The 60,948-nt window shown below is 47.5% G+C and overlaps 2 protein-coding genes across 2 annotated transcripts in view; both read right to left on the reverse strand.

Moving 5' to 3' along the window:
* LOC125946368 (disintegrin and metalloproteinase domain-containing protein 10-like) overlaps positions 1-2,869 on the reverse strand; it is a 6,288-nt gene extending 3,419 nt beyond the window's left edge. Inside the window, exons 1-2 of the mRNA XM_049669205.1 lie at positions 2,609-2,869; positions 1,529-1,685 (exon numbers count right to left, since the gene is read on the reverse strand). Of these exons, the coding sequence (XP_049525162.1) occupies positions 1,529-1,685; positions 2,609-2,852 (401 nt within the window). The 5' untranslated portion in view covers positions 2,853-2,869. The remainder of the gene's footprint in view (positions 1-1,528; positions 1,686-2,608) is intronic.
* Positions 2,870-27,118: 24,249 nt separating this feature from the next.
* Positions 27,119-60,314, reverse strand: LOC119457092 (aquaporin-7). Its single transcript, XM_037718918.2, has 6 exons — positions 60,098-60,314; positions 47,935-48,061; positions 34,654-34,791; positions 33,779-33,897; positions 31,316-31,533; positions 27,119-28,263 (listed from the first exon to the last, which is right to left on the reverse strand). The coding sequence occupies exons 1-6, from the start codon at positions 60,173-60,175 to the stop codon at positions 28,128-28,130; spliced, it is 816 nt and encodes a 271-aa protein (XP_037574846.1). The 5' UTR covers positions 60,176-60,314; the 3' UTR covers positions 27,119-28,127.
* Positions 60,315-60,948: the final 634 nt, after the last annotated feature.

The raw sequence follows: 60,948 nt of genomic DNA on the forward strand, positions 1-60,948 counted from the left end.
AAAAAAAACACTTTTATGTAGCTCGTATTGAGCAACAGAAAGCTGTGTCAGGAGTTTTAGTGGCACGAGCATCGGATGACATTCTTGTTGCTCGCACAGCACTTCCGGTTCACAGTTTGCGAATAGACGAGTGGCCACTCGAAGCAGTTTGTATTCGCGGGCTTTTATCTAGCACATATTGAGCAACAGAAAGCTGTATCGGGAATTTTTCATGTTGCTCACAAATTTCTCGTTGATAATTTTCTGCTAATTATAATATTTGAGAAGTTAATTAAGACTAGTTATGTCATTAAGCATAATCAAAAAAATAATCTGAGTATCTCCTAGCGACGGCAAACAACATTACCTTGGTTCTGTCCAGCTATATGGCATTTGCATATTTTTAAATCTTGGTGCAAGATTGTTGGGACACCCTGTATATATAGCGCAGTGTGTCGTGGCTCTGTCAGTCTGTGCGGTGATCCGTGTGATCCCTCAGTATATCGCGAAATGAAAACACGTATACAGCCCCACTGAAATTTAGCATTAGGGAGTATCATAATCATCGGTGATTTTTTTCTCTCAATACCAATTAGAATATTAGCTACTAGCACTGATCCGCCCCGTCTCTGAACACTCTGCTCCCATCTTTTTTGTTTCATCGATAATTCTGACAACTTTAACTTCCTCTCGTGTTTGCGTCACCCTCCAAGTGTCAGCTACGTAGTGGCAGAACACACCAATTCAGGATATTGGTTAGCTGCCTTTGTTGATTTGGTTGTCAACAAATGCTAGTTTACGCAGACAAGTACTCGCAATTGCAAAAATAAATATTTCTTGTCCGGAAATCGTGCAGAATAAAGCTTTCTTCATTTCATATACAACGCCTATAGGCGGCAAACACCTGTGACCTATATGCAAGGAATTGACATGGCCTCCGTATACGCCCGAGTCGCAGCGAAAATCACACCGCTTGCGAATGAGTTTTACCATTGTCAAAAAAAAAAAAACAGCTTCAGTTTAGGCACTTATACGGAGTTTAACAAATCTAGACCAACGAGAACAGAACAGGATAAAACCATTATATTGCCGCAAGCTCGAACGAAGGCATACCGATCTTCATTTTTGCTTAGAACAAAAGCCGAATGGAATGTGCGTTACCACGACGTCACGAACTCGCCAACTATGGATGCGTTTTTGACTTATGCATCATCACTTATGATAACACAGATTTTACGCATGCCTAGCCTGATTTCTTTGTCTTATATAATGCATTCGCCGTATACCTCTAAAAGGCCTTGCTTTTCTTTTCAATTAATTCAGTGCAACGCGCCCTATCATAGTCGTTATCCTTACTTGTCGATATCATCGCTTTCTTTTCAATTTGCACGTTGTGTATCTGTTTGCGCTAATGAGCTTTTTGTTAATTCTTGTGGCTTCACATCGGCTCGAAGGTGGAAATTTATGCTTCATGTAGACACTCTTTCCTTGACTGGGAAAAGGCAGCTGACAGTATTGCAATAAGATCGCCAGATTAGTGTTGGCGCACCTGCACTGTGCGTTCGGGCGCAGCGTGCAGCCGGCAGCACGCTGCGAATTCTTGCGCGCATAGCAGCACAAGTCATGGCAGTCTTTCTCGTGGTATCCACAGTCACAGTCTTCGTTTTCCTCGCGCACATTGTTGCCGCAGAAGGACTCCTGGTGAGCTGCAAATGAGGTGATTTATTCACGAACTGTAGTTTGAAACACGTTGAAGCTCAGCATCTGTATTCCTCAGGTGATCACTTTCCTACGTGTACTTGACTATGGCGCGAAATACAATTTCATGAAAAGGGGACGGAAGAAAGGATACAGTGAAGCGCCAGACAGTGAAGAGCCAGTGAAGCGCTTCAATGTCGCCTGTCTTCTGTCCCCTTTTCACGAAATATATTTCGCGCCACAGTCTAGTATACTTAGGAACTCTCAGCAACAACTTGCCCAAGTTGTTTTGGAATATATATAGTGATCACAAATCGGCATCTCGCAATTTTACTGCGCCAAGCGTTGCTACGCAACCAAAGGCTTTGTGAAAGAGAAAATGCGAGCTGACACCGCTCCATACTCTCCGCGCGATTTGTGCAAATGGTGACCTGTGAGCGAGCGCCATATTAAGAAGCCTGATATTTCCTGTCACTTGGCCGAAGGAACGCGCCTTAAGGGGTGCTTACGTATCGCTTATCAGTGCCATAGCGCCTAGTTAACTTTTAGAATAATAACCACTCGAGCTCGTAACCGATCGGTCAGGAGTCGACTATGGGTGCGCTGCTTCTGATCAGCAACCACTGAACGCTCTCGTGCTCAATTCTTGTGCGTCATGTCAGGCGAACGTCGCCGGGTGGCGCTGACAGCATACAGCGCCTACAGTGTCACTGTATATGGCTCGAGAGCCATATACATAAACACTAGTGACCCTAAACTCTCACGCATCCTCTAAAAATGATTTTGGCCGTATGAGAGATGAGGCATCATAATCTAGCAGATTGCGAAAACTGTTGTTTAATCAGTCGTATGATATCAACACGCGAGACGGTTGTAGCAGCAATAATCACTACGACCGCGCAAATTTAGCCAGATATTATTAAAGCCGTACACAGAAAGCAGTTCTCCTTATCGTAGTGGCCGTTGAGGATGGCGTAGAGGACGGCGCTAATGCTGCGTACGCTGCAGGATGAAAATTTCCGGTTGAACAGTTGAAGGCCCGTCGTCGCCCGCGCGAACATGATATAGTTGCCATTGGAGCCACCTGGGGCGCACTCGGGTGTCTCGTCATGCTGTAGAAAGTTTAGAGCAGCCAGAGAGAAAATCTTAGTCACACCAGCTGGAAAACGGGCCATAGTCGCTACGTTGCAAGAATAAGTAATTATTCCATAGCTTTTGACACCTGCGAATCTCCACGTCCTCATTTAACAAAAATAAAATAATGACCGCTTTATTATTGACTTCACAGCACCATCGACATTGTTGACTTGCTCATATACTGTACGTGAGGCATGTCGAAGAACCAAAAAAAAAAAACTTAGTCCAGAGGCATCAACTACGCCATGCCTCATAATCATGTCGTCTTGCCACGCAAAAGCTCAACGTTTTTTTTTCCTCCACATGACTTTTAATAATTAAGTACATGGCCAGCAGAAATCGCTGGTTTGAAAAATAAAGTAGGCGCGGGTCGGTAGCCGAGCGATTAAAAAAAATCACAGCATATCCACGAAGTGAATGATGATGAGTGGGCGAAGCACTGGGGGATCATTCGGGTAAGCCACAGCTACGGACCAGAGATAAAGAGAGCGCGCGTCGGGAACGAGAGACTCAAGGTAGTTTTATCAGCTGTATAAACTTGGACATGCAGCAGCACCAGCAACGCGCAGAACTGTTGTCGACGCCGTCGGCGTTTTGCCTGCGTTCGCACCGAACGCGCGCAAAGTGGAACCGGAAGTCGAAGCGGAACCGGAACGCCATCTAGTGAACACTTCATAAAACTACAGGTGGCTACATACTACTACTACTACTACTACTACTACTACTACTACTACTACTACTACTACTACTACTGCTACTACTACTACTACTACTACTACTACTACTACTACTAGAGCACTGCACGGGCTCGGGCTTACCCGAAAGCCCGGGCCCGGCCCGGCCCGTGGGCCGGGCCGGGCCGGGTAGAAGAGTTTTTTCACGGGCTCGGGCCGGGCTCGGGCACGGCGTGTGCTTTTTTACCCGGGCCCGGGCCGGGCTCGGGTTTTTTGACGCGGGCCCGGGCCGGGCTCGGGCTTCTTGCGAGTTATTCGCGGGCTTCTCAACTCTGAAAAACATGTATTTTTCGGTCTCGGGCCGGGTTCGGGCCGGTTTCGAGTCGGGCTCGGGCCGGGCTCGGGCTTAAGCTAAAGGGGTGGCGGGCCGGGCCGGGCGGGTAACGTAGATTATTTCCGGGCCCGGGCCGGGCTCGCGTCTCGCCATAAAAGTTTTGATCGGGCTCGGGCGGGCCACCCATTGTAAAAACGGGCCCGGGCCGGGCCCGGGCCGCAAAAATCGGCCCGTGCAGTGCTTTAACTACTACTACTACTACTACTACTACTACTACTACTACTACTACTACTACTACTACTACTACTACTACTACTACTACTACTACTACTACTACTACTACTACAGAGGAGGGAACGACCCACACCCTAAGGAGCTTCGCCCCTAAAACGCTTATTCCAGCTATAAAGAAATAAGGTCCGAAGTGATGGGGCACGCGCAGATGGCATAGTACCCCGCAACGTGATACTTACTCAGCTCAGCTACTTCTTCCTTTCTATAGAGGCCGGATGGCAAACTTTATCGTCACTTATATTGAGAGTAGCGACAGTGCTCGCGTGACTGCTTTGTGCTTTGGTGCAGCTCTATGAACGGGGCTCCGGGGAGTACGTGCCCGCCTTGATAGACAGAACTCGCCTCAGGCTGCGGATACACGACTCGCAGGTGCTCGCGTGTACGTCAACTTCGGGGCCTCTTTCACAATCGCTGAGCAAGGTTCAACAGCATGTCTGAGAAAGATAGCTGGAAACCAGGGCTTGCATCATACACGGTGGCCTGCTGGCCTGGCGCCACATGCGCAGGTTTCTGCTTCCGTGGTTGTTGTACATCATTTGGCGTTGGTACACATCATGAAGTTGATCGTGAACCACGGGGCCGGGTATTTCCTGTCGTGTCAAGTGTATAGGGCGCATCGAGAGTGGGGTCCTATAGCGTGGCATCCCTTTAGCCTCTGCACAGGCGTAGGGCACTGCGCCACTCAAGCGAAACCATTTGTATTTTAGAAAGCTTTCGTTATAACTTCTTGACCTCCTTGACTGCTCTTTTCGTCATGCCATAGGAAAGCGGGTGGTATGGGCTAGACGTGATGTGACCTACGCTTGGGGCGTTCAGAAAATCTTTAAAATCTGAGCTTATGAAAGGCAGGCCATTATCAGTACACAATTTCATAGTCAAGGCATAGACGGGAAACAGTGAGTACACCACGTGTTAATCTGGCTTGCGTATGGTCGTGCGAAATTCTCAAATATCAGTAGAGAAGGAGCAGACATAGACGATTAGGACAAATTTGCGTAATTCATAAAAGAACAAATTCATCCAACACCAGGGCAGGGCAGGCACATACTGACTCGAAGAGTATAATTTTTCGTGCTTTGGGCTGATGTCGCAGGAACATTTTGCAAGCCTCGCAGAAATGCGCAGTTTCTCTTGATAATTGGGCCAGAACATCGCGTTCCTGGTATGACCTTTGTTTTATCCGCTTCAGAATGCTCCGGGCGAAGAAGATGAATCGTTTCTTGAGTGTTGTACGATTACCTAGTTGCTGCAAAATACGAGACAGCCCTCCGCAGGTCTCTAGCCTCGGCACGCCCAATATGTCTAGAGTGGCTTCGGACTTCCTGTTTGTTAAGTGACTACGTTGTCTCTGCGTACTCACATAGCTTTGTCGGGGTGTCGTCACCCGTTGCTGCAAGTGAATCTTCCAAGCAGTGCTACTAGGCGTAGACAAACACATGAAATGTTCATCTGAAATCACTCGTTTTCCTTTTTTATTTATTAATTCCAAGCATGTAGTTCGATCGAATGCATAGCGCCATTTATAAACCACATCGCTGAGCGAGAAATAAACCGTCCACACATGCTTCACTGGGAAATCATGACAGAGTCGGCAGGTAGCAGTCCTTGCAGGCTTGTACGGCTCTTTGAAGGGAAAACTTTGCTATGCCAGTCGCATGCGTCGCCAACGTAACGGGTACTGCTTATAGTGGCTTAATAAACGTCATTATACAAAATGGCGGTGGTCTGCACCAGCCATTACTGCAAACGGCCAGAATTTGTAATAATGAAAGTTGGGGTGCAGCCGTGAACTAATTCACGAGTCTACTTTTTAATTTTCGCACACCTTTGCTGCGCATATGTGAGTACAGTGACGAGAACGGGCTAGGGCTCACATTCTGCAGAAGCTAGGCTCCTTTCCCGGCTGACTTGCGTCAACTGACAATGGACAATGTAACGGCTTTCTTCGAGTCCTCCTGACCAAGGATCAGTATTTAAATCACAGCCTCGCGAACTGCTCTAAGAAGTTTTCATGCTGCTTGGCTGACAACACCTATGTAATTTCTTTACACAGTAAAGCACCAAGTGTAGCGGTCACTACGGATATGTTTGGAATAAAACTAGGGGTATACGAATATTCGAAACTTTCAAATAATGCATCTAATATTTTCCTATTCGATTCGGTCCTCGAATCGAATAATTCCTACTATAAAATCCGACTATTTTTCGAATAGTTTTAAATATTTGGCGTGATCGACTGTGCTTGATAAAATAAGAAATTGAAGCAAAAATGCTCCAACTTTGCGTCCATCCGCAGTGGGCAAAATGGAGCACGCTGCGTCCCTCGGGGAGCCAGAGTTTTCCGGCAAAACCACGACCAGTGCAATAAAATTTTGTTTAGACATGATATTCGGCTGTGGATATTGTTTAGTACTGTTGTTGATGCAGCACTTGTGTCCTTTCATTTGATTAAAAATGCGTGTTTTGTTGCAACATATTTCATGCAATACTGGCACCATCTGCCACGACCTTTTGAGTTAGAGAAAGAGGGCTTCTTTTTCGCGCTGCCATCGCTGCAGACGGCACGACTTTCTGGATTGATCGCGAACGTATACACAGGTATTAAATGGCCGCAATGCTAGCTTCACAAACTTTATATTAAAATGCAAGACCACAAATGCTCCGAAAAGCCTCGAGTTTTCCAACTGCTTACTTACTCATAATGCTCCCTTTTTGTTTTTAACTAAACGAGTTTTACTTTATAAATGTGCAGTGTGATGAAACAATATTTTTAAAGTTGCGAATACAAGGATTCGAAAATAATAATTATGGTGAAAAAGCAGGACATTTGTTCCAAACACTTCAAGAAGCATTCCATTTTCGATTCGATTGGCTTCTGGCAAGCTTCAATTCGTATTCAATTGAATCTCAAAAACTACTAATCGCGCACGGCAGGATAACACACTGTACAATATGCATTGTGACCAGAAATATCTGCAGTTTCTTGCAATCCCTAGGAGTTGGCATTTCAAGAATGTTTTGCACATGTTGCAGGTCCACACGCAGCCTCTCAGCAGCGACCACGTGTAAGATAATGCAGGGGCATTTCGGCTCCTAGCGTGAACATCGAGTGCATGGCCCTGCTCCACCAAGCGCCAGTACAGCCAGCGCGGCTGCACGCCACAGCAAACCTGTGCAGGCGCAGTGGCGTCTGGAGGCGGGGCTTATTTCGGCAGTTACATTATTTGGGGTCGCCGAGTCTGCGTTGTATTCAAGCACATCTATAGGCACATGTGCACTTTGTTGTTTTACTGCTGTGACCATGTAATCTCAGTCGGCCCATTCACGTTTGCTATGACCCCTTGTTCTTCCATACGCAGGAGTTCCTCCTTGACATTTCCTGGAAGGGGGGCAACCGAACTATCTTGACCGGCCGGACGACACTACGGCTCTGGGCTTAATTTTCATTATGCACTCCACGCCTTTCAACTGTCCTAGTCCATTGAAAACTTCCGTAAGTGATTGCGCTGCTAAGTACAGCTGTTCGACGAGGAAGTTTTGCGCGCGACGATATAAATGAAGGCGGTCAGCCAATGGTCCACTTAAAAGTCACGGGCACATTTTGCTGGACCACAAAAGATTCTTTGTGCAACCTGCTGTCTTCGAACATGCGCAGTATAACCTTCGCTTTCGCAGTAGTCACGTGGTTTACAAAAGCCATCCGAGTCATCTGACAGGTCTGCTGCTGGGGCTTCCTCGGCGGCTTGCTAACATCAGTTCTTGAAATTATATTACAATTTCTGTCCGTACGTGTCTAACTTGCACGTTAACAGGCGGTCTTCAATGTGAACTGTTGCGATCTTGTGGTGTGCTGCGGCTACGGTCAAGGTTGACAAAAATATACCGTTGTCGTAATCGGTGCCTCAGGCCATTTATTTTTTTATTATATTTTTTTAGCCTTTTGTTCTGTCACAGTGCCGACGATTTGGAGGCTTGGGCGATGTGATTACGTCCACCGCACTGCTGCACGTCTTCCTTTCGCCGGGCACGTGTTCGCCACGGTGAGTGACATAACCGCAACGACTACACGGTTGCTCTCGCGTGGCCACTGCCTGGATCTTCGTTGCGTGTTGGTTCTGCAGATTCAGCGAGTTCCCAAACTGATCCTTGCTCTTATTCCCGGTATATTTCAACGGTCTTTCATAGTAACTGGTGTGGCCAAACCACTGTAACCCAAACAAAGGGTGACGATAAGCAGTTCGCACGAAGGCCACCTATAGAGAGGAAGGCAGGGATCCTTGGCGCAATAACGGAAGCAACTTTCACGCAAGACGACACCATAAGGCTCCCCAGAAACCTTTGCATGGTAGATTTGCAGTGTTGTAGATGTGTAAATTTACCAAGACGGCAAGCAAGTAATTTTGAAAGAAAATTTGCAACATAACACAACGGGATTGCCAAGCTATTTGAGGCCCGAACTGGCCGCATGAGGATGAAAACAGGAGAAAATATTTGCAACCAGGTCAGTGTAGCGTCCCTGGCGATGTCAGAAAATGAACTTTGGTTGTTGGATGTCTAATGACTGCAGTGTGCATGTCACTTGTGTAAGCGTATAGTATAAGTGACGAACGGATTTTTGAATAAACAAGTTGAACGTTGCGCTATGCGTGTTTCGTCTCCACCTACCGTCCACGTTTTTTAAAGCGCATTTACATAATCGTTACGTTTATAGAATTGGTGGTAAAAATCAGGGAGAGATGAAGCTGGAGTTCTTAGTGCAGCTATAGGTAAGCTTGCAATAGAGAGATAGAGGGTTTAATTAAGAGAAAGATTGTAAAGCAGAGTGTGGGAACGCGCCACTTGGTAATCCATGTTGATTCAACAGCTCAGAACAGACGAAGCACGGATAGAAGAGGAGCGCTTACTTTTAACTGAAATGCATTTTCAAAGTACACGAAATGTATATACAGTGGAACACGTGGGCAAACGTACGCCACCCATAAGTTTCAGTTGAAAGTCAGCGCTTGTCTTCGTTTTTTTTTTTTTTTTTTTTTTTTTTGTCCGTGCTTTGTCTGCTTCTGCGCTATGGAAACAACATCTAAAGTAGCGACAGTCAAAATGCTAGACTGTAACTGATGCATATAGTAGAGCCTGATTAGCACAAACTGGCTAGGTGACAATTTGTAGCCTCCTCGGTTCAAAGTAGATGCCGTTGGAAATAATAATCGTCATGACATCGCCATCTAACGAATGATGTTAAAATATTTAGTTTTTGTACTACGTCCAAAATAATTATTATGGTGATTGTTGGTGGGGTCTTCATTACATAACACATGACAGAATTCCGAACCTTCCTTCTTTAGCTCTTCGATTGTCGGATGTAGGCGCAAAATTCACTCCGTTTGCACACTTTTTGTTTCATACGACATGTCTGTTCGCCTGCACGTGAGTTCGCCTGCACGTGTTTCGTCATCACCAGCTTTTACGTCCAAAAGGAGCGGTTTGTCATTAAGTCTAAATACATTTTAACTGTTACAATGGAGAAGTAGAACTTGTACTACAACGCAGGTTGGAATGTTAAGCAATTAGCTAATAACTTACCAATGCGCCGAAGCTATGGCCTATCTCGTGGGCCACTGTGACTTCGCTGACGGCCAGGGCAACAGGTCCGCCGTGGAGGTACAGCGTTATGACGCCCGTGTTCAGGGCCATGCGCCGGATTCCCTCGCGAGTGTTCACTGACCGGAATTTCTCGCACGCGCCTCCGAGCTTGTCTGCGTATGAGCAGCACGCATACCATAAACAGAGGCGTACGTTCGTTACGGGTTGCTGGGCGTGATTGCAAGAACTCTTTGCTCTGCCCTGTAGACATGTTGTAGGGCACAAAAAAACATTTATGACGATGTCAATTCACCTGAGCAGTCAGCTTACCTTCTTTTCGTTCTACGCAGGGATACACGAAATTACCGCCTACTTAATTACAGTAAAAACTGTAATCCTCTAAATAGGATCGGGTATATACCGAGCGACGTCTGCCCGCATCCAGCCACGGAGGCCGTAGTGATCCATGACTGAAAGCTGACGTCGTCTCAGCGCACGCTCACGCGTAAGACCTGCGACACTGTTCAGATGAATTCAGGACGAACTGCCAACGAGCTGGTGCTCGGAGCAGTCCTGGGAGTGTTGATTTTCCACGTATGAATAAACAGCATAAGCACAGTAACACACTTCTCTCATGACCCTGTGAAAGAAACTTAAGTGACAGCGAGCAGCTAGGCGGTATTTCTGGACAACGTTTCTATGTCCAGCGTTTTTGATAACGAGTTTACCACACCTTCCACGTAATAATCTGATTCCGTTTACGTTGAATGAAACAATTTTTGTTCTTGGTGTAGCCCTTTCCTGTAGTGCTATGTCAGGGGAGCGACTAAATCCCCACCAGAACACACCAGTGTTGCGAGATCTCGTCTTGTGCAGTTCCATAGATTTGCGAGGCGGAGATGTCCCTAGTGAAGTCACACGACTGCGTGCCGCGCTCGCCTTCTTATTGCCTCCCCCTCCTCGTACGTGCGTGCGCCAGATTTCAACGTGTGTGCACGCATGAGATGATCGTGGGCGCAAGGTTTACACTTGCAGCTTATTCTGAAGAGAAAGTTAACACGTGTTACGATGGGGTAGGTGAGCCTCAGCTAGGCGACTAAAGCCACGGCCGTCTGGTGTTGAGCGATCGGCCAGTGACGAGACGCTCTCTCGACTCGTTCTTGACGCCTTTTATGCGGTCCCCCCCCCCCCCCCCCCGCAATCTTAAAATTATTTTCTGTTACGTTAGTCACTGTCGTACTCTTCAACATTCGCCTGATTTTTGAACGGCGTGGCGGTGCCTGGCATTCCTATAGTTGTTTCTGCGTGAACTTCGAGGCCATTCACATACCTGCCTTTCCACCTGTTTGTTTGTGGCGGTTTCTTAGCTTCCCTGGCCCAGCACACCCGTCCTTGACATAACTTGCCGTGCGCAAATCAGCGTTCTGTAGGTCTTTCGATCTTGTAGAGGCTCAACACATTTAGCAAATGTGATGCTATCTATTCCGCAAGGCAGTTGCTCAACTTATGGCGGTGTAGTTTATTTTACAATCGGCATGTCATCAGCACTGCATGGTTCCAGCTAGCTGGCTGACCTGAACCGATTACTGTAAAAATTTTGCACGTCTGAGAAAACTCGATCTCGGTTCCGTTTGTGCCTTTGCATATTCTGCATCTCATGGCAGCACACACTGCGCGACTTATCGATTCACAAGTTCAAATAAAGTCAGCCTATAACCTGCGTTGACAAACGCGGTTATAGGCTGATCTACAGGCGCATTGCAACCGTCGCCTTACTTCTTCGACCTGTCACGCGGACTTCCCGTAGCTCTAACCGGCAACAGCTCACTGGTTCAAGGAAACGAAAAGATTATGTTTCTAACGTGACTTTTTGGAATCATAAGGTTAGTGGGCGCACAGATGTGAACAGATTGCGCAATTTAAGAACACGGAAAGTGCCTGAAGCTTGACCGCGGAGCGAACTAAATTTCTTGCCAAATAAACACACAAACACAGGTTAATGCGAATAACCGATTCCTTATCGCGCACAATCGACCACTTACATACACAAAAAGGGTCAACAATCGTCGCCACCAAGACGATTCATCCAAATGATCGCACATGCCACACAAGACCATAAGGCATCGCCGAAGATGAAGTTGTTGACAGTCCTAACAATCTCCCCATGAATTCATGTGAGCGCTCGCGAGATAACGCAATCCTGGCTAAAACAAAACAAACAAAAACAGAAAATATTATAAACAGAACAATGCGCATAGGCTGGTTCATCATTATTCATATGGGCAGCAGCGAAAAAATATGCACAGCGAGTTTCACTTCACCTGTTCAACTGGTCAACTTGACTATGAAATTTCGGCCTCCATTCTGGGTACATGAAAGAGCTAATTTTGGTGAGCAGCCCAGATTTGCCAGCATGGTGTTTTCTATACCGCTAACCTTGGGCGATGTTGCGGTCGGTATTCAGTCTCGCGTCTATGTCAGCGCCATGTTTTTCCAAGTTGCGATGCAGTCGTCTAACTGGCGACAGCTATTGGCGCTTGGAACTCTCCATCCTCAGTACGCTGTCGTCTTGAAGGCGTTCTGCTCATCTTATTCCTCGTTTGTACTGTGGGTAGAAGTTTCGAGAAGTTCATCTACTACAATGTTTCAACGTATAAAACAAATATTATTCGTATGATGAGCGCCAGTGACTTCACCCGCACAATAGTACGTGTACATCTTATACGTGCGTGCTTTAGCACATGCGTGGCTGCGCGTGCAGGATGGGCTCTGCGGTGGTTACCACTTGCGTAGGCCAGATATGCTAGTCCCAGAGTTCCTTCGCCCAAGTCGCGGTTGGTCCACGCGTACGACAGGCAAAAGTCGTTGCGCTCCTCCAAAGCGAACAGCTGGAGCATAAGGTTGGCGTCCAAATCATTGCGGCAGAACGGGTTGTTCGCCAATTCACCACCTTCGCAGCTGCTGGAGTCGTTGACCTGCGCAACGAAGGCACCGTTCCATCATTCGTGGTGCCGCAAGTTTTAGTTTAGCGTGTTTGCCGTAATAGTGGGCTTAGCAGAATCGCAGGCTTGAAATGCGCATGCGCAGAACCAGTGGCGCACCGACGGGGCGGGGGGGTTGGGGGTTTGTAACCCTCCCCCCCCCCCCTGAGGCCGAGTTAACCCCCCCTTTTGTTTAACCCGTTTTCTTTCCTTGCGCATTTGAGTACTACAACTAAGATGTAAGACGCGCAATCGTCTGCACACTCACAAAAAGCGCATTTTTTGACAATTTCCCCGTGAAGAAATTGAATTTAGTGCTGTTTAGATGGTATTGGCAAACTGTCAACATACCCCTGTCAGAGATCCTGGGTGCGCTACTGCGCAGAACGTTAAACGACCCATACCGTTTACCGTTTACCGTACGCACGCTATTTCTCACATTTAACATTACAACAAGGATGCGCTCCCGGTCGCCCGCTTCGAACTGAATTTCGCGTTGTTTTTGTAGAACTCACTTCATTCGTAGCGTATCACTGTGTAAACGGCTTCTGCATAGTCTCAGGCCGCTTCGACGACAGAGTTTTTTGGATAACCTTGAGGAATTTTCGAGAGCGCTTGTCGTTTCGAACGCGCCTAAGCCTAACGAGAGAAATTTTCCCCAAGAGTTACTGTATATGCTACCAAGGGAGCATATACAGTAACTCTATTTTCCCCGAGATGCAAGCGCCCCCTATAGATATAGATGGAAGATAGGCGCGATAACGGCATATGGCCTCTGAGATGGGAAGATTTCGGAGGCTATGGTAGTCAGCTTGTACTGCTTGTCTTTCGCTGCAGATCGGCGGACATGGGAAGTAAAAATACAACGCGCTCCTGGCTTCCATTGCGCTGCCTATCGCACTTTCCGGACGCACAGAAACATGCAATTAGGTCTATGCGCCCTGTGTATGCGAAATTCAAAGCGTAATGGAATAGCATCCCGCACGTAAACTACGTACGCTATCGCGCTATACTAAAACTCTCTTTCTGCAAAGTTCGTTTGCGGAACGGTAACGCTATTTCCCTTAACCCCGCTATTACGCTAACGTTAAACTAAAACTGTCTAATATCTCCGGGGACTGAAATAAAGAGCAGTTTACCAACAAGGAATATATCATTAAAGGACAAGGAGACATTGTCACTGTGATTAGAATAACACCCACATTGACAGAGAACTCTATACGCTAGAATGTGGCACTTGGAGCCGGAATACCAATACTTTCTTTTACAGCGAAGCTGTTTATGCGGACCATGTGCCGTCGTTGGACTTCGCTAAAAAGGGGCCACGGAGACCAGCCGGAGATGAGAGGAAAATAAGAGCTCAACAGCTGTAAAGGGGTTGGAGTGACCCCTTTCCCCTTGTGAGAATGCTGTGAGAGGGTGCAAGAACGGGGAGGGGGGTTGACGTAAGTCGCGCCGTCCAATACTCGCGTTGGAGGAGGAGAGCGTGAGGCGCGCAAACCAATGGCGGTGTAGGAAACAAGTAGGTCAACGGAGGAGTGGGGTGTGAGCGTTGGTTGTATATACGGAGCTTTGGTGAAGGAAGGCGCTAGGAACGCCGTCGCCCGTGAACGCTGACGCATCCCATACTCCCCAAGTAGCGCCGTTCGGGCCAGCCAAGCGGCCGCGAATGCAACTACGGCTCGGACAAAGCGAAAATGAGGTGAAAGAATGGTGAAACAAAAGATTTACAATATAGACTGCTTGCGAAGTTTGACTTGCATGGTGCAACACTCGGTGTAACTAACACAGCTTCGCTGTTCGACCATCTTAGCCTTACTCATTATTAGTATGATTGTTACCCCGATTGATCCACGTGTTTTCTTGATAACTAAGCGCTCTAGTCTATGAACTCCCTAACAAATACGAGTCTGACACTGTGCGTTTCTTTGGGCGATAAAGGAAAGCGGGCTCACCCTGAGGTCTTGTATTACAAATCGCATGCCGACGACGCCTTGGAAGTCGGTAGTGGAGTAGATGATGTTGGTGGACGCCATGTGCGTGCCAACCATAGAAGTGATGCGCTCGCGGGCCGCCTTGTCGTCCGTCTCTTTGGCGAAGAACTGGTATAGCATGTGGTCCACGACGATCTACGCGACCAAGAACGTGCGGTGCAGGCGCTGTAAGCTGGCCTCCCTTCATTTCACCGAACCAAAAAAATCACATTTAGTTTTAAGCGATGAGTCAGCCTTTGGGGAATTCCTTCATAGTTTGGTTGCTCACCCGCTGTAGCCCATATTGTAACTGCGGACTCTGCACTACAATTGCCCACTAAGAAAGAACAATGGCGTCGGACTACAGAAAGTGCCTAGATAAAGTTTTGAAAAATTAAATAGCGAAACAGTTTAATCTCCGACGCCCGCCGTGTTATGATAAAGCGGTCTGTCAAATGGCATTTACGACAGAAGCAAGCAAAAAATATTGACACAATAAATGTTTCTCCTTCCAGATCATTCCTACGTCTTGCGTTTTACAACTGCCGACGAGAAGTGTGATTTGGCAGTGTAAACACGCCGAGTCGTGGTCGCTGTGATCCAACTTATGGATCCCAGTAACCATGCTAGTTCACTCTAACCATGCTCTTACCTGCATGTGGCACACTCTCCGAGTGGCGTCCTGGCGCGAGCCTCTGCGACGGCCCTTGCCAGAGCGAGCTCGTGGCTTGCGCCTACTGCCAGGGGGCGGGTCGGCGTAGTCGGGAGAACGCCGGGCGCGCCGCTTCCTGCCATCTTGGAAGGGGCGGCGCCATGGATAAGCCTGCGTAAATGCCCAAGCAATTCATTACGCGCGAGACAATGCTATTTCATAGATGTTCACATTATAATTGATTGAAACGTGAATGGCGCTTTCTCTAGTCTATATGAACACTAGAATCTGCTTTCCGATCCGATGTCATCACATCCTTCGGTATTTATTAGCCGAGCTCTATTCTGCGAGGCCGCCGTTTCGAATGATATCACCGTGATATCACCGTGATTATTTCACCAAGGTACGGTCTAAAAGCGTTCACTTTCAATGGCGCACTTGTATAGCAGATATTGGGAAATGTGAGAATCACAGTGCACCTGCACCGCCTCCCGAAGAGTTTACTTTGTTTACTCCAAGAGTGGGCCATCCCCGAGTGGCAGAGCACCGCAAGTTCCACTGTTCTTTGCACAGTGAATACATTCCTCGTATAGTAAGCAACAAGCCAGAAAAGCAACTCGGCTGTCCTTCACACGCCAATTGCTGAGGTTTGCTTCGCGTAGGCCACTGCTTCGCGTAGGCCGCTGTAGCAACTGCCAATGACAACGCCTTCTGGAATTGCCTTTGACTGCAGTGACTGCCTGTACATGGCACAAACACACTTTGGAGCGGACCATTTCTATGCCCCTGACAAGTGCGTTAAGGGCTGTGCACAAACAACCACCACGTCATTGTAACTTGCGTGCCAGGTCGAAGGCTTTGTTTATTTGTCACTGCGTTATGTGTAACACTCCGGACAATGTGTCACTTGCTTTGCGCAGCAACTATATAGTATGTATGATGGGGTATTTTGGAGATCCAAGCTGATAGAATACGGAAGAAAAATGGGTATCTCGGCCGAGGGCTTGCGTTTCTTATCTTTGCACGGCAATTACGAAGATTTCTTTAGGCTCTATGGATGTCGACACCTCCATGGTGTTTCAATGGAAGCTATACGGGAGCCTATAATATACCTATAACAAACCGAGGCCAATCAGCAGCGCTCAGCTGATTCGGACTCACATTTCACGTTCCTGTCCTTGCATCCGTATGGTCTTATAAAAATGTTTCTTAAACAAAATAAAAAAACATACAATGATAAGTGCATATAAGCAGCAACAATTTTCTTCAGAACATAAGCACTATCATTACATTTTGTTACACCAGTGTATTCAGTTACAAGCACAAACAAAAGTAAAATTTGTTATTCACAGGCACTATAAAAAAGTTTGATCGAAAGAAGGCGATAGCTTTACCTCGCAAGGTTTCAAGTTCTGGCTATTACGATGTTGTTTTCTCCACACTTACACTTCGGCAACTTAAAAAAAAAAAGAATGTCGCAGTTTCGCCCGAAAGGCGAACCATCGATTGCGGTAGCAAATTAGTAGAGAGCTATTCGGAGTAGAGATAGTAGTTTTATCGGCTGCATAAACTTGGACACATTCGCTTACTAACTAAATTAACAATCGTGGTGTCAGCGCGCGCACAAGCAAACATGAATAGATCGCACTGAATGACCGCAGACAACGACTGTCAAAACGCTGGCAGCAAGCGCAGCCGCCGGGGCTAAGGCTCGCGCGGTCTATCGCTTCAACGGAAAGTGAGCGGCGAATGCACAGCGCATACAAAGGTCAGAGCCGTGTGGAGATAAGAGACGGTGCCGGCGACCGCCAACGTAGGGCATAGTGCTTAGGAGTTGTGCAGAAGAGAAGTTGTTGGCAGAGAGAAGCTGCCCCCCCCCCCTCCTTCCCGCGCTGCCTTCCCGATTTCTTGCTTTGGCGTGGGAGATTGAGTGGCAAGATACGCCTTTGGTGCCGGAGCACAGCGCCGCCCCGCCTCCCTCCCTCCCTCCCATACCCCCACGGCCTTTCTCGCTACGGTCGCGTTTGCTTTCCGCCGTGCGTTCGCTCTCCGTGATAGCGCGCGTCCCCCGCGCGCTTTTGCTCGTGCGTACGGCGCGCGGCGACGATTTCATCGCCCTTGGAATTTATACGGAACCTCACGGGGACGGCGACGGCGACACCGACGGCAGAAATCCGGTTGAAGTGTCCATATAATTGCTATCGCAATAAAAAATGGAGGACGCTTAAGCTTCGCCTTCAAGTGGAACGCGATAGTGGATCGCATCACATTTTTCTTTATGAGTAGGCTGCACTGCAACATAGAATGTGGGGAAGCCAGCTTACAAAGATCAAGCTTACACTGATCCCCTTAAATTCGGCTTCACTTTTAAACACAAATGCATTGCTCGGAAGACATTTTTACAGCAGCAATTTAAGCCGTCGTATATCAAATTGTGAAGGCCCTATGACCTTTTTTTATTATTTCCTTAATTGCTTGCTGTGGCCCCAGCGCGCGCGTGTCCAAAATTGAGAAAGGCTCGGTTTTCAACATTCCCCTCAATGTTGCCTAGAACCAAAGTACAGCGAAACACCATCAGAAGTGGAGGACGCTTAAGCTTCGCCTTTAAGAGTGGAACGCAATAGTATTCAATGATCCCTGGCTGCTTATCAGGCTTTTTTCTCGTATATTCAAATTACAATCCGACGCTACCACGGCTGTGTTTTGTGGTTAAGTCGTACTTTACTATTTTTTCTGAGGCTTTTACTTTGACAAATTCAGTTTTTGTTCGCTAACGCCTTGCGCCACGCGGAGAGCCTGTGTGGTCGGAGTGCTTCGGGATGATGTGGTTCGGTATGATTATTTCCGCCAGACGCCGATGCTTAACGTCGACGCCGGATTTTCTGCGACACGGGGTCCTTAACGCTATCGCGGTAAAAACCTTCATGGGCCATGCAATGTCTTCTCTGATATTCCCGCTGACGCCAGTGGCGCAAACAAAAACTACAGAACTCAGCAATATAAGGGAAGGACGAGATCGTAAATTGATTCATGTATACGAGCAGCACCGCCTACCACAGAATGAAATAAATGTATCTTATTTTTGTTGGATTATTTAGTAGTGTGACTACAGCCACAGTCCTCCGTGTTCTCGTCGCTCAAAAAGAGAGCTTGTACCAGTTCCTGCTTCCACGGAAGTTGCTGGAAACCGCTGCGAGCTACCAGTGTGGTGGTCTGCTCGTGCGGATACGCTTGCAACTTGTCAAAGCCACATCCGCCATGCGGTCCGAGCTGCGGCGGCCAGCGCACGTCTTCGGCAGAGTAAAAGACGGTGTGTCCCTTGTCCTGCAGCAGCGAGTACATCCACGCCGGCTCGGCGTAGAAGGCGCTCCCGTTTCCCATGCTGATGCGCCCGTGGAATACGCCATCGACGACAGAACCAAACACTCGACTGCCGGGATCGCCTGCAGTCAAGTAGAGCACAGATGGCATCAAGCTGTGTGGAGGCAGATGGATCTAATCGACGGCCAGCCAAGCAATACATGGAAAGAAAGGCAAGGAAATTAAATGTGCGCACTTAGGAGAATGGGCAAATTTCGCTGTGGTTCGTCGTGCGAACTTATTGTGACGGAGGCGGGCGAAAGATGCGGCCATCAACATCCCGCACCTCCACCAAAGGGTGACGGAGGTCGAAGGTAAATAAAAATATATTCAGGGCTATTTACGAGACAAAGGCACACGAGAAACATTAATGGTGGACATCTGGCACAGGCGGAACGTCATCTTCTTCGTCCCGGCAATCACTTGCTGTCCTGTCCCTGCCTACAAACATTTCTTAATGGTAAACATAACTTAGTCCGGTGAAATAGCATCCTTCGCTGCAAACAGTAGCTTCATCTCAATAAGCCCAAGCAATCGACCGTGCGAGCAATAACTATTTTGCAGAAGTGCGTCAGCATATTGTTTTTCAAAAAAAAAAAGAAATGTAATCTGTGAGTTTATAGGAACGGCCTCTGGGCCACTGTGTCCCCATGATAAGGACTTATAAGCTTTGATTACTTAGAGATTCAACATTGCTGATGACGCGGCCTGCTAGAGAATATGAGACGCGACAGCTATCGAGGGCTTACACTTGAACTTTCGCACCGGCCCCGATGCGTCGACAGAAGATGATCATGGCTGCGTGCTTGTTGACTTAAACTGTCCAAAGCGAATTAAAAAAAATTAAATGCAGTGTGAATATCTGTGTAATCTCTGTTATGCCTCTACGTTGTGAAAATCACAAATTGTCATGCTCGGGTATACGCTCCGTGGCTGCTTCTTCTACAGCATTTTCTTGATGTGGTGCAAGCATTTATAACAATCACCAAAAAATCCCGTGCGTATATGACTAACCGGTCGAAAGCATCGCGGACTAAAAAGCATCTCTTAGCAATTTATACACCAAACACAAGTTTCCATCTCATAACGTGCACTGTTCTTGCTTCCGTCTTCTTTTTTTGATGGCCTATATTATTCATCGCTCTATTAACTTCTAGCTTGTCGTCCGCTATGAACCCTTATTGTTTCCGCTTTAAATCGTGCTACATTGAAATGTTTCTTTGATTTCTCCCCCTTAAGTGTTTTTCTGCAGTTCCCTTGCACTAATTTAACCCCGCGCCCCAACTTACAAACATAACTGGAGGCAATTATTTTAGGTACAAATAAAAAAGCAATTACACAAACACGCATTTCGGGCCCACCTTCGACATGACCGGAGACGATGTGCGAAAGGTCGACGTCCACTTCGCCTTTCGCCGTGGTCATGACAAAGTCGTCGGCAAACGAGGACAGATCAGGGCGCAGTACAAGGCGAAACTCTCTGGGTAATAAATGTCGAAAGGGCGTGGATATAAAACATGGCGCGTGTTAACATGGTGTTGTACAACTTTGGAGTTAATTTCATAGCTGCTTTTATAATTATTAGTGTGCCGATTAGCCTAGTGAAATGAACATTATAAATGGTAATGGCATTCGGTGACCTTGATTACGTGCAAGTCAAAGACAGTCAACGCAATATTCGGTGGGGAGAGAACGTTGCCTTCAACTATGCATATATCCTATGAGATGAGTGCTTCGCTATTATACTCACCGTACGTACAACTGTCTAAAAGGGCTTACGAATACACGTAAGGGCATAGCTGATCATGATTTACATTTATTGATCTATATTAAATCCGCCCCCTTCCCCTGCAAGACCTTATTTCATCCCTGTTTGGCTTAACGTACCGAAAATTCATCGTTTACCTAGAAAGCACGTGCACAAGCATTTTCTCTCGAATCGTTTGACTGAGTTGCATGTGCCTCCTGTCATAAGGAATAGTACATGCCTGTTATAGATGCAATTTTTCAACGCTTGCAGAACGTATTCACCATTTTGCATACGCAAAAATTAATTAATGCTGTCATACAAGATCACCAACGTCGTACCAGTAAAGTTGTACATTTGTAATATTAGAGAATAAGTCAATGTGCAAAGCAGAAATCCTACACAGTCGCCTAAAACATTGCAGAGTAAATTCTCGCGTACTTTCTGGCGTGTATTCAATGAAGCCAGATGTTCAGTGCCCGTTTTCATTGTTTTCCCTGATTTGCACCTAATAAAATACAGTCGAACCCGAATATATCGAACCAACATATAAAGAATTAATGTGTATAAAGAACAGCAGTAAAATCACCTTGAATTTTTTTTTATTTTATGTATCGAATTACCTAATAACGAACTTTCTTGTGATCCCCTTCCGATTCAATATATCCGGGTTCGACGGTACTTCTTTTATAACAGACACACATTTCTAGATTGCGCTAACAAATATTAGATAACATGCCGCATTTCAGGTAATGTCTTATGCGATTCAACATTGCCGCAAGAAAGTGAGCGCTTCCACCCTAAAAAGGATGGCTACGACTCGCTGTTTATTAATTCGTGATACGAGTTTCGTTCGATCAAGAATTTGAACATATTGCGCTGAAGCCGGAGTGTATATGGTATCTTTGTTGAGTTTATTCAGCTCTACGCAAACGCTTTTCTCAAAGTAATAAATAATGTTGTTTTTGGCAGTGACATAAGGTTTCATCAAATTGTGCTATCTTTGAAGCCTTGAAGCAGAGGAATTTCTTGAACCCGAACTCGCCTGACAATAAGGCCCGACGTGAAGGTCATCTCTTTGTTTTATATGTATATAAGACAATGGCGTATTCTAACACTTAGCGTAATGATAAATATAAGGTAGGTGGGTAAATTATGTCGCTTAGGCCTTAACGCTTTTTCTTATTGCCATGTTTTTTATACCCATCATAATTGCTAGCGGGATCACTTGAAAAAATTTAGTGCTTGGCTTGTTTCTCTCGAGGACATCTCACCTTCCAAGAGCCTTGAAACGAACACGCGCAGCGTCGGACCACTCGTCTGCGGCACGCTTGACCCTTCGGACACTGTCGTTGCTCGGTTGCTGGGCTGGATATGATAGCAACTCGTAGTTCCGAATGAACGGGCCAAGTTCCTCTGCGTGCGATGATGTGGTTATTTACTGCTTCGCCTTTTCAAAAAAAAAATTCTAATTTGTTGGAAATGGCGCACTAGATTTTCTCCAACGACTTCACAATTTGCTTTATTGTGGTAGCCACGTTTTAACTGCCTCGTTAATTTATAATAACCTGTTTTTACAATGTAAAGAGTATATTTTCATCAGGATTTCACTTGTACGCCTGGCGGAATGCAACAACGGTCGTTTGCGGAGGGTTGGGTGAAATATAAGATGCAGTTGGTCAAAATTACTCCAAAGCCCTCCGATGCGGCGTCCATAATAGCTGCTTCGCCATTAACCACCTGAGTCTGCCGGAGTGAAACGGCAGCTGCGCTTTCGCAATGTCCAACTGCATGCTCCGGCTGAGGAAACTTACCGGTGCTCCCTCCACCGCTGAGAAAGAGAATAAGGACGACGCTGGTCGGCACAGCGCTCGTCTTCTTGCAGATTTCGCTCGTTCTCTTACTTGCGCTTTGAGCATTCATGGCCTTGTTCTTCGTCTTCTTCTTCTCTAGGTTCTTCTGAGTCACATGCTAAATGTTCTTCTTTTTGTAGTTTCATCTTTCTTCACCACTCATTATTCTTTTCATGTCTGTATCATTTACTTTTAATTAATATATTTTCCCGTTGATAACATTCTTTGAATTTATTTTCCTCAAAATTATTGTATTTTCTTGAACCCTCGTACTACGCGATTTCTGATCAATCGCCCAGAATGGGTTGCGCCATTGAGAACATATGAACAAGCAATCACCAATTCATGCTTCTGAGTTTTCTTTTTCCAGCTTTGACCGCATGAGCGCATTTCTTGTTTAATAAAACCACAGGGCCCCTACTAACAAAGCATTTCGCAAGTAAGAGTGGTTCATGGGAGCGGGCAGCTGGCCAATTATCGACTATCATCCAATGGATGGATGGATGCAAAACTTTAGTGAAATGCCATTTTTTTATTGCGAATGGAAAGGTTTGCTGATTTGGTTCCGGCTTCTTTCGTGCTGTCTTTTGGTTGGCCAACTGACCTTCAGTAGTCAATTAATCAGGTGTCACGGCTTGTCGCTTCTCGCTTCTCCTCGTCAGGCGATTCACCCTCGATCATCGGCGTGTTGCTGCTCGTGCGGCACACATTCCGTTCAGCTGCAGGTCCTGCTCAATCGAAGAACGCGGCAGAACCATTTAAAATTCGATAATAAGGAGGCCAGGCACCATTCTGGGGCTTTCAGGGACAACCACGGTGCTCAAATAGAACGCTCAGTTAACGCTACGGTACAGGGAAAATGGAAGTAGACCTGTAAAATCAGTTTGGACTTGTTCGTACATGACTACAGAATAATCGCACGGACGGAGGAGGCTCTGTCTCGTTTCTGCACCATATAATTCTGTTTGAGATAAAAGTGCTCACCGCCAGCTGCTCGAGTATAACATTCTCTAATCCGCATTAAGAACGTCCTAGAAACGCTTTTGGAGGAGCCTTGTTCAGGAAGGAAAAACGAGATCCTGCCCTCCTGTTCCTCCCAATTTAGTAATTTAGTAGGGATAGGATTAAGTGCGCTTTCTATGAGAGAGCGTTGTTTTTCCGCAAATAAATGACATACCTATATTTGCCGAAAACCCTCCAAACCAGTCAATCTCAATGCAGCAGCTCCGACGAAGAGGCGCACGCATAACGAGCGTATTTACAGCGAAGCTATTCATGCACCAAGAGAAGCCTATTAACGTGAAAACGTCGGCTACTTGGTTATTCATATTCAAGCAGGAAGAACGCTAAGGACACGAACGAAGCTGAAGGCACATAGAAAAAAAGCGTAACGAGTCGTGTTTTCTATGTGCCTTCACTTTGTCCGTGTACATAGCGCTGTTCCCGCTCGACTATAAAGAAACGTTCGAATACGTTAAATGCATATTTTCCCGGTGTCCCATAACAATTAGACCGTTCCCCCAGTTTATATATGAAGGGAATAGGGGCCCCGTTAGGAGTGATGTGCAGACATATTTTGCAGTATGCGGGTTTGTTAGCGGCTAAATAAATATTGCTAAAGCCGTGTTTTCTGCCTATTTAGAGGCGTTATGTGAAGGCTTAAAAAGTTTATCCGTTGCACAGGGAGAAACAAAAGGTGGTAGGAATTTTATATTTAGATAGGATTGAAGCCTTGTTATGGGTGATATGAACCGAATCTAAGAAGAGTGCACTATAATTATTAGCTTATTAACAATAATAATAGCTGAATGCTCACTTGCTGCCTATTTTCATGCGTCATACTAGCTGCGTTGTACATATCCCCAATCTCCTCGGTGAACTAAACGTGAGTCCTTGTTTTTATTCGGCTGGAATAGGGGAATGTTGTGGCTGATGCAGAAACAACTGCTAAACTTTCCAGGCAGGTTACGGCCTTTGCATAATATAATTACTTACACACGCCTTCCAGAGCGTCAAAATTCCACTTGACGAACCGCATAGCATATCTGCCATATGTCTTGAAAAAACAAAGTCCACTTTCGCACGAAAGACGAAGCAGCGATTGCGATGGCAAATCAATGGCAAAAGTATAGTAGTTTTATCGGCCGCATAAACTTGTAAACATTCGCTCACTAACTAAATTAACAAGCCTGGTGTCATGCGCGCACAGGCAAACATGAACACATCTCGCTCGATGACCGCGGAAACTCGCCGTCAAAACGCTGGATTGAGGAAGCGCGGCAGCAGCAGCGATCGAATTGGCTTTCGGGCTACCACTCGCTTCAACGCGAACTAAATGGCGAACACACAGCGTACGGCGGACTAAAAAAAACCCCGCATTTCCCCGAAGGGGAGTATGAGGAAGTGCGAAGCACGGGGTGATGCTATGAGGGGGCGCGCGCGACTAAACTGCAGAGCCGAGCGAAGGAGACGGCAGCGAGAGAGCACGACTGACGCGCCGGCGCCACACACACAACACGTGACGGCGGAGCGAAACACGCCAGGCGGTTGGAGAGGGGGTGAGCGGTGGGGAGAGTACGCACACGAGGGGCTGTTACCGGGCGAGGAGGGAGCTGTCAGCGCGAGGAGAGAGGCGGCGGCCGAGGGTGAGTGCAAACCTAACGGGGGGAGAGGCACACCAGCTGCATGGCGCCGTGACGTCACGGCGCGGAGAGGGTGCGAGGAGCCGGCGCGGCGCGCGCAGCCACGGCGCGGAGGCGCCAGCTGCACAACACGCCGTGACGTCACGGCGCGGAGAGCGGTGCGGAGCCGGCGCGGGGCGCGCGCAGCCACGGAGCGGAGGGCGGAGCGCGCGCAGTCACGTGGGGCGTGACGTCGCTGCGCCGTTGCTACAGACGCTCCTCTCCGCTCCTCGCGCCGTTGCTAGGGGAGAGGAGGAGGAGCGCGGATGCCGGCGGAGTTTTCGGGGTCGCTCAATAAGTGCATTCGCACTTAATAGGGCGCGCGCTGCCGTGCGCGGCAACGCCATGTGCACCAGCCGCCGTAGTAGAACCTCCCCCCCCCCCTTCCTCCAGTGCCTTGCGCGCGACGGAAGGCGCGCTTCCTCCCCGCTTTCCTTCCCTTGCACGCGCGAGATTGAGACGCCATTATCGGCTCACCCTCGTACGCTTTCACTCGCACACACAGCATTTGGCACGCGGCGACGATGTTGTCGCCCTTGGACTTTATAAGGTACATCACGGCGACGGCGACGGCAGAAATACGCTTGGAGTGTCCATATAATTGCTATAATAAAATCAAAGGGCCACAATGGACATCTCCAGGGAATAAGGATCATCTTGTGAGTCATGTCAGGTCAAAGTTTCAACAGAGGCAGTTTATTAAAACCTTTTTTAAATATTCCTCATGCAGTGGTTGTTTGCCGGAAAGTTTCTCAATCTACCAAAAGAACAATAGGTAACACCGTGTTTGATGCAGTAGAAATGGGGACCTTATTAGGGGTAATATGTGTAGATAGTTCAACAATTCTTGTTTAATCATGAGTGTTATAGCGTAACGTCGCATATCAGTGCGCAGCCAGTGCGCGCATTCCTTTTGTTACGGATCATGTCAACCCTTGTCTATATAAGTGCACTGTTAAATAAACGGTCATCCTTTTGCTTATTGGAATGCTGCCTGTTCGCTTTATCGCAATGAGCGTTCCCAATAATTACTGAACTCATGTTTTCTTTCTGTTTTCAATCGAAATACGGTGTGTGTAGTATGTCTACCAAGTGTCCCCAATTAACTAAAGGACGCACCTTGTTTACTTTTAGTGAAAAGAAAGTATATGTTATTGGCGATATGTAAGCAAAGTTCAGTGTGTGAGTTAATTACGGCCTCTGCAATAAGTTACCTAAATGCAAGTGCTCCAGAGCGTTATACGTGTGTGTTACGAACGGCGCTGAATTTAGCCCGTAGTTCTGGGAGAAATATAAAATCAAAGCCCCTTTCTTAAAGAAAGATGGTCGAACGCGAAGCTTTCTCCCATGCAAACTGAATCAAAGCTAAAGTCCAAAGGCAACGACCACGCAACGAACCCAAGAAATGCTGAGCGAACCGATCCGATGCATATATGATTTGATTGCTTGTTTACGATTGACTTTTTTGAACGTTGAAGTTGAATGAAGACACATTTCGTTAAGTTGCACAGCCTTTATTTTAAATCATGTGGCTGTTGAGAACACGCACACACTCACACTTTCACGGACAACTCTACACTTGCACAGTATTGCCTTGTGATCGCTGTGGTAGACGGTCAAAGGCTATGCCGTTGCCATTAAACGGGATCGTCCTTACGGGCACGATCGTGCTCGCGCTTACGTTCGGGTACGCGGAGCCTCTCCTGTCGTGCGCTACAGAAGCGGCCTACCCATGGTGACGGCCGGGAATGCATTGCGTGAGGCGCGTAATTCAATGCAGATATATACAGTTCGTCTGGGTAGCGTGGCGTTGCAGTCCCCATTGTTCTTATCGGTACAACTGCGAATGTAAGTTGTAGGGTTCTACGATTGTGTGCGCAGATGCGCAGATAGTTCTATTGTGTAAGTTGGCTTTCCTGCACTGTGTTTTCGGCGCTCACGGGCGAATCAGTGAGACAAAGAAACCTTCGCTTTAATATCCAACCAAGGTCAAATGTAGTGAACATGGGTCGCATATAATGGACAATCAGCATGCGAAGTATAATGTACACGGGTAAATTTCAGCTTCTTGAAGAGATTCCCTAAACAAGGGCTCAAAAACAACGTGCAGCCTTAATCCGCAATCTTTTCCAGTGCGTGCGTGCGTGCGTGCGTGCGTGCGAGAACAAATCGGTAGCAAACGTAACATCTGCCTAGAAAATCGTTAGAATTAAACAAGTCTGGCCCATGTGTAATAATTCAACCGGAACTTTGTCGTGGTAGTGAATTCTCCACGTATACATGCACATTAGCCACGAGAGATATCATTATGGAACGCAAACCTGTTTCTTGAATATGGTTGTTTGAAGCGCGGCAGTTTTCGGGAGCTGTCTGAACCTTGGGCTTTCATGCAAATAAAAAAGCTACTTGCGAAGAAACTACAGCGTCGTTTAGAACTTATGCGTTTTGCAGTGTTCAAATATTCCTTCCGCCTGCCAAACATCATTCCGCCTGCCAAGCGACCAAACATTTGTTCCGATATTTCTGGTGTCAAAGTACTCAAAAACTTAAGTTCAGCAACCGACATTTTTCACGGTGTAGTTTACGCCATGACGCCGAAGGCATCGCTAGCGAGAGAAGACTACGAAGATGGAACGGCTCGACTTCAATCGTGGTCTCGTGCTGCCAAGAATGGATGCTTGGGCTTGTTTGTATTGCACTGCTGAAACCAAGAGCGCAACAATAACTGACACAGAGACGGTGATGGGAAACGCATTCCTCTGCTGTGCTGCGATCTCATGCTGCAGTTCCCCTCTGGCTGTAGTGTTTGCCTGTTGTGCGTAGTTATACATTGTAAATGTATAACCCTGCTCGTAACCCCTTTTTGAAACTCCGTTCATAGGAATTTTTAAGCGTCTATCTTTTATTTTGCCATTGCTGTTTCCGAACAATGGAGGGCACTCTTTATGTGAAGAAATGAGCAAGAATAAAAAAGTTACATTCAAAAACGTATACGCAACCAGCTCATCGCCATAGAATTTGCTGTTTGTCAGCTCTCATTTCACGCGTAGCACTTAACTACAGCAAAATGAAATAAACTCTCTGAACATCTAAGTATGTAGAACAGACGTCGCCAGTAAAATATCACACTCGACGTCCTCCAGTACATCCGTCTGCTGCTGGCGACCGTGGCACCAGGCTGTCTCTAGAAGGGCCCGTGATCTCCACTATCAGCCGAGGGCCAGTGGAGCTCCACAGCTATGGTGTACAGCCAGGCACCAAGAATGGCTCCAATGTGCGGGCCAACAATGGGCACCCAGAACCAGTTGTAGCCCCGGAAGCTGAAAATAATCGGGGAAAAAAGATGTGCAGAAACCATCGACGATGATTGTCAGTGTAAGCGAATAACCGAACGCTTCTAAAACGCTACTCGATGTGCTCGAAAGCGCATATTTCTTGCAGTGGGGACATTTAGGTAGCGTTCGTTGTTTCGTTGCGTAATTCCGTAGAGAACAGTGCCGTTAACCGGAACATCTGTAGCTGAAGTATAGGTGGCTATAGACGTAGGCCGATTCGTCGTATCCGCGTTGTATCCAGTGGTGCGGGCGCCGGCGTGGAAGGCGATTGCTGTGCTCCTCTCCCGCCGCCGTCCCAGAGAGAGAGAGAGGGTGGGCGGCGGGAGGAGAGGGAGTGCCTTTACCTAGCGGTCCACCAGAGCATATAAACCTTGAGACGCCCCAAATCTGGCGTCCGGTGACGAATGCGCAGCCCCGCTACTCGATTGCGCGAGGTCACGTGACCTTTGCATCGGCGCATTTGTAGCGACGTTGAAAGTCCGAACATCTCAGAAGTGAGCGAAGGAGCCAAAGAAAGTTATTCGTTTTAGCACGAATTACCAACTGCGGCATTAACTGCGGCATTAACTGCGCCCGTTTCACTGTGCCCACAAAAAGCGCGCAACAGCCTCTTCGGTGGCGGCCCACAATGCACTGGGCCTCTTCGATTATCCGTTCCTGACAGTCCCGGACTGCCCGAGACAGTGCTTTCAGCCAATGAGCGTTGCGTATGCAGTTTTTCGGACAGTCCGGGACTGTCAGAGACGGATAATCGAAGAGGTCCACTGACAAGAACTGCTTTGAACAGAATTCTAATGCGACGCTCACATCAACGCTAACTTCTATGTAAATTCCGCGCAACAGAGAAATTTTGTGATTTTCGTTTGCGATGGAAACATGATTCGGAATTTACGGAGCTCGTTGACTATCGCCACATAGTCCCCAACTGACCGGCTGCCTTCATCTACTATCTTCGCGTTATCAATAGCACTCATCGCAATTGTGAGAAGTGTTCTTGTAAACGGAACTGCGCTAAAAGGGTCACCCGCCATTAATTATCTTGCACTAAAGAAAGCAGGAATAGAAACATACGGGGTATTCCCCCCCCCCCCTTTTTTTTTTTTTTTTTTTGTCCGTCCGTTTTTATCCACTTCGGAATATCAACGCAAAAAGAAGCGAAAAGGCATCAACAACGACTTCAGCATTAGCTATAGCTCACTCGCTGAATTTTTTTCTTAAAAAGACACTTCATTCAGCTCACAACGCTTGCCGAATGGGATTGATCTCGTTTCGACAGACGATACGGGAAAAGCACCTGTCTTATCGCCAACTTATTGTTCTTAGCGTAGGTAATGTATATACTGAATATCTATAGAACAATATAATGTCCCCTGCAGTAGTGGGGACAGTGCAAGAGCAGAGGCACAAGAAAAAAGTGTGCGTGCTAAACACCTCTCAGCTCGAAAGTTAGCTCTGCCGCCGTTTTCTCCAAGAACCAGCTGCTCTCAATAAACGTCGTCAGCCCCCTTGGAAGACACGTGGCAATACATTCTTGGGTTCATTGAAGATATTACGTTCTTTGGACGGGGATCAGGATGGTTTGGGCGGCCACATGATTGTTTGTCATGAAAAACTGTTTCTGGATGACATGTATAGAAACGCATTATTAACGAATAATTAATGGCAAGAAAACGAGAGAGACGTAAGCATGAGAAATGCAAAACTTAGTGTTTAACTGTCAAACAGTATATAAACCTTTTTTTGTTGACCAAATAATTTGCTAACATATACGCTTGTTTGTATACTTATTTGCCCTGATGCTGTGATTCTGTTGTAGCAGAATGAATTGCAGAAACGGCTTGAGAAACCATTGTAGGCGCACCCATTTCTGGCGATGAACCCAGCAGCCGACACTACTCAAGCATGGAAGGACATAATGAAACGACAGCGTTTATGTTCTTTGTGAGTGCCCACAATACAGTGTGCAGAGACAATCGCTCTCCGTCGTGCTGAACCAGTTGGATGACCAGCCGTTTTCGGAAGAAACAATTCTGCAACATCGACGCGACTCAACATCGCATCAGAAGGCCGTGCAAGCGCTCCTGCGGTTCCTGAAGTCCACTGGCCTGTGTGAACGTCTGTGACTGGAACGCCTCCTTGTTACCAATGCCTGTGTTTTTTTTTTCTGTTTTTTTTTTTCGCTCTCTCTCTCTCTCTCTCTTTGCACTCTCTCCAACCCCTTTATCCCCCCCCCCCCAGTGTAGGGTAGCAAACCGGAAACTGACTTCTGGTTAACCTCCCTGCCTTTCCTCTCTCGCTTGCTCTCTCTCTCTCTTAACAACGAAAACATGTGATGACATATTGTAACCCACCGGCATATACGAAAAGCGTTATCACGAGTGGGGCAGGTGCGTAGCCAGGGGGGTGGGGGGGGGGGGGGGGGAGGAGGGGGTTGCTGATGGGGTTTCAGCCCCTGCCGAAATTATTTCCTACTGGAATGCACCGCCGACCATAACAACCACCGGCGCCGGGAATCATTCTGAATTTTGTGTGCAATGTCTTTTTCACGCTCCAAAAGACATTTCGGCACGAACATTGCGAACTCGGGCTGGATTTCGTGGCAACGCCCTTGCACCTGGAGCCACATAACGCAAGGAGCCCATTCTAGGACAAACATTCAGGGGTTTTTCGATAGCGAGCGGGCGCGTTGCGGCATCTCGCAGCGGCCGCGGAACCTACGGAGCGCATGGATTTCGATTCCCAAACTTTATGGGTATAAAGTTCTCAAACTTTTGACGTTAAGGGTGCACTGACATTTCCAAAGGCGTGCTTTGATTTTCAATTCTGGAATTTTATGGGTTTAATGTTCTTATAAACTTGGGCCAACATGCGCGCACTGGAACTCTCGTGCCCAAGCCGTTCCAGAAATGGAAGCACGCGCTCGCAATCTTCCACGCACACGAACGTCGCTTTATACACTTCGTGCAAGTCAGCCGGAAGGAGGCAAGAGAAACGACTGAACCACCATACACGAATCATCCCGTGTGCGACCACATACCTGAACACTTCGCTGCCCCAACCAGCCATGGCTGTGAAGATGCGTGGTGACAGGTCTCGTGCCGGGTTAAGTGGCGCGCCGCAGTTGTATCCAAAGCACAGCGCGATAGCTGTGAGTGCCAGGCCGATGAGGAAAGGCTGCAGTCCGGGCGCTACGGCCATGTTCCGCCGATCAGTGATCGCCAGGATGGCCAACATCAAAAGACCGGTTCCCAAGACCTGCAAAATGCATTTTTGGCTCCGAATCGCTCCAAATGTGAGACAATTTGGATTTATGCTCGCCACAAACCATGTTTATCTTTAACGCGAGAGCGTTAAGGGCCCCGTGTCGTAGAAAATTATGTGTCGGCGTCCGGCGTCGGTGTGGTTGTCCGTATGAGAAAAATCATCCCGAACCACGCAGGCCCTCCGCGTGGCGCATACTGAACTAACTGAATTCCTTAAAGTAAAATGTGCCAGAAAATTCATAAAGAACTACTTATACACAGGACCTACAGACATGATAGCGTCGGATTGTAGTTTGAGTATACGAGGCAACATGTTTCTTTTACGCGGAAACAAACACAAACCCATTTTCCAGCTGCCGTTTGAGGTCTGTTTTAGTGGGAGTGGCACGCCCCGCTCGCCTCGTGCGGGGCTCGAGGCACGGGGTACGGGCACGGGGCGCCCCGTACAGCGCGCCCTGTGCGGCGGAGAGAAAATAAAAAGAACCAGAAAGGTCGCCTTCGTGCATAGCGTTCGCCACCAGCGTTTGCAGGTAAACATTGCGGTTACACACGCTGCAGTTGCCGGGAAGCGTGAGAAGCAGTCAGGAATCTTTGAATGATATCGCGTTCATCTCTTAAAGGCGAAGCTTAAGCGTCGTCCAAGTTTCCTTTTTATTTTTTGTTATGGTGAAAAACCTTACGCCATTTGGTGGATTTGTTTTCTTCGGGTGTTGAGACCCTTAAAAGCACTTAAAACATGGCTCGCCAGGTAAAAAGCACTATTGACTGTTCAAGTAAGCACAGTTCGAGCCATTCGTGCAAATGCGGTGCCGATGTAATTGCGCTATGATGCAACTTTAAGCTACGATGTCTGTAGTTTCAACTGCAAATGCCAATACATTTGTGTTAAATTCCACCAGTATTTGTCCATGACGTTTAAGAAGGAAGCTATTATTTAAAATCGAGGACAGTGACAGGCATCAATCAAACGTTACTTTCATACACTGTTAGCTTTATGTCACAAAGAAAGAAATCAGAAATAGATTTTTCCGCAATTTTTTAAGGAGGCATGCAAAACTATCATATATTATGTGCTTCAATTATTTTTTAAGAAGTGGTCTCATCTTGCGCATCGTATATATACGCGCATATATTTTAATAAAGTCTTCATTTATGACCTTTAAAGTGATAGCAAACAACAAAACATGGCGTAGAATATTTTGAGCAGAACCTTTGCCGAATACGAGCTCTAATTTGTTGAATGAATAAATGTTCTGAGAAGGAAACATCTAAACCAATTTGAGATAATCTTGGTTCATTTAGAAGGAGCGAAATTCGACAAACTTTTGAGAGCTGATGTTTATTTAGACCCTTAACCTCAAACAAAAACTGCTAAACAATATTAATATGTCAAAAATAATTTTTTCACGATGTGTACAATTCCTTAACCATAAAGAGTATCAGTTTTGGAAATTTCATGGATGCTCGCTATATTCAGAGGGTCACAGGCTCAACGCGTTGCGGTCAAGTTGTGATTTTTGTTTCTGGCTCCGATCTCTTCTTCTTTCTGGGGTTTTACGTGCCAAAACCAGTTCTGATTATGAGGCACGCCGTAGTGGAGGGCTCCGGATTAATTTTGACCACCTGGGGTTTTTTAACGTGCACTACAACGCAAGCACACGGGCGTTTTTGCATTTCGCCTCCATCGAAATGCGGCCGCCGCGGCCGGGATTCGATCCCGCGATCTCGTGCTCAGCAGCGCAACGCCTTAGCTGACTAAGCCACCGCGGCGGGCTCCGATCTGATATCATCTGTAATAATCGACCTCCAAAATATGAACACTTTTCCCCTCTCATGGAATGGGGATACGAGCGGCTACACAAACACATGACAATGGATGTTCGTTCGCGCTAAAGATGTTTCATTAGCGCTGCATTCACTACCTCACCCACGCGTTTTGATCTCTCAAACACTCAAGCTGTTATACAGCCAGCATTCTCTTTATTGTCTCAAATACACTAAGATCACTTAAGAAATGTCTAAATTTTAACACCAAGGTACAACACTCCGATCACGCCATACACCGCCGGACTATATGGACTATTTGGACTGTTCCCGCTTCACGAACAACTAACCGAATGGGCGACGTAGATTGCGCGGTTCACTGGAGCGCTGGCGGAGCCGTAAGGCAGGCACGTGGTCCCTGTATATCACCATCCCTTCACGACATCGTTAAACATCTTCGATCACTTCCATACCTGATCAAAGAAGCCGACTGCGGTGCTGACAAATTCCTTCGGGTAGGACGCGAAAACCCCAGCCGTACCTGTGGCACCTGTGATGGTTCTCGCTCCGTTGTCGAAATGGTTCAGGGCATCTGCAAAAGCAGTTTCTTTTTTTTTTTGCACTATTACTTGCACGCGGCATTTATCTGACCACGTATTTTCTCTGCTTCATGCCTTTATTTCTGTATATAAGTGGTCGAACCAGAACGTCGCTGGAGCCAGCGTTTCAACAAGGCGATTTGTCCCGTCGTCGAAACCAGGCTCCAGCGACATTCCTAGTTCGACCACTGCTGATCGCTTCAAGCCTCCATCTTCCTGTGAACTTAAGTTTTGAGATTTACCGGATATAAGGCATATTTAATGTTAATATTTTTCGACAAACGAACTCGAACGTTGTTTACTAATGTTTTATTTATTAGCCAAGGACATTCCAAACCTGATTCCTACGTCTGTGTATTTATTTGTTTTAAAAGCAGATATTTCGGGTGAAGCACTCTAAAGAAGCATTAAAGAAGTCCTTAATATCCAGGCATGTACAAACTTAGTCAAATAACATTGAACCTTCACCCACGTACAGGGTTTCGCTTTTTTCAGAGACTTGTCCAAATCGCCGACGCCAGTGTCTCCAGTGTAAGGCTGCGTAGTTGAACGCCCCTGTTTCCGTGCAGTGGTGGATGCCGACATGTCGACGCAGATTGAATATCATTAAATATTGTATTCGTACTTGTGGCGCATTTGAGTTCTAAATGGACTATCTGTAAGTCTCTGTGAGCGACTGCAAATCTCTTCATAAGATCACCGTAAAGCGTGGGCAACCGTACATTAACGTTCAAGCCAAAAATGTTTACCCAGGTAAGTGAGGAAGAGAAGCGCTGACGCTGTCAAAGCTCCCAGGTATTGAGCTACCATGTAAGGGACAACCTTGCGCCAGGAGAACTTGCCCACAGAAGCTGCAGCCACAGTCACGGCTGGGTTCAGATGAGCCCCTGCAACAATCCCGTACCACAAAACGCACAACATCAGCACGTAGCAAGTTTGTTGACTTGTTTGACATTTGTTTTGCTTGCAGTGCAACCGTGACGTAAGCACATAGACAAAGAAGACTTCATGGTCACTGAATAATTAACTGCCGTTTAAGAAAAAAAGTTGACGCAGGTTCACCTGAAAGGCGAAGCATCAATTGCGATAGCAAATTTGTAGAGAGCTATACGGAGTAATGATAGTAGCTTTATCAGCTGTATAAGCTTGGACATGCAGCAGCACCGGCAACACGCACAACTGTTGTCGATGCCGTCGGCGTTTTGCCTGCGTTTGCACAAAATGCGTGCGGCGTTGGTGACTGTTGCCGGAGCCTCTGATATAAATAGGTGTTTATTATACATAAGGAAGAGACGCTTAATTCTGAATATAAATAGGCACTTGGTGCTGCAGCAAAACGTCGCTTCTCTTCCCTCCCCCTCCCCCCCACGGCCTTTCGTGCGTCCGAAGAAGGCGCGTTTGCTCTACATATATGGTGATTGTAAAGGAGGAAAGAGACGCCTACTTCTGCAGCCCTAAACGCACGGCGCAGAACGCGCGTTTGTTCTCCGCCGTGGGTTCACTCCCCGCGAAAGCGCGCGTCCCTCGCGCCCTTTCACTCGCACATACAGCGTTCGGCGGCGCGCGGCGACGATTTCATCTCCATTGACGTCATACGGAACCTCACGGCGACGGCGACGCCGACGGCAGAAATCTGCTTTGGAGTGTCCATATAATTGCTATCGCAATAAAAAAGTATAGACACAAAACGTCAACCTGCGTGTGCATTAGATCAGTGCAAGACAACTTCGAGCAAAAAATTCATTTCAGAGTCAAAAGAGAAATCGCCAACACTGATACGCAATTATCATATATTTCCTGGTGTAAAACAGTTCCACGATCACCCGTAGCCTCTGGTGTTTCATTATTCAACACACATGTACGCTCTAATAAAGGTGTTGCAGCCACACAACCTACAATGGCGTACTTTTCAAGTTGTCGTTATATTGCCACAGCAATTAAATAAATTTTAACTTTAATTTTAACTTTCCCTGGACCTCCTGCTAGGCGTATGGCCAGAGAATTGGTAGACGATAGACGCAATGCGCGCTTTGTGACGTTTATTAGGCGACACGGGCCTGGACTCGTGCTTGTGGTGGTACCACTTAAGCGTTGTGGTCTCTTACCTCGTTTCTCCCATCATCATCGCCTATTGTGACCCTCTATCTTCCCGGCTTCCCTTCCCTTACGTAGAGTAGCAGGCCAGATACTCCAATTTCCGGCCGACCTCTCTGCCTTTTCCAATCAATAAACTTCTTCTTGTTCTTTAACTTTCACTGACTGAGGATGCCATTCTTGAGGAGCACGTGTGGGTTAAGTCAGGCACACAACTCAGAGGGCACGAGGACTCGTGTAAGCATTCCCCAATCAGGAAAAACTCGAATAACTGCGCAACAGTGCTGTCTTTTTCTCTTCTACAGCTGTTGGAGTGATTAGGAACTCGAAACAGTATGGGAAGGTTTTCCAGATGCCCTGGGAGAACTAAATAATGCTCTCAGTTTAAATTTTGAGCAAGTGGCAAAATGTTATGGCTGATGTCAAGGGAAATCTTGTAGTGCATAAGTTAATTAAAGGCTAAATTATTCTTAAACCCTCGTTTCTTGCCTGTTTTGAGGCATTGTATCATATTACGGGTAATGTGCAGGCAAAGGTTTAAGAGTGTCTGTTAATCACGACGTTTACAGTAACTTACGCATGGGCTCGAAGGCGTATACAACCCGTTACACGTAATGTTTCCCAGCGTGCGCGCATGCTCTCCTTTCCTCTCCTTAATCTCCCATGTCAAAGCAACATGTGCACGGCACGGAGAGGAGGCGAGGCACACGCCGCTCCACGAGGTGGTTGCCTAGGCAACGCAGTGACGTCATAGCTCGGTGAAGTTTTGCAACAGCAGACACCACTTTTTACAGTTAGCTAGAACAGCTTCGCTGTTAAAAGTCGACGAGAATAGCTTGTCTAAGTCGAAACAACGTGTCATTATATGGTGCACTCTTTCGGCACCTCCAGAACACCAAAGGGGTAACAGAGGCACCAAAGCTGGAGCCTGGACTGGTCCATCGATTGCTCACACGCCGAAGGGCCTCCGTGTGTCCACAATTCACGGAGCTCCGAGGTTACAGCTTTGGTGTCTCCACTGCTCCTTGGGTGCCCTGGAGATCCTGCGCTGTCCGCCTTAATATAATCTCAGGCTCTCTCCTGCAGCATCCGTTTGCCAGTATTATTTTATTGTGATAGCAATTATATGGACACTCCAGCCGCATTTCTGCCATCGCCGTCGCCGTGAGGTTCCGTATAAAGTTGAAGGGCGATAAAATCGTCGCCGCGCGCCGTATGCTGTCTGCGAGTTAAAAAGTGCGCGAGTGAACCGGCGATCGCGGCTCAATCTCGTGCACGCAAGAGGAGGAAGCGGGAAGGAAGTGGGCCGTCTTCCATCACGCGCAATACTCCGGGAGGAGGGTGGGGAGGGGCGGAGGTGCTACTCCGGACGGCTCCGGCGGCCGCGCGCACTCGCCCGGACCGGTGTATCTTGAAAGCCATCTGCGTCGGGTCACAGTCCCCCGCGCGCTGTGTTTTGGCGGCTTAGTTCGCGTTGATGCAAGACGCAGAGCGATGGTCAATTCGCTTGCTGCCGCGCTTGCTCAGTCTAGCGTTTTGACAGCGAGTTTCCGCTGTCATCGAGTGGGATGTGTTCATGTTTGCTTGTGCGCGCGTGACACGATGCTTGTTCATTTAGTTAGTATGCCTATGTTTACAAGTTTACACGGCCGATAAAGATAATATCCTTACTTCGTATAGCTGTCCACTAATTTGCTATCGTAATCAATGTTTCGCCTTTCGGGCGAAACTGCGGCTTTTTTTATATATGCGCGCATGCTACGCGCTTCACAGCGATCACAGAGCATGAGCTCCGAGCATCAAAGAAGCCCGCGGGTACAGGAAAAATTGCCGCGCGACTGGCCGCTCGAGGGACTTTGCGTGTATTCGCGGCATCTTTCACGCTCGGAAAAAGTTGTCGCAGTTTCACCTGAAAGGCGAAGCATCAATTGCGATAGCAAACTTGTAGAGAGCTATACGGAGTAAGGATATTAGCTTTATCAGCTGTATAAACTTGGACATGCAGCAGCATCGGCAACACGCAGAACTGTTGTCGACGCCATCGGCGTTTTGCCCGCGTTCGCTCAAAATGCGTGCGGCGTTGGTGACTGTTGCCGGAGCCTCTGATATAAATAGGCACTTGGTGCCGCAGCTAAACGTCGCCTCCCTTCCCTCCCCCTCCCCCACGGCCTCTCGCGCATCGGAAGAAGGCGCGTTTGCTCTACATATATGGTGATTGTAAAGGAGAAAAGAGACGCCTACTTCTGCAGCCCTTAAGCGAGCACGGCGCAGAACGCGCGTGTGTTCTCCGCCGTGCGTTCACTCCCCGTGAAAGACGCGCCCCTCGCGCCCTTTCACGCACACATACAGCGTTCGGCGCGCGGCGACGATTTCATCTCCAAATGACGTCATACGGAACCTCACGGCGACGGCGACGGCGACGGCAGAAATCTGCTTTTGAGTGTCCATATAATTGCTATCGCAATAAAACACTTTTATGTAGCACGTGTGCTGTATCGGGAGTTTCTCATGTTACTCTATAATTTTCTCATTTACACTTTCATCCAATTATAATAGATAAGTTTATTAATTATTTAAGACTAAATATTTAATTAGGCGGAATGCAAAAAAAATATTCTGAGTATCTCCAAGCGACGGCAAACAACATTGCCTTGGTTCTCTCCATGCAGCTACGTGGCATTCGCATATTGACGCGAAGTAAGCTGCCCACTACAGGCACCGATCGTCAGAAGTCAGCTACCAACTACAGGCACAAGATCGCCAGAGAGAAGAGGACGAAGGGCGCAGGTGTGCGCACGTTCTCTTGAGTGTCGGCCATGATTAAAGAAGGTTGTTCTCTTTCGGCGAGCCCCGATTAATTATCTTCGTGAAACTGGGACGACAAGAAGGAACGTTTCTCGGCTGTTTTCGAAGTTTTCTTTCTTTTTTTTCTCTTTTTTTTTTTTTGTAGAGCACGTTGTTCCGGAGGCAGTAAGAAGTCAGACCTCGTGACATCGGTTGTGGAACAACAACGTCGGCTCCCTGAAGGTATCTGATGAGGGGAAGCAATGTACTGTCTGCACGTTGGAGGTCAGCCATCTCGACCTTGTCTACTACACCAAGAAACGGGAAATCTTGTTCTAGGTCACTGGGCTTCCAAGGTATCGGTGCACGTGAGAGGCAGTCAGCGTCGCCGTGCTTCTGTCCGGATCGATATACCACTGTGACGTCGTACTCCTGAAGGCGGAGGCTCCAACGCGCGAGGCGGCCTGAAGGGTCCCTTAGACATGCAAGCCAACACAGTGAGTGGTGGTCACTTACTACGCGAAAAGGGCGGCCGTAAAGGTAGGGTCGGAACTTGCCGATGGCCCAAACGACAGCTAGACACTCCTTTTCGGCCGTGGAATAGTTGACCTCCGCCTTTGTGAGACTGCGGCTCGCGTAGGCTAGTACTCGTTCGGCACCGTCTTGCCACTGAACGAGTATAAAGCACCGAGCCCCACGTTGCTGACGTCTGTGTGGTTTCTGTGTCAGCCTTGTCGTCGAAATGCGCGAGTACGGGGGCTGTTTGCAGTCGCTTCCGCAATTCTGTAAAGGCTTCCTGTTGTTCTTCCGTCCACTCGAAGGGTACATCCCGGCGTGTAAGTCTCGTTAATGGTTCGGCGATCCTTGAAAATCCTTCGACAAAACGACGGTAGTAAGCGCAGAGACCTAAGAATCGCTGAACTGCCTTCTTGTCTGTTGGACGCGGAAATTCAGCGACGGCAGCTAGCTTCTCGGGGTCTGGCCGAACACCGCGGGGGCTGACTACGTGTCCGAGAAACTTTAGCTCCTGAAAACCGAAATGACATTTCTCAGGCTTGATAGTCAGACTTGCTTTGCCGATTGCGAGGAGTACATTCCTCAGTCGTTCTAGATGTTCATCAAACGTTCTTGAAAACACCACAACGTCGTCTAAGTAGACTAAGCACGTCTGCCATTTCAATCCAGAGAGAACAGTGTCCATCATCCGCTGAAATGTGGCAGGTGCGGAACACAGGCCGAATGGGAGGACTTTAAATTCATATAATCCATCAGAAGTCACAAATGCCGTTTTTTTTTTTTTTTTTTTTTTTTTTTTTGCGGTCACGCTCATCTACTTCGATCTTCCAGTACCCAGACTTAAGATCCAACGAGGTGAAAAATTGGGCATGGCGTAGACGATCCAGAGCGTCATCGATCCGGGCAGGGGATAAACATCGCGTTTGGTGACACTGTTCAGCCGTCTGTAGTCTACGCAGAAGCGTAGTGTATTGTCCTTCTTTTTAACTAAAACGACGGGTGACGCCCAAGGACTTATGGATGGCTGAATGACGTCATCATTTAACATGTCTTGAACCTGGCGCCTTCTCCCTTTGCGTAGGCGCAACGTGGTAAGGATGCTGACGAACGGGGCGTGCTGACTCGTCCGTAGGAATGCGATGCTTCGTAACGGAGGTGCGCCGTACCTTAGACTCGGTAGAGAAGCAGCCAGAGAAGTCATTGACAAGGTCCAGTAGCTTCTGTTTCTGTGGTTCCGATAAGCCGGAGTTAATTTGAATGCGATCGCTCAGGTTGACCTCTTTCGATGAATTAGAGGAAGCAGTTTCTAGCGAGGCGACATCAGTGAAGGCAGCAATTTCATGGAGGAAGGCGACATCTGTGCCTTGCGGTAAGTGCTGATATTGGTTGCTGAAGTTTGTCAGCAGGACTAATGAGCGTCTGTGCTGAAGCTGAACGAGGCCCCGTGCAATGCAGATGTGCCGCTCAAGCATTAACGGAATGTTTGCCTCGGCGATGCCTTCAGAGCCGTCGAAAGCGTCGCACGTTACCAGGGTCAGCAGGCTGCTTCTTGGCGGTACCGTTATGCTGTCTTCGACGATGCGCAAGGCGTTTTCGGTGTGATTCTCGTCGCCAGCGTCACTGGCTATGGCTTTTGCTGTAGAGAATGTCACGCTTGATTTTTCCAGGTTAATTATGGCTCCATTCACCTGTAGAAAGTCCATGCCGAGTATCAAGTCCCTCGAGCAGCTGGGCAGAATAATGAAGTCCCCGACGTACGTAAATACACGAATATTTACCCGAGCGGTGCATCTGCCCACGGGAATTAGTAAATGTCCTCCAGCAGTACGGACCTGCGACCCAGTCCACTGTGTAAAAACTTTCTTTAGCTTTGACGCAAGCTCTCTGCTCATAATCGAGCTGTCCGCGCCAGTGTCAATTAATGCCGTGACTTCTTCGTCGTCTATGGTAACCAGTATGTCCGAAGTGACCACTTGCCTTTGGGCACCGGAATGTGACTGAACGTCGGTGCGTTGTCGTCGTTGTCGTCGTGATGGAGGATATTAGATGCGCTCGGTGTCAGTGGCCTCACCTCCGGAGATCGCTGGACTCAGTTTTCCGGGTTTGCAGGGCTGGGTGAACGACGTCTACGAGCATATCGATGAAACAGGGGACTTGGCGATCGGTATCGAGCAGGCGATGCAGAACGGGGTTCGTGCCTTCGCTGCTCGAATGAACTGTCACGACTGGCGATGAAGTTCTCTATCTCCATCGGGCGCTGACCAGGTCATGGGCGAGGTGCACCTGGAGGGAACCCGTGGAGGCCCACGCGTCGATAGGGGCACATACTGTAGACGTGGCCAGCCTCTCCGCAATAACATAGGGACCTGAGGTCAGGAGCCCGCCAGACGTCGCTTTTCCTGGGCCTCGATTCCTCGATAAACGGTGGACTGCGACGCCTGAACACTAATTCTGTTTGTTCAGAGGGGCGCATGACGTTTGAGGGGTCGTACAGCGACGGTCGTCGTACGGCGTCCGCATAAGTCATTCAGACTGGTATCCCGTTGTTGTGGTATCTCGTAGCGTTCAGAAGCTTGGACGACTTGCCTAATCTCGTCGCGCACTATCTCCGCCACAGAAATTTGGGCTGTCGGCGCGTCGGTTACCTGCATTTTGTGGAGCTCTTCTCTTACCACAGCCCTGATCAATGCGCGTAGGTCGTGGAGGTGGTTTTCCGAAGTCATGCTGAAGGGGCTGTGCGAAAGTTCCATCACGTTACGGTTGTATTGTCTGGTACGCAGTCGAAGGGCCCTTTCCATTGCTATCGCTTCAGCAAGGAAGTCCGCAAGTGTTTTGGGTGGATTCCGAATAAGTCCAGCAAAGATCTCTTGCTTCACACCACGCATCAAATGTCGGACCTTCTTGTCTTCGGCCATTGAAGCATCCGCACGTCTGAAGAGCCAAGCCATGTCTTGAGTATACGCGGTCATGCTCTCGTTCGGGGCTTGGAATCTTGCCTGTATTTCCAGCTCCGCTCGCTCCTTCCTGTCCATGTTGGAATATGTGGCGACCAGCTGCTGTCGAAATTCGAGCCACGAAGTCAATGTCGCTTCATGGTTATGGAACCACGTCCTCGCGGAGTCTTGGAGAGCGAAGTACACGTTGCGCAACTTTCGCTCTTCGCTCCATCCGTTGCATTCGGCGACCCGCTCATAATGGTATAGCCAATCTTCCACGTCTTCAGTAGCATCTCCGTGGAATGCAATCGGCGTCTGTGGCTGGTTGAAGATGAACTGCGCCGGCAGAACAGCCGCAGCAGGAGACTGTGGGCTCAGGTTTATCGTCCGGGTACGATCGGGCAACAGACCGGGCTCAGGTTGGAGCCCTTGAAGACGGCGGCTGGTGCGTGCATGCACAAGAGTAATCTCTCCCGGACTACTCACTGGGGATGAGTCAGGGGTACGCTGCGTCTCCGGCAATGGTATCATATACCCCGGCACCTCCACCAGTAAAATGTCACGAAGATAATTAAACGGGGCTCGCCGAAAGAGAACAACCTTCTTTAATGATGGCCGACACTCAAGAGAACGCACGCACACCTGCGCCCTTCGTCCTCTTCTCTCTGGCCATCTTGTACCTGTAGTTGGCAGCTGACTTCTGACGATCGGTGCCTGTAGTGGGCAGCTTAATTCGCGTGAACATGTTTAAAGTTTGGCCCAAGTTAACTGAAACACTCTGTATTGACCGCTCCAGAAAATATATCGCGAAATAAAAGCACGTATAGAGCTGCACTCAAATTTCGCACTAGGAAGTATCGTAATCGTCGGTGAATTTTTTCACGCTGCAGCTAAGAGCTCACGGTCCTTGCTACGGAAGCGATGACCGATTTTTGTCGCTGCTGCCTTTCCCAAAAACTGTCCGACATGTTTAAGGATTGGTGAAACTGTTATTTATGAAGTCGCTGTTGTCATGAGATGTGTGGATCAAAGAACAAACGGGGATAACCGATATTCTAGTTGACATTAAACGAAAAAAAATGGAGCTTGGCAGGCCATGTAATACGTGGGATGGATAACCGGTGGACCATTAGAGTTACCGAATGGATACCAAGAGAAGGGAAGCGCAGTCGAGGACGGCTGAAAACTAGGTGGGGTGATGAAGTTAGAAAATTTGCAGGTGCAAGCTGAAATCAGCTAGCGCAAGACAGGGGTAATTGGAGATCACAGGGAGAATCGTTCGTCCTACAGTGGACATAAATATAGGCTGATGATGATGATACCAAGTAAGGATCGTTGTTTTATCGGCCGTATAAATTTGTAAACATAGGCATACTAACTAAATGAACAAGCATGGTGTCACGCGCGCACAGACAAACATGAACAAATCTCACTCGATGACCGCGGAAACTCGCTGTCAAAACGCTGGAGTGAGCAAACGCGGCCCAGCAGCGAGCTAATTGTTCGCTGCCTCAACGTCTGCATCGCTGCGTCTTGCATCAACGCGAACTAAGCCGCGAAAACACAGCGCGCGGTGGACTGCGACCAAAACACAGTCTTACACCGTGGAACAAACGCAGGTAGCTTTCAAGATACAGCGGTCCGGGCGAGCGCGCGCGGCCGCCGGAGCTGCCCGGCCGCTACCGCGATAAGAACAGGATTTCTTTTTTCGACAGTGAAACAGGAAAAAATTCACAGGCATGCGCGACATACGCAGCACAGTCACAGCAGCGTAAGCTGGTGGAGCGGCTCAAGAGTAGCTCCAATTTGGGCACCACGCACAACAGAGTTTTCGCAGCAGTCTGTTCGCCTTGTTTGGACGCGAACGATCTGAACTGTCCGCCCGGCGTCGACGGCGAGCTGAGGTTTGTAATGCTTACTGCACAGCAGTCTGCTGAGTCCGATGAAGCCTTACAACTGCAACTTACATGTCGGGCGCGCCGCGTTTGCAGGCACCTTAACTAGATGGCGCCACCACACTGGTGGAGGCTCGGCAGCTCGGGAGCACGTTGATTGCGTGCCTCGTCTGAAACGCATATTGTCGTCTGCACCTGCGGACGCTGCGTTTGCAGGCATCTTACCTCGATGGCGCCACCATACTGGCGGAGGCTCGAGTCGTCTCCCTCTGCGTGCTTGCATTAAGGCTATTTTCCGCGGTCCGATAGCAAGCGCTTGCGTGGCTCAGTGGTAGAGTATCCGGCTCCCACGCAGCGGGCGCGGGTTCAATCCCGGCGGGAATCGGGTACTTTTTTCACGTTTCCAGCGACAGCGGTTACGCGGCGGGAGCCGCCGGCGGCGGCGACCCGAAACGGGTACTGGAATGAGCCCATAACAGCTTACGCTGTAAAAAGTATGGGGTTTTACTTGCAAAACCACCATCTGATTATGAGGCACACCGTGGTGGAGACTCCGCAATAATTTGAAACAGCTGGGGTTATTTAATGTGCACCTAAATTTAAGTACAGAGGTGGTTTCGCATTTCGCCCCCTTCGAAATGCGGACGCCGTGGCCGGGACTCGATCCCGCGACCTCGTGCTTAGCAGTGCAACACCATAGCCACTAAACAACAACTGCAGGTACAGTGAAACAGATGGGCAGCTTACAGAATTATTGCTTCTAATAATTTCAAACGCCTCGACAATCTCCCTAGTCACTTGATCCGTGTTTCCGGAAATGACTTTCGATTTATCAAACAACGGTTTACAGCTACACCACATGGAGTATGCGGCTAGATGACTGATCTTTGCCATATTGCCAACATTGTTAGAATGCTCCCGTGAGCGATCATTGAGGCATCGTCCCGCTTTTTTTATTGCAATCATGACGCAACCATGTAGTATTGTTACTTTTGCGCACAAACCAGACAGTTTCAAAGGGGTGGATTAAACGACGTCAACGCCAACACATTTCTCAATTTTCTTCAGATTATGCTAGCTTGCTGCAAATACGGCATGATCACTTTTTGCCTCTGCTCGGTTTGATAGCGAAGTTCCGACAATCATCGCGTTTTCTTAACATGCGGCCAGTCACAGCCGTCAGCAGTTGCAACGTGTAGCCAGCTGAGCTGGTTAAACTTGGTTTTTGAAGCTTCTGTGCCCAAGGTGTTGGCGGGATTTAAGAAAAGTGTTTTGATGCGAAAGCATCAAATGGCCCACTGAGCGAAAAAGGCGGCTTCTGTATACCAGCGAAACGGCACCTAAATTTCCATTGGCTGCGACACCACGTCACGTGCTCGCCTCAACAGAGCAGAGCGGGCGAAAGCAAACATCTGCTGGCGCGCTTAATTGCGTGCCAGCTATTGCCTTAGGGGAGAGGGAATCATGGCGACGCCACGTCACCCTCGCAAGCCTGTGCTATCCATTCCTTGTCTGCGCAAGCTCTCGCCTGTGTTCTAACTTTGCCTCGGTAATCTCTATAACGAAATAATGTAGAAAAACAGAATAAATTCGAAAGAAAAAACGATGGCGGTAGTGCGTTTCGAACCTACAACCCCACGCTCAGAAGCCGAGTGTCTAGCCCGCTGGGCTACCAGCCCCTCGTAGATAGCAGGCACTCTGCTTTATGGCACCATGCTACTTGGACCGAAATTTATATTGCCAAGCCCGGCATGACGAAAGCGGTGACGTCAAAATCACAGCGGCGTACTCGGGATCGTCCCCATTACATTCTATGGCAGTCGGGCGTGGTAGCATGACGTCATGGATCGAAGTGCACCGGTCTTGTGCTATCTAGGAGTCGTTGTCCAAGTGTCTCAACGCACTCGCTTGCCCGCGAGGAGTTCGTAACTCGAAGGACCGCTCAGCGGCGTTCAACTGGACATTCATTCTTTCGCATTCAAACTCATAAAAAGTGTCCCCAGATTGTTTAATAGACAAAGGTTAATGATGCCTCCAATAACTGAATTGGAATACGCTGATGAGAATGGTAGAATGGCCTTCTTTCCTCGGGGCTCGTAGCATCAACACACATGACTGTTTATGAAACGAAGCGCGAGATCTAAAAAGCTAATTGATCTGTTAATAGGCTCTTCACACGTCAAGATAGGAGGTTGGAGGCCCTCGCGGAAAACCGAGCAAACCGCAGACGTGGCAGAAGCCGGGCATTCATTGTCACATTGTAAAAAGACCAAATGATCATCTACATACCTAAAAACTTTCGCGACCACTGATCCTTCCAAGCGAGTGCGCATAATCCTATCGTAATGAGTAACAACGAGGTCGCTTAAGCGAGGTGCGAGGCAGGAACCAATACATACGCCTTCTCACTGTAAAAACGTTGAGTCACCCTAAGCGGCGACCATCGAAGATAAATAAAACTTTAGAAGTTATAAAAACTAGTCAGCGGTTAGACCGACTTCATTCTGGAAGCCCACTATGCCGTGATTGTCAATGGCGTCTTCCACGCATTGAAGTAGCTCTTCTGTGGTAAAGAGTAAAATAAATGCTTAATGTCTACAGAGAAGGCAGATTAGCTCACGTGAGTGTTGTCTTTTAAAAAATTCTATCATTTCGTGAGAACTGCTGATCCTAAAAGGATCGTCGAGAGCTAGAATCTTGAGCTTTGTCTATAAAAAGCAAGCGACCGATTTCTGCCAGCATTCCTTTTCTGATATAACACAGAACGGACACTCTTCTTGGTTTCTTTTCGCAGGAAACAACATTTGCAAACACAGTCTCTTAGTCTGGTCTATTTACCGACAAAGGGCTTCTAGATTAAAGCTATTGCACAGTCTACGCGCCTCTTTATTTTTTTTTTCGAGGCACACGTCATCCCGCTTCACAAGCGTAGAGTTTATGACTTCAATGCCTTAGCGCTGTACGCGCCTTTTTGCAAGCACAGTGAAACCACCCTCTTTATCGGCCGGAACTAAGAATAACGAATTTTTCTTGCGGTAGGTAACTGCACCGTTCAGATCGTACGTAATGATGGGTGCAGCAGTTCTTTAAGCAGGTCCACACCTTCCGAGATGCAGGGAAGTGGGTACATGTGACCGGTGTATAAACGACGTCACTGATGGCGCATCTCATAACGCCAGTGTTGTGAGACACCTGATAGCTGCCAAGGATCAGTTTCTTCTTCGCCAGAGCACCTGCCTAACATGCGGCGTCCCGCCATTACGTCGTCCCCACGTATCTTTAGAACCAAGGAGCTTTCATACCCCGGTCACACGGGGCACCTTTCATCACGATTGATCCTTATCGGCTACGACCGCAATCGCAGGTGCCCGTATGACTGACCTTCCAAGGAGCGAGAGCGCAACGCTAAACCTTGCTATCCCTATCGCTGTCAATTCCTAACCCTTCAGCCAAAACTTTCTTTTATATAAAATGTGGTTGGTAATACAGCGTCTGTCCTGTGTCCTTGTGTGTTCACATTTCCGCTGCTAGAAAACTGCACATCAGGCCAACCGGGTGTTTTCCGTCCTGCTCTGTCGTTCTTAACGCCGACTGTTTTCTTTCTGACCAAATACCTAGGCTTTTTCGGTTGGAATGACCATTGTTATTCACAATTCGATCCCTGTATGACAAAACATGTAAAATAAAGACAGCCAACGCAAACAGTGATCCGGAAACTCAGATGAGCACGAGCCTTAATACAAAGGGTAAAGTTTTCTAGCAACCATGTCACGCTTTGCCGTGCAAGCATATAAAGTGACAGTACCTGACACTCCTCCGGCGACGAGGACACTGAGCGTGAGAGCCAGGCCCCAACCCCAGCAGGCAGCACCGTAACTTGCGACTCCTGCCTTGTCGAAGGTCAGCGACGCGAGCACGCCGTTGCCCATCAGCTGCAGAAGAAAGCAGAAGATTCGTTGTTCGCTAGTTTGGAATGAGGATAAGAATAAATATTTCCTCAGAACTTTGAGTTTCACTTTCACTTACATACACTTTCAGCAAGCAGATATTTGATGTGTCTTACAGCGATAGCTCGTACAGAAAACTTTCACGGGCATACAAGGCATCGTCACTTCCGTCGCATTCGAAGCATTTCGATAACCAAACCTCAATCAAAGTTACGATTGTGGTTTGTAGCTTGACAAGACTCTTCATCCAGTTATTGAGAATTCAGGGGAGAATTAACTTACAACCGTAAAAAATTAAAGGTAATGAATATAACGCCACAAAAATCACATGTTCCCCAACGTTATGGCATTCACCCATCGGCGCAAAAACAAAAAGAGATCCACGGACTCCCGATGATTTTCAATTGCTATAACATTTAAAATTCTGCCCACAGCAGCTACGAGGCTTCCGCGATAGCCTTGTAGGAAAGGATATACTTAATCTAATGCCTGCCATATTTGTAAGATGTTTGAAACAATTGAACGCTGTTTTGTTAGCTGATGCCATTTTATTGTGTAATGTCCTCTACAGAAGTTTGCATAAAGAGTAGTTTTATTTCATTTAAATTATAAAAGCATATGATATCTAGCAGGACTGTGGGAATACATTCCAGTGCACGTACTTTTATTATAGGGCTGCACAACTTGCAGAAAACTCATATGCAAGACTGAAATGCAGACACAATCGCTTCCTCAAAAGTACATTTTAGTACAGAGTTGCGCACAAGAAAGATATTTACCAGCAATATGAGCATCAGTTGTTTTCGCATTCACTTTTGATAACGTGTTTAGCCTTGCCTCATTTCTAGTTTAAAGGGACCCTGAAACGATTGTGAAGGTTGTGTGCAAATATACTGAGTTGATAGGGTAGGTCTTTTGATCATTAAGAGACAGACTTAAGCGCTCTGCGTAAAGCGTGTAATTTATTCTAAGGTTTTAAAAATCTGAATCTCTACCGATCTCAGCGGCACCGCTCCCCTGCTTTTTCAGCTGTCTGTTCCCACGCTACGTAGTATCGTTGAGTGATGTCACACGGGCGACCGATCCGATTGGCTACCCACACAACATCCTCAGAAATGCGAGAAACATATGGCTTCAATGAGCTTGTTTCATTGCGATAGCAATTATACGGACACTCCAGGTGCTTTTTGTCGTTGGCGTCGCCGTGATGTTCCGTATAAAGTCCAAGGGCGATAACAGCGTCACCGCGCGCCTTATGCTGTATGTGCGAGTGAAAGTATACAAGAGGAGCCGACGATCGCGGCTCAATCTCGCGCGCGCAAGGGAGGAAAGCGGGAAGGAAACGTGCCGTCTAGGTTCCAGGGGGGGGGGGGGGGGTAGGGGGGCGGTGTTTCACTCCCGCATGATAGACAGCACGGAGGTCCCTTTGCTCGCTTCTGCTGCCGCACTTCTTCACACCAGCGTTTTGACAGCGAGTCTCCACGCTCAACGAGAGTGATGTGTTCATGTTTGCCTGTGCGCGCTGACACCATGCTTTTTCATTTAGTTAGTGAGCGAATGTTTGCAAGTGTTACGACCGATAAAACTACTATCCTTACTTTGCATAGCTGTCTATTAATTTCCTACCGCAATCGATGCTTCGCCTTTCGGGCGAAACAGCGACTTTCTTTAAATATACGATACGTATGCATAATAATTTGCGTAAACTTAAAAATAAATGCATTCATGCAATAACAGCAGACGTTCTTTTTTTTTCAAACAAATAGCCCACTTGAGCCTGAGAATGGCGATTGTCTGTTAAAGCTGTGGCGACGGCAGCCGATGGACGCGGAGCAGTTATTAAAAATATGTGCAGCGGTGTCTTATTTGTCGGCTGGAACATGAATGGTACCAGCGCAGTACTACGCTCGTACCGCACTGCAGGTGCGTGCAGGAAGTAAATTACAGGGACTGCACGCTGGAGACGACGCGTGAGCTGCACGTCCCTGTCGACACCAACCTACTTGTTCGACATAACGATCACCCACACTTTCGAAAAAACAAAAGGCGCTTTTAGCAGTAACCGCAGTTTGTGCAATTGTCAGAAAGCCAAGTGTTATGTATATTTGCCTAGAATAGTGGCAGAAAAGTATCATAACAAGCCAAGAACACGGGACAAAAGCGCTTTGAAGGCAACTGAACGTGCCTTACAATGCGACAAAACGTCTGACAGAGAGCCACCATTTTTAGTTGGCCAGCGTTTTGACAGTCGTTGTCTGCAGTCATTCAGTGTGATCTATTCATGTTTGTTTGTGCGCGCTCACACCACGCTTGTTCATTCAGTTAGTAATAGTCGGGCCACATTTTCCAACGCACGCTACACATGCAATGCTGCCCTGATCGGCAGTGCAGCGCTACAGGTGTGTCCCTTCGCACGCGCTGCCCACGGGAAGCGCTTCTCATCAACACCACCGTTTCACACGCGCCTTCTCGTGGTCATCGAGTCTCTCTTCATGTCGGTCTACTTACGCCGCAGCACACCTGCTTACTTAATCAGCTCATGTTTACTACAATTCATATTGCTACCAAAGCCGCTCACCTTACTTCGTATGACATTGCTGTGTTGCTATCGCATTCATTGCTTCGCCCTTAGGGCGAAACTGTGACATTTTTTACGTTGGGCTGCCCGCCCGAGCCCGACCAAAAGATTTATGGCGAGACCCGGGCCCGGACCGGGCCCTAAAATTATCTACGTTACCCACCCGGTCCGGCCCGCCACCCCTTTGCCAAGGGGTGGCCCGAGCCCGGCTCGAAACTGGCCCGAACCCGGCCCGAGACCGAAAAAGATCACAGAGCGGCATTAAAAAAAATAAAATAAGGAAGAGAATAAAAAAAGAAGAGAATGCCAAAACCACGATCTGATTACGAGGCACGCCGTAGTGGGGGACTCCGGAAATTTGTACCACCTGGGGTTCTTAACGTGCACATAAATCTAAGTACACAAGTTTTTTCGCATTTCGCCCCCATCGAAATGCGGCCGCCGTGGCCCCGTGGGATTCGATCCCGCGACCTCGTGCTCAGCAGCCCCACACCATAGCCACTGAGTAACCACGGCGGGTGCCCGCGTTCGCACCGAGCGCGCGCGGCGTTGGTGACGTGTTTATGAAGAACGTGTCACCCTTTGCCGTACACCCTATGGCGGTGTGCCGTAGCGACCATAAGGCCATGGTCCCTGTGGTCACTAAATAAATGAAAACCACCGGATCATATATATTTCTCATTCTTTAATGGTTAAAATAACCAATTACACTATCACATCTTAATAGTCATAATTTGAAAAAAAAATTGAAGGACACTTGTAAATTCCAAAGTGGTTTCGGCGAAAGCCTGTGGACATTCGACTGACTATGCCACGTTTTTCTTTTGTTCTTTTTTTTGGGCATAACACTCCCAGTGTAATGGGCACAGGCATTCGCCGAACACACTTTGGAATTTACAAATTGTCCTTAAATTTTTTTTACAAAGATTGACAAAGTGTGGTTTGAAGTAAACGATGATCTGTTTATTCATGAATTCTTTGTCTTTGCTTTAATGCCCCATGAATTCCTTATTCTTGGCTGGGTCGACGTCTACGATAGCTGCCTTGTGATCACTGGACGGACGGACGGGCGGACGGACGGTCGGACGCCGCCGCTGTGCCATCACGTGATTGCTGAGAGAGTGTAAGGGGGAGAGGCCACAGCTGTGGCGGTGCAACTGTTGCTATGCGCTGCTGTGCCATCACGTGATTGCTGAGAGAGTGTAAGGGGGAGAGGCCACAGCTGTGGCGGCGCAAGTGCTGCTATGGGCTGCTGTGCCATCACGTGATTGCTGAGAGAGTGTAAGGGGGAGAGGCCACAGCTGTGGCGGTGCAACTGTTGCTATGCGCCGCTGTGCCATCACGTGATTGCTGAGAGAGTGTAAGGGGGAGAGGCCACAGCTGTGGCGGTGCAACTGTTGCTATGCGCCGCTGTGCCATCACGTGATTGCTGAGAGAGTGTAAGGGGGAGAGGCCACAGCTGTGGCGGTGCAACTGTTTCTATGCGCCGCTGTGCCATCACGTGATTGCTGAGAGAGTGTAAGGGGGAGAGGCCACAGCTGTGGCGGTGCAACTGTTGCTATGCGCCGCTGTGCCATCACGTGATTGCTGAGAGAGTGTAAGGGGGAGAGGCCACAGCTGTGGCGGTGCAACTGTTGCTATGCGCCGCTGTGCCATCACGTGATTGCTGAGAGAGTGTAAGGGGAAGAGGCCACAGCTGTGGCGGTGCAACTGTTGCTATGCGCCGCTGTGCCATCACGTGATTGCTGAGAGAGTGTAAGGGGGAGAGGCCACAGCTGTGGCGGTGCAACTGTTGCTATGCGCCGCTGTGCCATCACGTGATTGCTGAGAGAGTGTAAGGGGGAGAGGCCACAGCTGTGGCGGTGCAACTGTTGCTATGCGCTGCTGTGCCATCACGTGATTGCTGAGAGAGTGTGAGGGGGAGAGGCCACAGCTGGCACCGTTCCAGGGCACGGACGGACGGACGGTCGGACGCCGCGAGTATAAGCCATTAAAGGCTTTCGCATTAATACATAATTCCCACCATAGTACAGCTTCGCGGGTTTTCCATCTCCACCCCAGTGGAAGGTCTGACAGTTGTTTTTTTACGATTTATTGCTGGATTGTTTTTCCTTTGTCCCTCATACTTATCGGTCATCCGTTTTCCAATCTGCTCTTTCACAACCATCTATGCACATCACCTTATTACGCACGTGTGTATAGATATGGATCAAGTGCCCTGCGAACAATGACCTTACAGAACAATGACAGAAGCGTTAGATATTGCTACGGACTGTGCTAACCGATATGTATCGGTTAGCAAAATCCGTAGTCAGCGTCGGCCAATTAAGGCCGTTCGCAATCTAGCAGTAGAGCTATCTTGGACGTCATGACGTTCGCCACGTACTACAACGCGGACGTTTTTGTTTTTGTTTTTTTTTTTCGTTTTACAGCGAAGCTGCCTATTGCTAGAATCCAAGGATTTCATCATTGTGTAACGTTTACAGAAAGCAATGGTGGGCTGGCGGCCGTGCGGGGCAGAGCAATGGCGCCCGTAAGGCAGAGGCTACAAGCACTCAGCAAAGTGAAGCGCACAGTGCGTACATACGTTGGAATCACGCATTCAACATACAGAAAAGCATACCTTTCAATAAACAACAAGCTCAAAACAAGCATCGGAACCACATAACTGATAATAAGGCGCTCTTGATAGCAATGCGAAGCACGTAACGCTCACGGCATACGTTAAAGTGACGTCCCTATCCTTCTGTATATAAAATAACCAGCCCAGCAACTGATTTCAATGTTGTTGCAGCAGCGCTATGGGCGGCGGCGTGCTGTCAAAATTATCACTTCTACCATTACTCTAAAACAGCATTACTGCCAGTACTCTAAAGCCATAAAGCATCGCATACACCCCTCAGCAGTTGCAGTGGTGGTTTTCCACAGCATCGCTGGACTTCCACTTTCGCAGAAACGGGATGGCTAGTCAATTTCTTGTTTTTTGGGGAATTAGCTTTGTCTGTGAGCCTCGCTATTGAATGGCGTGAACAATATTGAACAATATTTTAATAAAGAATGTAAAAATTCAGGAAATAAATGAAGCGCCTTGTTTGTAACTCTAATGCTGTGATAGGAACAGCCAAATACTGTATACTTAATCAATATGTGGAAAGCGGTGTTAAGTGATCTGATGTACAGCGCCTTAATACAACATTAATTTATAAATAGGACTTCTGCAGAACTCTCGCGAACATTCTGACGATATAAAATATTATATAAACTAATGTATAATATTTGCTTGCTTGGGATTCAGAGAGAACGGTTTAAGAAATTACAATATGTATTTTCTCGGGTGAAGTTATAATGTTGTAAAATTAGCAATTCGGGTTAGTTCTTATATTATACCGACTTTCGGCAAATGTCGTAAAAGCTCTAAAGCTCTTAATCAGTATTAGGTGCGCTGTCGTCAGTAGAATTTGCTCTTTCTCTTATATGCGGCGACAAAGTTCTTATAAATCGGTGCTGCGGTGGCCCAAAGAGAACGCTTCTAATTTTCACATGCATTTGAATGTGAAAATGGGAGTTGTCCTTGAGATAAACCTTCATATTAAGGTCGGTGAAACGTCGCCTAGTTTAGATCACGTTTGCATTAGAGCACTGCACCACTCAGAGAGTACGAACTTCAGTGCTACAAGAGCTTGAATAACACACGATCGTGGTTTGTCAGCCTCATGCCTGCCTCCGAAGCCTCGTTTGCTAGCGGAATTCTCACGGCGTCCCTAGCGCCTTCAACATACCGCAGCCTGTTCAGTCACACTCCTTTTACAATTTGCATTATACACTAGACGTAAATCCCCAAAACGCATTCCTGAAAATATAAGTGATCAAAGCACGCTAAATCTGTATGCAAAAGTACAAAGTCTATAGGAGAAAGCCTGTAAATCGCCAAGTATTTTCTGGCGTACCTGGCTCTCGTTCAGCGTCCGAATGACCTGCTTTCGAATTGAAATGTGTAGCCTACAAATCTATATTGCCTAACATTTCTCTTTCATATCTATTTGGTTTTTGTTCACAGCAAACGTAAGAATGAGACCTTTGAGCACACATTTCCAAAAGGTCAAATGCGGAGCGCAGAAAGGAAGAATGTTCCAACTTTCACCCCGCTTGAATGACACGCTTTACCGGCAAGGCGAAAGTCAGTTTTGTTTTAACTTGCGTCACTAAGAAAATTAATGGCGCATCCATCTTTTGGGGATGATCGGCGACGTTAATACCATTAGCCATCTTTCATATGATTAAGTGTGTAATCTGTGATATGTTTTTTTTTATGTTATGATGAATATAATGATGAATATTGTATTCCCCTGCCAAATCTCCATGCCCTCCATAAACCAGGAAGGGCACATCAGCACAAATACAAAGTGGGAATCTCGCTGCCAACCAATCATACCACGTCATTGTATATCTTGTTGTAAACACAGCCCCTTCGTTCAAAACTCCGCAACAACCCCGACAATCCCTAGCTAGTGTTCTTGCTGCAACGTCGTTGCGGCGGCTACTCTTCAAGCGGCCGTGCTCGACGCGGAGGTTACGGACGGGGCGTTATCGCTTTAATAAATATAACCGGCCGGCGAAAAACTCCAGAAATGCGTTCAGGAAATCACATTTATTTTTATTGCACATCTGAATAGCAATCTTTCTTTTTTCTTTTTGCAGATTCGAAATATATATGACATGGGGGCAGTTCATTCACAACTTGTGTCCGAAAATACACGAACTTAAATCAAGGAGGTGCTGGCGGAACGTTCAGTCCATCTAACTTCATTCACTGCCACGCTGTATAAATACTATACCGTAGTAGTCGGCGACACCACATTTACTAGGTCCATTTGGTCGTACTTGCAGTACTCCATCAGGCGAACAGCCAGGCTACCATCTCCTGGATATCATTAAAGCATGTTTTTTTTTCTCTCTCTCTCGCGCGCATTCACTAAATGTGTCTATCGCGCAGAAAACACTCTCATCATTGTCATGATTTTGTGCACAAGAAAACCAGCTTTTGAACTTGATGACTCAATCAAATCAAAGCCGCGCTTGCGACTGTCAGGCGCCTTACTTAAAACCTCTACAGGACGACCGTAGATTAATGGAGTCTGTAGGCTCCTTGAGGGCCAGAGAGGGAACTCGCCACAGCGTAAAAAGGAATTGGGCCAGGCCGGCCTGTTACTGGCACTTATAAAGAGCGCCCAAACAAGTAAACGAGACAGTGCCGTCATTGGCACTTCTCTAAAAAAATCGTCGGCCCTTCCCCTACCGCAAAAGGGGGGAAGCGAAGCTTGCCCTGGGTGCACCTCGTATTGACGGTTATGTTTCTTGTGAGTAACTTGACCGTGGCCAAGGCAAGGTCAGGTGATCGGCTCGGCGTTGGCGGAGTGCCGCAGCTTCAGCGGCTCGCACCATAGGATCGGCCCGTCGACGACGCGCCCCTTTACGGGTGATCTCCCGCCGGCACTCGGCGAGAGCTGCCTGTTGTTCGGGGGTACGCACAATGCGCGGCCGTCCCATCGGTTTTCCGAGACTAAACTGAGTAGTAGTAGTAAGTGGTTCGTAAGGAAAAGGAAAGGTTGCCGCTATCTTCTGCAGCCCATGAGGGAGCACGGCTCAGCGCCAGACTCAACTGAACGGAAACGAAGCGGGCGCAGCGCCGCCGAGACCTTTTCCCACCCTTTCCCTTCCAGGTGGAAGCGAAACGGCTCTGATTGGCTGCGCACGTGGCATGAGCGCGCGCATACACAGCTGGCACCGTGCCTAATGACTCACGCTCCGGCGCCAGCGAGCCGCCGCTGAAACCGGAGTTTTAGCGTTACATCGCCTACGCAGGCTAGCGTATACAAGCTTCGCTTGAAAAAGATTGTAACCGAGTAAGACTCGTCCACGGCACTTATTAGGATAACATGCTCTTTGTGTCTCCTAGGGACATCCATTCTGGGGGAATGGCCAAGACTGAACACCTACCAGTATCTCAAGCGCAGTCCCAAAATTATCTGTTCGGGCACATACACAGTGGCACATGCACAGCGGCTCATGTTGCCTTCTGGTAAGATACATATTGCAAGCTGGGTGAAGTTCCCGAAGAATGCTAATCGCTATAATATATGATAGCCGATTCCAGCGGAACTTTAATTATTTGTGTATTTCGTTCTGCCTGGCTGTATTGGTAGCGTGTGCATTTTGTAAAACGAGGAAAATGAAGCAACAAGTCAAGGATGAAAATCGCAACAGAAGAAAGCTTGTGGGTGCTGTTATTTTGGCTGTCAGGAAAAAAATATATACTATAGATAGAATTGTTGCGGCTCGCGAACAACAGAATTTCTGTGACAACAAACGCAACAAACGCGAAGTGGCTAGACAACTAAAACAGAACCATGCAGAACATTGTACAAAGTATACACACGTTTGTCTTAGTTTATATGTATTTTAATGGCACGCCAGGTATGTTATATTTATTTATTTATTTATTTATTTATTTATTTATTTATTTATTTATTTATTTATTTATTTATTTATTTATTTATTTATTTATTTATTTATTTATTTATTTATTTATTTATTTATTTATTTATTTATTTATTTATTTATTTATTTATTTATTTATTTATTTATTTATTATGCATAACTTCAAGCCCTAATAGGCACAACAGAAAGGAGTGGTGAAAATGTACAATATTTGCAGTATAGAACAAGAACGGAAAAATTAAACTATAAGTCACTTTGAACGCCAATCTTGAAGTTAGTGGTGTCACAAATGGAGACTGTGGAGGCGGGAAGGTGGTTCCATTAGAGCACTGCACGGGCTCGGGCTTACCCGAAAGCCCGGGCCCGGCCCAGCCTGTGGGCCGGGCCGGGTAGAGCAGTTTTTTCACGGGCTCGGGCCGGGCTCGGGCACGGCGTGTGCTTTTTGACGCGGGCCCAGGCCGGGCTTGGGCTTTCTGCGAGTTATTCTCGGGCTTCTCAACTCTGAAAAACATGTATTTTTTTGGTCTCGGGCCGGGTTCGGGCCGGTTTCGAGCCGGGCTCGGGCCGGGCTCGGGCTTAAGGTAAAGGGGTGGCGGGCCGGGCCGGGCGGGTAACGTAGATTATTTCCGGGCCCGGGCCGGGCCCGGGTCTCGCCATAAAGGTTTTGATCGGGCTCGGGCGGGCCGCCAAATGTAAAAACGGGCCCGGGCCGGGTCCGGGCCGCAAAAATCGGCCCGTGCAGGGCTTTAGGTTCCATTCATTGGCGGTTCTTGGCAAAAAAGAAGAATGGTACAAATTAGTTCGACAAGATGGCACTCAATTTTGTGTTGATGGTCGATACGAGATGATATGTAACTGGGTGGGGTGAAAAGATTTTCTTTAAGAAAAGGGTTAATAGATTCTATGAAAAAGGCAGAAACGAGAATATTTGCGACGTAATGAGAGGTCAGGCACATCTAGTGTTCTTTATATGAACATGACGCTAGAATGACTTGAATAATTTTAATTTAAGAGAATAAAACGGGCGGCGCAGTTCTGAATGCTTTCAAGGGAAATGGCGAGATTGGTATGAGCAGGGTCCCATAGGGCACAAGGATATTCTAATTTCGGGCGGACGAATGTTTTATATAAAGTGAGCTTTAGTGAGGTGGGTGCTGAATGCAAAGTTTCGTCTCAAATAGCCTAAGGTTCGGTTATCATTGTTAGTGACATATTGAACATGCATGTTTCATGAAAGGTTGTTAGTGATATACAGGCCAAGGTATTTATATGAGTTAACAACCGACAGGGCCATACCATTAATAGAGTATGGGAATATATCCGAAGGGGTAGAGTTAAAGGAGACGCGCATACTTTTGCATTTAGTTGTGATAAGCTGCATTCGCCATTTGATGCACCAGTTGGATACACTATCCAGGTCGTCCTATAGCGTACGGGAATCACTAAGGTTAGTTGTCTTGCGATAGATGACAGAATCGTCCGCGAACAGCCTAATGGTTGAATTAGAGATACAGTCAGGAAGGTAATTAATGTAGATGAGAAAAAGCAGAGGACCGAGTACCGATCCTTGTGGTACACCGAATGTTACGGAAGAAGGTCTGGATGTAAATTCGCTAGCGATGACAACTGGGTTCTGTTAGACAGGAAATCCTTTAGCCATGCAAATACCTTGGGGTCAATATTAAGAAGGGAAAGTTTGAAAATCAGTAAATAGTGAGAAACCGAATCGAAAGCTCGCAAGAAATCTAGAAATACGCAGTCGATGTTGAATTGCTGGTCCACATTATTAAACAAGTCGTTCGTAAAAGAAAGCAGTTGCGTATCACAGGAGAATTTTCGAAAGCCATGCTGTGCGTTGTGAAAGAAAGAGTTGGTCTCGAGAAAACTAATAAGATGTGAATAAATTATATGCTCTAACATTTTGCTTGGAATGCATGTTAATGTAATTGGTCGGTAATTATTAGCAGAATGAATGTCACCTGATTTATGAACCGGAACCACCTTCCCCACCTTCCAGTCTTTGGGCAGGGCAGCAAGCTGTGAGGACTGGTCAAAAATCTTTGATAAAATAATGGATGAAAACAATTCAGTGCATTTTAGCATTTTTTAGTTAATGGAGTCAGGGCCGCAGGACGAGAAAATCTTTAGATTGCTGATGAGTTTGCCAACGCCCACCCAGTCAAAAAATATAGAGTCCATAGGCGGAAAGCTTGCATCTGATAAAAGCGGCATAGCTGTTGCAAGCGACTGCTGAAAAAAATGAGCAAGAGGTATCATTCAAGATATCACAGCACTCGTGAGGCAAAACAGGCACATCAGACCGCACTAACGGCAGGGCATTCTTTTTAGTACCTGTGACAACGGACCAAAACTTCCGTGGGTTTGAAACCAGAAATGATGGAAGAATATTGCTCAGAAAAGTTTGTTTGGCATTAGCTAATGCCGAACAAAATTCATCGGCAGTGTGGCGATAATGAGAACAGTGATCAGGACGATTGGTAACTTTGGCGCAGCGAAACACCCGTTTTTTTTTTCGTTTTTTTTTTTCTTTTTTTTTTTTTGCGCAGGCGCTTTAGCGAATTGTTAAACCACGGTGAACGAGGGGAGGGGGGTTAAGTGCGTAACAAACTCAACAGTGCTTCAACATTGACTGGGCGGTATGGCATAGCTCTGGATTTCTCTGAGTATTTATATTTTACCAGGAGGCATACCCGTCTCATGCCTGCAATTATCAAGTGAAAAAAAAAAGGCTTACAGTCGCTCAAATGTGCTACTTTATCGTATTATCTACGGCGACAGCGATCCTGCCCTACATAAAAACAAGAGGTTGGTTTACATGACGCATTTCCACTTCACCACAAGAAAATAAATAGCAAAAGCGACCAAATGGAAGAAAGGAAACACGAATGGTGCACCTGTAGGCATGCAAAGATGGATACACTCACCACAAGAACCAACGTTCCTGCAAATTCAGCAAGTGCCTCACGGAGCAGTGCATTCTTGATCTTGAGTTTTTCCAGCATTCTTAAATTTTTCAGGACACCCAAGTTAACGACGCGTGGGCACAAAATTTAGAATGCACGAAACGAACACGAAAAAACGTGGGCGGTGAAAACGCACGCCTCCTGGCCAGAAGAACTTTTTTTCGCACTAATACGATGGCCCTCAATAGTAGTCTGCTGAATGAGAGCTTATAAGCCGAAGCAGCAGAGATAAAGGGAGAGAATACAGATAACAAAGGACTGGCGCTCTGAGCTGCGACAATGGTGGGTATCATTATTTCCACTCGCTGGCATGTAATACTGCCATCTCGAGTAGCACACTGGACACGAGAAAATCTCATGGAAAAGGAAATAATTTGGTGCCGCGGTTAAATACGCTGCCAGCACGAGACAAGACTTACTTCAAGAGAGAGCGAAAGAAAGAAACACATTCGTCGGCCCTTCCACTCAGTGAAGATGGTTAACCAGCGAAGCTGAAACGCGCGGCCTCTGTGTTTTTAACTGGGTTAAGCCCAAGGGTTCGTTAAAGTATTTCTCAATTATGAGGTTGCACACACGTTCGGCTGCGATGGAGAGAACGACGTCACTGACTTCTTGCGTTCGATGTCTCGAGTTTGCTCGGTGGCGCAGTTAGCACCATTCGACCGCCCATTACCGCTTGCGATTCTTCGAAATTAAATTGCTTCAAATTAAATCTGCCCGTCACGTAAGATAATGAATGGCTCATACCTCCGTAAACGCCGCCTTCCCATTTCGACGACAGCGAAGAAGTGAAATTCTACGCTGGAATGATG

This window comes from Dermacentor silvarum, chromosome 6 (genome assembly GCF_013339745.2).
Source record: "Dermacentor silvarum isolate Dsil-2018 chromosome 6, BIME_Dsil_1.4, whole genome shotgun sequence".
Taxonomy (NCBI): domain Eukaryota; kingdom Metazoa; phylum Arthropoda; class Arachnida; order Ixodida; family Ixodidae; genus Dermacentor; species Dermacentor silvarum.

Coding starts and splice junctions, on each gene's coding strand:
- LOC119457092 (XM_037718918.2), bottom strand. CDS start 60,175: ATGCTGGAAAAACTCAAGATCAAGAATGCACTGCTCCGTGAGGCACTT. Junction 48,062..60,097: donor CAGGAACGTTGGTTCTTGTG/GTGAGTGTATCC, acceptor TTTCTTCTGCAG/CTGATGGGCAACGGCGTGCT. Junction 34,792..47,934: donor CGTCGCCGGAGGAGTGTCAG/GTACTGTCACTT, acceptor GGATTGTTGCAG/GGGCTCATCTGAACCCAGCC.